General features: G+C 43.1%; 3 protein-coding genes and 2 non-coding genes across 7 annotated transcripts in view; 4 read left to right on the top strand and 1 right to left on the bottom strand.

Annotated features, from left to right (window-relative positions):
- si:ch211-216l23.2 (uncharacterized protein LOC565061 homolog) overlaps window positions 1–8653 on the top strand; it is a 15478-nt gene extending 6825 nt beyond the window's left edge. The window contains exons 5-9 of the mRNA XM_061222626.1: window positions 343–542; window positions 2356–2631; window positions 3379–3555; window positions 6085–6360; window positions 7538–8653. Coding sequence (XP_061078610.1) covers window positions 343–542; window positions 2356–2631; window positions 3379–3555; window positions 6085–6360; window positions 7538–7572 — 964 coding nt within the window. The 3' untranslated portion in view covers window positions 7573–8653. The remainder of the gene's footprint in view (window positions 1–342; window positions 543–2355; window positions 2632–3378; window positions 3556–6084; window positions 6361–7537) is intronic.
- Window positions 8654–20040: 11387 nt separating this feature from the next.
- On the top strand, window positions 20041–20147 carry LOC133112644 (U6 spliceosomal RNA). Its single transcript, XR_009705466.1, has one exon. It is a non-coding gene; the product is annotated as a U6 spliceosomal RNA (small nuclear RNA).
- Window positions 20148–23191: 3044 nt separating this feature from the next.
- LOC133112099 (E3 ubiquitin-protein ligase Siah1-like) lies at window positions 23192–38003 on the top strand. Of its 3 annotated transcripts, none has more exons than XM_061222792.1 (4): window positions 23192–23477; window positions 25890–26066; window positions 35589–35644; window positions 36223–38003. In XM_061222792.1, exons 1-4 carry the CDS (start codon window positions 23437–23439, stop codon window positions 37071–37073), a joined length of 1125 nt encoding a protein of 374 aa, XP_061078776.1. In that variant the 5' UTR covers window positions 23192–23436; the 3' UTR covers window positions 37074–38003. The 3 variants fall into 3 exon arrangements, with proteins under 3 accessions (XP_061078776.1, XP_061078777.1, XP_061078778.1); XM_061222793.1 differs by lacking the exons at window positions 23192–23477; window positions 25890–26066 and adding exons at window positions 31418–31788; window positions 31866–31968; XM_061222794.1 differs by lacking the exons at window positions 23192–23477; window positions 25890–26066 and adding an exon at window positions 31633–31788.
- Window positions 38004–40505: 2502 nt separating this feature from the next.
- On the bottom strand, window positions 40506–40588 carry trnal-cag (transfer RNA leucine (anticodon CAG)). Its single transcript has one exon. It is a non-coding gene; the product is annotated as a tRNA-Leu (tRNA).
- A 7089-nt stretch (window positions 40589–47677) lies between these two features.
- Window positions 47678–61069, top strand: LOC133111955 (collagen and calcium-binding EGF domain-containing protein 1-like). The gene is made up of 11 exons (XM_061222604.1): window positions 47678–47742; window positions 50059–50139; window positions 56502–56554; window positions 57005–57139; window positions 57638–57775; window positions 57960–58096; window positions 58631–58742; window positions 58838–58977; window positions 59084–59119; window positions 59367–59402; window positions 59495–61069. The coding sequence occupies exons 1-11, from the start codon at window positions 47729–47731 to the stop codon at window positions 59660–59662; spliced, it is 1050 nt and encodes a 349-aa protein (XP_061078588.1). The 5' UTR covers window positions 47678–47728; the 3' UTR covers window positions 59663–61069.
- The last annotated feature ends 10770 nt before the right edge of the window (window positions 61070–71839 follow it).

The raw sequence follows: 71839 nt of genomic DNA, 5'->3' as shown, positions 1-71839 counted from the left end.
TGCCACATGATTGGCTGATTAAATATTTGCATTAACAAGCTGGTGTACAGGTCTACCTAATACATTGCTCACTGAGTGTGTGTGTGTGTGTGTGTGTGTGTGTGTGTATACATACATACATACATGCTCACTTATGTATACTTGCATATTCACTTGTGTTCTGAGAGATTCATGCAAACATGCACAATCATCGCTCACACTCTCTTACACAGACAGTCTACACACAATTTCCTCTCACGCACCCTTGCAGGCCTCAGTTGATTGGTCTGGCAGAGCTGTCTCCTCTCCGTCGCCCCCTGGTGTGCGGAGGTCAATAACCAGCTTTCTTCTTCTTCTTTCAAGGGATTACGCAAAAACGATAGGCCACTGTTTGCAGGAGCGCGGCCTCGCAATGGAAATGATTTACCTGCAGGCGGAGTCAGGCCTGACGCGGGCCCTGCAGGACGTCCGGGCCCACGGCTCCCCCTTATGTATTCTCGTGGAGCAGACTAATGTAGCGCTCTCCTCGTGCACTGTAATCATATTTTCAGAGTCACTCAAAAGTAAGTTTCGCCCTCCCCTCCCCCCTCTCCACTCAAAACCCAATAAAAATGTATTTAACATAGAAACTAAAAGATTTCAAATGGCAGCAGTTTAAAAACAATCTAGGGACAGTCATAAAGTGCATAAAACAAGAGGGAGGGGTTGAGCAGGGCTCATTGTCACCGCGTGCAGATTTACAGATTTAACTGCAGTGTACAGCAGGACCTGGCCCCCAAGAGTGGCTTGCAGGCGCCGATAATGGAACCCACGAGCCAAAACGCACAAAAAAAATCAATCGGATGCTCCGGAGGCGTGATTTTCAGTGCTTTTGCTTGCCTTGTGCAGCGTGCTTAGCTGCGGCCCGGTTTGCGGTGGAATTGCGGTCGAATTGCGGTCAGGCTCAGGCGGGTTTGGTTCCGCTTGCGTGAAACCGGGGTGTGACCTGTGTGTGCAGCGTGTGACCCGTTTCCACAGCACTTGTGCTGCTGCTGTAAAAAAACAAAAAACAACTTGACTGCGTAAAGATGCTCACATTCGGCCTGTACACAATGAGCCCCAACAGCCCCTGTCTCGCCTACAAACCCTCTTAATGCTGCTCATTGGGTTCATTCAACTTGATACAAATACTACAAATACTAGCAACAAATACATAACTACTTCAAAATCACTTACTTAGTAATTTTCTCAAAGTTTAAAAGAGATGCCCAGTTAAGTTTCCACAGAGAAATATCACCACAAATGCCATGCCTTTAAAATGTGCAAAACTGATGCGCCCCATTATGAAATGACCTGCATGCATGTAAATGCCACAAAAATACATTAAAAAAAACAACAAATATACACAAACAAAATCCCACATAGCGTTTCCGTGACATTTGTCCAATCTCATCAAAGAATTTTAAAACTTCACAAAACTCATGCAACACTATAACATATAAAATACCTCTCACATGAATATGTGTTGGTGACTCACCAGCATCTTTTAATAACTGAATTAAAACAGAAAACAGTATATTTTATTGTGTGTATTTTAAAATGCTAAGAAAAAATTCAATTTGTATTTGGTTGATTACTTTCAGAATCATCATTTAGTTAACCAGCCATAGAATACCACAATGTTATACAGTTGTCTTGTCATTTGCTGAATTACATAAAATGCATTATTGTGCTCTCGCCATCTAATAAATCACCTATTTTTGCAATCAGATTTGTCAGATTTTTGGTGAACCATAGACTATCAAAATCCAACTGAAAGCACAATGCTCTCTTTGAAGTTTGTATAAAATATTACATCTTTGAGTGTCAGTTAGAACACAAATCGTCTGAGAAGCTCTGAAATGCGTAATCTCTACGGCACTGCAGATGGTAGTGGTCTGTGCTGTTTATCGAGTAATCGACGGCATACATTATTAGACTAGCGTGTGGGGGAGTACTGGACATGACTGCACAATATTAACGTGTATTGAACTGTACCAAATTTATGATTACTGGACTGTACCATATTTAGTTATGTGTATTAGACTGCACCAAGTTTATGGAAGTACTGGACTGTACCATGTTCAGTTGTGTTTATTGGACTGTACCAAATGTGTGCGAGTACTGGACTATTGGACTGTAGACTGTTACATATTTATTCAAGTACTAGACGACCATGTTTAGGTGGGTATCAGCGGCCCGTTCCGTTTCTAGGTGAGTATGGAACTGTGTCACGCCGCGATGGATGCCGAGTGCAGCAGTCCAGATGCACTCACAGTTGGATCAGAGGTGCGCGCGTGTGCATGTGTAACACACTGCCCCTTCCGCCCCACCCCAATCAACGGCGTACCCCCGCAGTCCACCGCAACATGCCGAAGGACCAGGCGATGGATTTTGTGATGGCGGAGTTTGGGCGCGTGCAGGCGGAGCGCGAGGAGAAGGAGCCGGGCGAGATGGCGTCCAAGGCGGCGCAGATGGCGGATGATTACCTGGAGCGGGAGAAGCAGGAGCGCCACAGCGTGCCCTCCGCCACACGCCACCTGCTGCACCTGCTGGCCGAGGGCCTGCACCTCTACCCCGAGGACCTGGGCACGCTCGCCGAGTACGTGCGCTCCCGCCAGGACCAGCTGCAAGGTGATTGGACACGCACAACTGTCCAGTCAGGGGCGGGGTGGGGTGGGATGGGGTGGACGGGTGTTCTGTTACACCTGTCCAATTAGGGCCTAGGGTTTATGTAAGACATTCTATTTATGGCTGGGGGTTTCTGTTTGAGTGGTTTCTGTTAGTGTCACAGTGATGACGTGTTTTCCGACCGTTCCCTCGGTAGATTTCCCATGCTTTTTCCCAATAGGGATTCTGATTTCTGCCTAAAATAAGGTCTGTGTTTAGCACACGCTTAAGAGAGTTTCACATTTTGGTCTATTTTTCCGTTAATAGCTACGCTGTGTATTTCTATGCCATTATGTGCTTTAAAAAAGCAAGCAAGTATTTTTCCAGCCACCACTCAAGTTTCTGGTAGCCTGTCTGTAGGTTCAAAATTCACAGTTGAGATATTAATGGATGAAACTTGACACAAACCACATAAACCACAGACCTTGTATTCAGCAGAAATCAAAATCTCTATGGGGGGGGGGGGGGGGGGGGGAGCATGGGAAATCAACCAAAGGAACCCATGGCTTAAAAAGTCTTGCAGGTTTTGGGACGACAAACTGTAGTGCTCTATTAGGGCCTGGGGTTTTTGTTCGACCTGTCCACTCAGGGCCCGGGGGTTTTTGTTAGGAACCTCAGGCCCTGATTGGAAAGGTCTACTACATCAGTCCAATCAAATCTGTCCAATGTGACGGGACTGCCTGTAAGTGTACCCATTAACTCCGCCCCCAGACACTGCTCCTGAAGGTGAGGAAGGCTCGTACCCAATGAGGAGGAAGATCCTGCCCAGCGGCTTGGGCAAACCGCCGCCCCTTCTGCCCACTCCCTCTGGGCCCCACGTCAGGGAGCACCCCCCTCTTCCCCCCAACACCAGTGAGCACCCCTCCGCTCCTCTACTGCCCACTCCAGGTAACGACCCGCTCACGACACTGCACATTCATGACACACTCAAAACGCCGTACAGTAGAACCTCAGAGAACCCAACACATCAGGAATGAAGGTTGTTCATAACAGGGGCATTTTCAGAACTCTGAAGGTGAATTACACCAAACAAAGTAAAATAGCAATTTTTTTTAACGATATAAAAAATAATATACAGTCATAAAATGTTTAAGGTTCTGTTCCACTTCAAAAATTGAATTTTCAGTCAAATTGACCTTTTTCTGTCTATTGCTGCAAATCCTCCATATCCAGGAGAGTGTTTTGAGCAAATTATTTTCTTGTTATAAGCTTTAGGGGCGGGTGCAGTATCATAAATCTGATTGTTGAATCATGAAAGATTTTCTACGTTTCTAGAAAAATTACAATTGGGTGCTTCAAATGACTATTGAAGGCTCAAAACAATCTTCAAACATGTCTTATTTAGAATCTGAAAAAATTATGATATCTTACTTGGTTCAGATTATAGGCTGCTACAGACATGTTCGAATTTGGAATTGAACGCCATCTTGAATAAATGAGCTAATTTACATATTTTGTCCGAATTGATATTTTCAAGTTCATACCTTGATAATTGAAGTATGTACCTCTGAAATCATCTGGAAGACCAAAGATGTGTTTTTTTCGGTGGAACACAACCTTAAGAACGTTGAAAAATATATACTGTATACATTTAAAAAACATATACACTCAACGAGCACTTTATTAGGAACATTTTTACTTTATGACACCTATTCATGTGACTATTTAATCAACCAATTGTGTGGCAGCAGTGCAATGCATACAATCATGTAGATATGGGTCAGGATCTTCAGTTAATGTTCACGTCAACCATCAGAATGGAGGAAAAATGTGATCTGAACCATGGAATGATTGTTGGTGGCAGACAGGGTGGTGTGAGTATCTCAGAAACTGCTGATCTCCTGGGATTTTCATGCACACTAGTCTCTTGAGTTTGCAAGGAATGGTGTGCAAAAAAATCATAAGTAAGTGGATAGGCTACAGCAGAAGTAAAAAAAAAATAAAAAAAAGTCTAATAAAGTGCTCACAGAGTTAAACTTAATCGATCTAAATTTATTTTCAGACCACCAAAAGATTCTAAAGTCAATCAAATGTATATGATGTAAGACCACCGAACCATCTAAAGACTAGGTCACTCTTTAAAACAAATTATTTGTGTTAAACAAGCATTTCACTGATGCATTTAGGCCCTAGGCCCTAGTGGTATATAAACTAGCAGTACCATTTTTAATTCAATCCTGTGCCCAACTGGAAGCCAGTGTGAGGATCTGAGAATTGGGGTAATATGTTCTGTTCTCTTGGTTTTTGTTAGAACTCAAGCAGCAGCGTCTGAATGAGCTGCAGTTGTCTGAGGCCGGTAAAGAGACTATTGCAATAGTCCCTGCTGAAAATACAGGAATGGATCAGTTTCTGTTAGTCTTGTTAGGACGTGAAACCTCAGATTCTTGCTATGTTCTTAAGGTGATAGAAAGCTGATTTAGTTATTGCTTCAGTTTGGCTACTGATGTGAAGATCTTAATTAATCTTAACGCGCTAAGACTTCTGTCTTGGTTTTTAGCCTTTAGAGCCCTGGATTCAAGGAGAGCACTAACTTAACATAACATAAGTCTTTCCTCTTATGTACCTGGTTCAGTGGACCAGACTTTTCAGTTTTCGGTTCTCTTAGGTTCTACTGTACATACAACGCATTATACATTATCGTCACACTTCTGCCCCCTCCAGATCACTATGAGCTTATTACAGTTCACTGCTCACGCCATACTACACACAATACTCTACACACTCTACACATTCCCTCAATACATGAGTAACAGGTGCACCCAATAGAGTTGTAACGTACTCGCCTCCTGTGGAGGTTTGAGGTGAGGGATAGAAATGCAACATATATAAACCTGGAGAACATTTGGTGTTTACCATTGTTAGCTTTTTTCTGAAGGGACGACTAGGAGACTGAGCATTGCGATCAGAAATGAAAGTTTATTCCATGCAGCGGTTCCCAGAGAGTTGGAAATCAGTCCAAAGTGAGGGTCTCTTACGTATATATAGGGAGAGATAAGTGGTGTATGGGTCTGTGTGGGACTCACAAATCAGCAGTGATCATTGATGGAAAACAATGATGTCTGGTTAACTTGCAGATGTACTGTGCCACCTTGACGAGGTCAGGTAGAGAATGCATTTTGCAACAGAGACCATACACAATCCATTACCATTAACGTCCCATGTCAGTCAAAGGTTAGTTTGGGGGTAAATGTGGGGGATGCTTTGTACCTATTCTAACGTTTAGAGAATCCCCAGTGACTGGAGAATGACCGTAACGCTTTGCGGAGTAGGTTTTTTATAATGTTGTGTTCTTCATAATTCAGTGGGTTACCAGTAGTGGTTGTTACATCAGCATCATAATGTTCAGTAAAGAACATTCTCAGTCACGTATTTGTGACCTCATAGGTTTAATTCCCATATTGTGCTTTCTGTCCCCAGGCTCTTATCCAAAAACCAAGCCTCCCCCACTGCTGTCCATGCAGGGTCGCCCAGGCCCCCCCCACGGGCCACCGCGTGGACCCCCACCCCATGGCCACGGCCCACGGGGACCGCCGGCCCATCACGGCCCGCCCCCTCCGCGAGGCCCCGCCCCTGTCCATGGCCCGCTTCCTCCCCGCGGACCCCCGCCTGTCCGAGGGCCGCCCCCCCACGGGGCCCCCCCGTCTTTGAAGAGTCTCCAGATGGGAGACCAGCCAGGCCTGCTGCCACGCCCAGGTTAGCCCCAGCCGTAACGTCGCTCGAATGCCTCGATAGAAAGGCTCATTTAACTGTGGAGTGTATGTGAGTGAGTGTGTGTGTGCGCGTGTACAGTGGCTTCAGAAACTGTTCAGACCCCTCCACTTCACTTCGGCATTCATCCTGCTGCTGTCAGCAGTGACGTCATCAATGAGGCAGTCTTATTGGCTGCCATACATGCCAAAGCCATAACGCTATCTCCACCATGTTTGACAGATGAGGTGCTTGGATCATGAATTTTTTTTCCCCGCCCACACTTTCTTCTTTCCATCACTCAGGTACAGGTTGAACACTTTAACCACTTTGTTTCAGAACTCAACAGGTTGGCTGGCATAGTCTTCTCTTGATGGTCATCTTGGACACATCTACGCCTACATCCTGGGGAGTGTTCTTGATCTGTTGAACAGTTACAAAGTTTTTTGTGCACTATTCAGTGGATTCAGTCATCCACTGCACTTTAACGTTATAGTCATTGTTTTATTTCAAATTCAATGTGCTGGAGAACAGAGCCTAAACAACAACAACAACAAACTGTCCAGTTATTTATGGACTGAGAGTTATTTATGTTGATAGGAAGGTTGGTGATTTGTGAGGTCATGGTTTTTGGTCCAGTTAGGATTATTTCAGATTTGTGACTTTTTAGGAAGCTGACCATTTTTTTAAATGCCACAGCCTACCTGAGACATCCATTTATGGTGAGTCTAATCATCTTTTGATAGCTACTGAACTCTGATAGATATTGTGCCATGCCACAAGCACATTTCATCTCAAGCTGGTTCCAGGAACATGACAGTGTACACATTCAGTGTGCTCCAATGGCCTCCACAGTCACCAGATCTCAATCCAATAGAGCACCTTTGGGATGTGGTTAACGAATGTGCAGCGGACAAATTTTCAGCTACTGCATGTCACTATCATGTTACCACGGACCTTGTCGAATCCATGCCACAAATAATTCAGGTTGTTCTGGGGCAAAGGGAGGTCCTACCCAGTGCTAGAAAGTTATACCTACTAATGTGGTCTGTCTCTGTGTGTGTGTGTGTGTGTGTGTGTGTGTGTACATGTGTACATTTGTCTCAGAAGGAGTAATGAGGTCTCATTTCCCTGGACTCTTGTATGATCTCCTTCCTTTTTTTTCTTTTCCTGTTCTGTACAGGGGGACCCCCACGTCCCAGCCTGCCAAGGCACTGAGACCCCCCTCTCTCCCATTCCCCAAACCCTTCCCACAGTGCAGTGAAAGACACCCATCATCCAGCAGGGCCTACTGCAGCCCCCCTGCTTGGGCTCACCCTGGCCACTGTGGTCCGCAACCCCGACTCAGGAGCACCACGGCTTCTCTTCTGAGTTCGTACGACATTGCGAGGCTCTGCTGACCCCAACCCCTCCACAGCTCTGACACACCAGGCCCTGCCCCCTCCACAGCTCTGACACACCAGGCCCCGCCCCCTCCACAGCTCTGACACACCAGGCCCCGCCCCCTCCACAGCTCTGACACACCAGGCCCTGCCCCCTCCACAGCTCTGACACACCAGGCCCTGCCCCCTCCACAGCTCTGACACACCAGGCCCCGCCCCCTCCACAGCTCTGACACCCCAGCCCCCGCCCCCTCCACAGCTCTGACACACCAGGCCCCGCCCCCTCCACAGCTCTGTGAGGCCAGACCTCATTCCCCTAAGCTAAATATGACTGAATATCGGGTTGTGACCTCTATAGGGGCATTGTGTGACTAGATGCCCCACGACTGCAGAACATTCCCATGTTGTGCAATGTTGCAAACGTCAGTTGGTCTCTCTCCCTTCCTCTCTGCTGATTGGTGTCAGTACCTTACTCATTGCTGATTGGTTGAGAATCCCTCCTCTTTACTTTGTTGCTTATCTTCTCAAAATCAGTTGCTTAAGAGACACCAAGATCCTGAGTTTCGGAACCACATAAACTCACTTCATGACTCACTTATTTGTACAGAGGTGTCATTTAGGTTTGAAGTTGATGAGGCATTGTTGATGTTCTTTAGGAATGGCATATAAGCATTTTGTTAAAAAATGAAAATGTTAAAAATGGAGCAATGTTAAAATAACAATGATTTATGTTTTGTTTTTTATAATAAAAGACTGAACCTTCTAATCTTTTGAAAAGGTCAGGTGCTGTATGTGCTCCCGGCACAGCCAATCCGAAGTTAGGCTTCATATTGCACTTTCATTTGTATATGGTCACTCCAGTATTGTTTTAAAGTCTGAAATTTTCTTGTCATTAAAAGTCATCCTGACTCCATGCATCTGCAGAGGTTGTTTGGTTCTTACAAGCAAGCGCATTGAGAAGTTAAAATTGCACTAATGTATTAATCACTAGTAGGCATATGAGTACATTTAATAAGGACCCAAGAGGTCTTCTCACCATAAAAAACTAAAAAACCAAGTGGCAGGATGGTGCTTCATCCTACAGCAAGATAATGATGCCAAACATACAGCTGAAGCAACAACGGAGTTGTCAAAAGCTAAAAGGTTGGCGCAGGACTAGTTTCCACGTCATGACATGTACACAAATGAAACAGATCTTTTGGAGGAAATTCTGAAGGGCGGGGAGTCGATTTGACTGATATCAAATAAGGATTCACGCTACTGTGTGAAAAGCATGTTGACTGGAGGGGCAAAGAAAATTGACTTTTGATTGACATACAAGCCCTCTGGTACATAATGACGTTAAATCTCATAAAATCTTGTTTTCCAGGAAGTGGATGGAGAAAAAACTTTGGTGTGAAAATACTAGTACAGTAAATAAGTATTACAATGTAATAATTTTTTTAGAACATTTATGCGTTTGTATGGTTATGAAGAACTGAGGAAATGGCACATTTTGATTTCAACTTGTCTTTAAGGCAACTAGCCCCCAAAATAAGCAGGAGCTGAAGATTGCTTCAGTTCAGGCCTGGTGATGTCTGTGACTATGGAGGCTTCAACAAAGCAGCCAGGACGAAGTGGAGTGAAGTGTGATTTATTTACAGGTGGTTCCCGAATTCCAGTGCAAAATATCATACAATGCCCAACAACATCATTATAAACGACTATACAAAAATATGTTGTAAGGGCTATGTCCCAACTGGACCCAACACACTACATGCATCTCCCAAATTCGAACAACTACCCCACCTCAGGCCCTTGACACCTGTGGCAACCCCTCTAGAAATAATCATGTCAGCGATGTTAATTCATAATCAGTTGTGAAAGAATGATTGTACTTCTCAAGTGTCCGTGTCCTTAACATTGGGTCCAGGTTTTATGGATATGCAACAAAGAAGTAAATACGATAAATGATGTCTGTCCCAAACATTATTGTGCCCTGAAATGGGGGGGGGGGGGGGGGGGGGTATAACTAACATGCCAGATGACATGACAGCATTGCATCAGTCAAGGTTAAGAGGAAGACATTTTTCTGCACACTCCGGTGTGTATATATAAATGTATATGTACAGCAGCTCCACTGTGCCTTGGGCCGAACAGCACCCCTTGGCTGTGATAAAATTTCTATATACCACCGCCTGTCGTCAGTTATTGCTTTAAGTATACAACGGTGAACGGTTGTGATGATAATGATAATTCATCCAGAAAAATTATAAATAACTATAAGGGGTTAACCAAATTATCTACTAGTCTTAGAAGTTTGGAAGTCATACACCAAGTGGTGCTGTTGTAGTAAGCCATCAAATGTTGAAAATAAATTACGAAGTGACACGATTTAGCCTTTATGAATGACCTTAAGTTTTTTCTGAGCATTATTATGAAAATTGGAGTCCATAATCTGAAACTAGTCAGAAGATTGTCAGACTACATGTTTTCAGATTTTTCTTTTTTTTCATGCCAAAGATATGAAGCTCCGAAATCAACACAAACCCCAATTTCCACTCATGAGTGAATTTTTTTCAGAACCAATATCAAATCCATTGGCCAATGTTTTGGAAGTTCTTTATTGAATATACAGTCAGTGTATACAGTCACTTTATTAGGTACTTATTTTACTTATTTTTTTAGACTTATTGGTCTTCAGCTGCTGTAGCCTATCCACTTAAGAGGTTTGACATGTTATGTGTTCAGAGATGCTCTGCTGCATACTACTGTAATGTGTGGTTATTTGCATTACTGTCACCTTCCAGTCTGGCCCTTCTCCACTGACCTCTTTCGTTCACAAGGTGTTTTTGTCCACAGAATTGCAGCTCACTGGATGTTTTTTGTTTTACACCATTCTGTAAAAACTCTAGAGACTATTGTGTGTGAAAATCCCAGGAGATCAGCAGTTTCTGAGATAATCAAAGCACCCTGTCTGGCACCAACAATCAGTTCATGGTTAAAGTCATTTAGATCACATTTCTTCACCATTCTGATTGCATGCTTTTATGCGTTTAGTTGCTTCCATATGATTGGCTGATTAAATATTTGCATTAAGCTGGTGCACAGGTCTACATAAGAAAGTGCTCAGTGAGTCTATAATGAACATAGAACATTTAGACAAAGTTTGAGCAGAATTAAAGTGGTCAACTCCCACACGTCTCGCGGAATGACCCAAAAACAAGTGGCAGCTCTCAAAATCCCTATCAATATTAGTATTGTTACGTACAGAAGATGATAGGTTGTTAAAATTAATCTAGCACCCAGGAAAGAAAGTCTGAGAAGCAGGAAATGCTTGCAAGTGTATATATTTACATTACATTTTTACATTTTAGTCATTTGGCAGACGCTTTTAATCCAAAGCGATTTACAAGTGTATAGGTTCTACCATAAGTCAAAGCATCACATCCAGAAACTAGCAAAATACACATGAAATGCTGTTCTAAACATAGTTTTTTTTTTTTGGGGGGGGTTAGACAAGGATAGGGATATCAGAAAGGAGGGGCAGGGGAAATCAGGAGGGAGGACTAAGGTAGATTTTGAAAAGGTGGGTTTTGAGTCTGCGTCGAAATAGGGGGAGGGATTCTGCTGTTCTGACAGTGGTAGGCAAGTCATTCCACCACTGAGGAACCAGAACGGAAAACAGGCGTGGACGTGCAGCTCGACCGCCAGGTGCACGTAGAGAGGGAACCGTAAGGCGACCAGAGCTGGCAGACCGGAGTGGTCTAGCTGGGGAGTAGGGAGTGATCAGGGATTGTATGTAAGGTGGGGCAGTCCCCTTAGTAGCCTGAAATGCCAACACTAGGGCCTTGAAACGGATGCGTGCGGCAATAGGAAGCCAGTGGAGGCCAATGAGAAGCGGGGTGACATGAGCCGACCTGGGCTGACTGGTGATCAGGCGGGCTGCAGCATTCTGGACCAGCTGGAGGGGCTTGATGGCACACGCTGGGAGACCGGCTAGGAGGGAGTTGCAGTAATCCAGGCGGGAAATGACGAGCACCTGGACTAGGAGCTGGGTGGCTTTCTCAGTCAGGAGATGACAGATACGGCGTATATTATACAGAAAGAACCTGCAGGTTCTGGCAGTGGAGGATACTTGCGGAGCCAGGGTGAGGCAGTTATCAACAGTCACCCCAAGATTCTTTGCCGTATGGGAGGAGGAAACTACAAAGTCCTCAACAGTCAATGAGAGGTCGATTGACGGAGAGGACTTAGCAGGGATGTAGAGAAGCTCAGCTTTGGCAAGGTTGAGCTTCAGGTGATGGGAAGTCATCCACGCAGAGATATCAGCCAAGCAGGCAGAGATCCGTGTGGTGATTTGGGTGTCGGGGGGGAAGGAAATTAAGAGTTGGGTGTCATCAGCGTAGGAATGATAAATGATATTTAACAGTATAACACACAAAACAGCACAAATGGACAGTGATAGACACTACTAATTGGTGGTGCACGATATTAGGCCTATATACAATATATGCAAAAATATTTTCAGTCTACAAAGATAATAGAAAATAAATAAAAAGAAAATAAAAAGACAAAAACAATGTTGGAATAAAATAAAGAATAAAATAAAACCACTGGCAAATGAAATAAAGGGTGACTAGCTAACGAAAAGAAAACTCTTGCTTGCCTACACTTATCAAGGGGGTAAAACAAAAATACAGTGGGTAGCACATTGTTATGAAATATATTTCCTTCTGAATTGCTTAGTAAAATGGGCCGTTTCAAACATTGTTTGGAGGAACAACATCATTTGATTAAAAAGTTGATTGGAGAGGGGAAAACGTAAAAAGAAGTGCAGCAAATTATAGGATGCTCTGCTAAAATTATCTCAAATGCTTTAAAATGGCAACAAAAACCCGGAACAAGCATAAGAAAATGAGCAACTACTGTTAAAATGGATCTAATAATTGTCAGAATGGCAAAGATTCAGCCATTCATCAGCTCCAGAAAGATCAAAGATGTTCTACAATTACCTGTAAGTGCTGTTACAGTCAGAAGACATTTGATCAAAGCTAAGCTATCAGCAAGAAGCCCCTGTAAAGCACCATTGTTGAACAAAGGGCATGTGCAGAATCGGTTAAAATTTGCCTAGGAATACATCGATTGGCTCAAAGAGAAATGGTGTAAAATTATGTGGACTGATGAGAGTAAAATTGTTCTTTTTGGGTCTAATGGTCATCAACAGTACATTAGACGACCCCCAGGTACTGAACTCAAGCCACAGTACACTGAAGACAGTGAAGCATTGTGGCGCAAAAATCATGGTCTGGGGATGTTTTTCCTACTACCGTGTTGGGTTCGTATACCAGGGATCATGGATCAATTTGAATAAATCAAAATATTATGTTGCCGTATGCCGAAGGAAAGGAAATGCCCCTGAAATGGGTGTTTCAACAAGACAACGACCACAAACACATGAATAAGTGAGCAACATCGTGGTTCTAGACAAAAAGGATTGAGGAAATGGAGTGGCCAGCTCAATCCCCCGACCTCAACCCCATTGAAAACTTGTTGGGTGACATAAAAATTGCGGTTTCTGAAGCAAAGCCCAAAAATTCACGGGAACTGTGGAATGTAGTTTGTTCATCCTGAGCTAAAATACCTGTTTCTAGGTGCCAGAAACATCACCTAGTTATCAAAAACAATGGTTATGCAACTAAAGTTTGAAGAGAAAAATGTCAACACTGCCATTTTTTTCACAGATTAATATTCCTTTTCTTTGCTTCCTGTAAAAGAATAACTAAGAATGAATAAAATTTGCTAATGCTTTGATTTGGAATTGAATGTGTAATGTTTCCACTACATTTGAAATATTGAACTAAAAGCTATTCAGAAATATTTGCACTTTATTCACTTTTTTAACGCACTGCTATTTATTTGAACACAACTGTATGTGTTAGGTCCATAAATATTGGGACATTGACACAATTCTCATCTTTTTGGCTCTATACATCACCACAATGGATTTAAAATGAAACGAACAAGATGTGCTTTAACTGCAGACTTTCAGCTTTAATTTGAGGGTATTTACATCCAAATCAGGTTAACAGTGTAGGAATTACAACAGTTTCTATATGTGCCTCCCACTTTTTAAGGGACCAAAAGTAATGGGACAATTGGCTGCTCAGCTGTTCCATGGCCAGGTGTGTGTTATTCCCTCATTATCTCATTTACAAGGAGCAGATAAAAGGTCTAGAGTTCATTTCAAGTGTGCTACCTTAAAGAGATAACAACATTAGGTGTGGCCAAATCAACTGTTTGGAACATTCTTAAAAAGAAAGAACGCACCGGTGAGCTCAGCAACACCAAAAGACCCGGAAGACCACGGAAAACAACTGTGGTGGATGACAGAAGAATTCTTTCCCTGGTGAAGAAAAACCCCTTCACAACAGTTGGCCAGATCAAGAACACTCTCCAGGAGGTAGGTGTATGTGTGTCAAAGTCGACACACAAAAACAGGAAGACCAGATTAGAGCTTGCCAAACAACATCTAAAAAAGCCTTTACAGTTCTGGAACAACATCCTATGGACAGATGAGACAAAGATCAACCAGAATGATGGGAAGAGAAGAGTATGGAGAAAGAAAAGAACTGCTCATGATCCAAAACATACCACCTCATCAGTGAAGCATGGTGGTGGTAGTGTCATGGCGTGGGCATGTATGGCTGCCAATGGAACTGGTTCCCTTGTATTTATTGATGATGTGACTTCACAGTGCAGATGGACAATGACCCGAAGCATACTGCGAAAGCAACCAAAGTGTTTTTTAAGGCAAAGAAGTGCAATGTTATGCAATGGCCAAGTCAATCACCTGACCTGAATCCGATTGAACATGCATTTCACTTGCTGAAGACAAAACTGAAGGGAAAATGCCCCAAGAACAAGCAGGAACTGAAGACAGTTGCAGTAGAGGCCTGGCAGAGCATCACCGGGGATGAAACCCAGCGTCTGGTGATGTCTATGCGTTCCAGACTTCAGGCTGGAATTGACTAAAGTATTAAAAAGTGAAAGTTTGATTTATGATTGTTAGTTTGTCCCATTACTTTTGGTCCCTTAAAAAGTGGGAGGCACATATATAAACTGTTGTAATTCCTACACTGTTAACCTGATTTGGATGTAAATACCCTCAAATTAAAGCTGAAAGTCTGCAGTTAAAGCACATCTTGTTCATTTCATTTCAAATCCATTGTGGTGATGTATAGAGCCAAAAAGATGAGAATTGTGTCAATGTCCCAATATTTATGGACCTGACTGTATAGGAGGACCCCTGTCTAACCTCAACCAAATTGGTATTCCCCAATCTCTGAACACACCTACGCAGCCAAATGCGAATACAGAATCATGACGGGAACATAGAGGTGAGTTGGAACTCCTGACACAACTGTGTACACGGTCTTTATGCAATGGGACGGGAGGGGGAAGAGTCAGATGAAGACACCACTGGAGTGAGAATGATGGTTAATATGGAAATTACGCTCTGTGTAGGAACTACAGGGGGGCCTCAGCTTAAGAAAACACTATGTAGACGCAGAACACACACACAGGGGAAGGGGGGAAACAAGCCAACAAGACACAATTTCCTTAACAAGTTCCAACAAGCGATGTGAAGGAAAGCGGTAGAAATGATCTGGTGGTCCACTTTGCACAGTCCTATGTTTAGGGCTCTTCCTCTGTATTAATAGCCTGGTGGCAACTCAAATGACTGATTTCTCACACCAATTCATTTGTAGGGTTCTCTCCTGTGTGCCTAATAGTAAGGTTCATATGCATGTTCTTGGTGTCTATGGACATCTAGGGACCTCAGAGATGTATTCCCAATGTGTGAAAAGATTGTGACTGTTACTATGCCTGAGTAAATTGGAATAAACCAAAGGAGAAATGTGAAATTTCTATCCTCGCCTGTTTTTCCCCCCTATCTGACAGAGGATAACACCATGCCAACAATGATTGCATGTAGAAAAATGTCATTGTTCACCTTCAGCAAGTCCTTGACTACAAATGTACCACATTTAGATAGAATTTGAACAAAGGGCAAAGCCTCCACAAAGGTTTTAGTAAGGATACTACCAGGCGGACACTCAGTGTGGCCAATTTGGCACAATTTGGCACAATTTGGCACCAAAGTGTGCCAACTGGGTTATTTTCCACTTCCAGTGGAAACTGGCTGGAAAATACAACTTATGTCCATTACAGGAGTCTATTGCCATCTACTGGAGCTTTTGGGTATTACATTTACCTTGTGCTTCATCAAGTTCCAGCATTGTGCACAGTATAATATCAATAAAAACAACAAAATGTATCATTTTGTCTCCAAATGGAGTAGTTTTATTAAAAATAAATAATATGATATACAATAATATAATATCCAAATATAAAGTAAAAACGAATGCCAATGTGCAATATAAAATGTCCACTCCAATAATAGAATAACCAAATATAAAGTGATCAATGTCAATGTGCAATTAGAAAACAAAAATATCATAATTAGTGTAAACAATGTACTCTTGAAAACAACTATTGCGCATTCAAATAACTTAAACAGGAACAGTCTTTGCGTTTGCCCACAGCAAACTGTTTCAGGTTTCAGGTTTCAGGCTCCACTGTAATCAAATCCCCTCGACCCTCCCCCTCGCCCTCCCCCTAGCTTGGCTTTCTGTAACGCGTACTGTGAACTCCTCCTCTTCTGGGGCGATTTCATTCGTAGTTGCCGAGTCTGACCATGTCCTTGTCGGCGTTATACACTTTCACAGCGTCACAGCGTCGAAACACAGCGTCAAATAAAACTCTCTAATTCACCAAAAACTTGCGAAACGGCCGTGCGCTACGACTTATTCATTTAGCTTGTTTTTACGCGGAGTAGTGTCTTTACGCCTGGATGTGAGGTCAGCTGGGTATTGTAGTCTATAGAGTGTTTTATCTCATTCGATTCAGTAGCTTCTCCCCTTTCAAAGGACAACAAACATGGCCGCACCGCAGCTGGCTGTTCAAATAACGTAAACAGGAAGTCTTTGCGTTTGCCCACAGCACTGTTTCAGGCTCTGATAAATCAAACATGGCCGCACAGCAGCTGGCTGTTCGACGGTAAAACCATTTCTTTCTACTTGTCCGACATTTGTAAATATCGTGTATTTGCGGTTTTAAGGTTAAAAATAATTTCTAAATGCACTAAAATACACTTTCGATCGTGTTTTGTGACGAATATTTGAACATTAGGGTCTAAACTTTGAGCAACAGTTGAAAATAAACACCATTGCCCTGTTTTATTATGTTTTCTAGTGGATGGATCAAGCCGCTATTTTTTTCGGCCCGCCGGCGGGCCGATCGGGCTTAAGAGGTTTTAATAAACACTTCCCACACAGCACTGGAAGGGCTTTTCATCTAAATGAATTATCTGGTGGGTACTTCATTGAGATTTATAAAGAAAAGACTTGTCAACACAGATTACATCTGTAAGGCTTTTCACCTATATGAATTCTCATGTGGCCACTTAAATGGGTTATATTAAGAAAATACATTTCACACACATTACATTTGTACAGCTTTTCACCTGTATGCATTTTCAGGTGTGTCTGTAAATAACAAGTGTAAAAATGTGCTTCCTACACTGAGAGCATTGGAAACGCTTTTCATTTGGGCGAATTGGCCATTCTTTGACTTTTAAGAGGGCAGCCTATAGTGTAGTGGCAAGGTCGGTGGTTCATCCCTGGTGTAGTCATGATAAGATTTGTGCAGCTGTTGGGCCCTTGAGGGAGGCCCTTAACCCCTCATTGCTCCATGGGGGAACTGTCTCCTGCTTAGTCTAAACAGGACTTGTAGGTCGCTTTGGATAAAAGCATCTGCGAAATAACAAATTATTATTTATTTATAGCTAGCATTGTGGTAACCTAACATCCTCAGGATGGCCTACACAGTGGCATGGTGTTATTTTGTTGGGAATGTGAAAGAAAAACGGGAAACGGCAATGTTGGGTGAATTTTGTCACTTTGAGTTTCATAAGGCAGGTCTATTTCTTGTGTAATCAAAATACATTAGTTGTATTGTAGACTGGTTTCTGGTTATATTTTGTCTTTGAACCTGTAGGTACACCACACACCCACATAAAATCACAACTTGAACTCTGTTCTGTTTGTCACATATTATGCAATAGAGCATACAACAAGAGACAGGCCTAATAGTTGAATTTTTCAACAACAGCATTTAAAACCATTTGTGTTTTCCCCCCCTTTACATAGTTCTGCATGTAGATCAGGTATATAATTCTGAATACAGTAAAACAAAATAATGATAAAAAGGAACTCTGCTCATGGGGTATATTCCAGATGTCTCTTAAAAATGCATTTTCTAACGTCTTACATAAAAACTAAATTACATTCAACCCACAGTCTTGTCCCGGAGGTTAGAACCTAAAGGCATATGGTGAGGCAGCTTCTTTCGGTTATTACTGCCCTAGCCTTTGGAATAGCCCATTAATAGCCTAATATTCTGTATACTTTATTCTTTATACAATCTATGGTAATACATGGTATGGTACATGGTAATATGGTAATAGCCTGCCCGTGGGTCTTAGCGACTCTTTTTTAAAGAAATGGTAATACACATCCTGTCGTAGTTCTGTCTGTAATGTGGTATACAAATAAAGTTTTGCGTAGCCACGCCTGTATTTTCACTCGGCCTACAGGGGCAGGCGGCTTCGTTGCAAAGCGTACGACTACGGTAGGTAATATTCTATTTTTCATTTTTTCTGAATAATTGCACTTGTTTCAGCAATATGGACGCGTGCTCACATAAAACAGTGATACGTCTCCCGGATAAGGTTGTCTGCAGTAGGCCTGTCGCATATCACGATAACTTGTAGAATCAACTTGTTCGCTAGCTAGCTAATAACGCGTGGCCTTAGTCCTTCACCTCCTCGTCGTGCTATTTACAGTAACCACCTTTTTAAACAAACACTTCGTCCTGGATTATTCCTTACACATACAATACAGTTTTGTGTGCGATTTATTGCATGTGCTGGAAGGCTTGGCTGCTGAGCGAGGATTATCCAGCTCCGAACAAACTTATCACACGTGCCAGGCTGGCTATTGCTAGCTCGATGCTACATCGGTGAGGCGATGTAATTTAGTACTCCAGTGCCTCGCTTATATGTGCCTGGCCATTTTGTATGGTTAGGGATTGGGGAAGTATATGAGATGCCCCGCATGTGGCACAGGTAAGGATAATTGTCACCACATTTTTAGAGGCCTTGATGGAAAATGTGGCATTTCCCGCACGTAGGCCCGGGCCCAGCGGAAGACATAGGTAGCTGTGTTCAGTTACAGAAATAAATAATTCTGCACCAGGATGGCTAGCTAATTCAAGGGACAACGCAGAAGAACCACTCAGCTTGCTTTGGTTAGGTATGCACATAAGGCACGTTAGTCTGCTGAGTGGTCAAAGAGGGAATGCTGCTTTCCTGGTTTGTTTTGAGCAAACATTCGTGTTTCGAAAAATTAGTTTCCTCCGCTTTTTAATGCTTTGCTTTGTTATGGTTCAGGTGTGATTGCATACCGTTATTAATATTTTTTTATTAATTGTAAGTGAATTATGTTCTTCCCATAGCCTGTACAAAAATAGGTTCTTCCGTGCATGGACCGTCTTTTGACCGTTTCTCTGTCGCCCCTTTTCTAGCTGGAGAGCCCTTGTGGGTTGTGAAAGGAATGAGACGCCTGACCTCTGGTGGCAAGTACTAGCAATGCACGGGGAAACCCGGAAGTATTTGAATTTGAAGATGGCGGGCTTTTCGTTTACGTTTCACATTTTACTTTATGCTGTCAGATGCCCTGATCCTACCTATACCTATTAATACTATTTTTGTTTTTGTTGTTGTTGTTTTTTCTCTATCTTTCAGTGTGTGATGATTCTTTCAAGCATGTTCAGCTGATGGTGACTGAGATGAGGACAGCATGCAGCAGACAGGCTGGAGGTGGAGACAGCGCAGTTCTTTGTGAGGGTGCAGCCAATAGCAGGATCGAGGCAGTCATATGCATAACTCGGCAGCGCATACCCCTGGACTCCATTTGCCTACCTCGGAGGGACATTGATCTCTAAGTATGTTCAAATCGACATCAGAGGTTGTGTTTGGTTAACTTCCTGATGCAGATTTCTCTTGTTTGTAAGTGCTGCCAGTTTAGGCTGTCCTTATGAGGCATATATGCTTGCTATGCATGCTTTCTCACTGACTCCGTGACTGGGAACCATGGCCAGAACCCGCCCCTTAAGTAGCGCAGGCTCAAGTAGGTCTCTTGTGCTCGCTCCGGCAGCACATATACTAAAATTGGAACGATACAGAGAAGATTAGCATGGCCCCTGCGCAAGGATGACACGCAAATTCGTGAAGCGTTCCATATTTTTAGCCTTACCTAAGCTCCAGGTAACATTTCCATGCCTAACCGGAGCTCTCGGTAACATTTAGTGAAGCGGTGCATATTTTGTACCTTGCCTGAGGTCCAGGTAGCATTTTTTGGTGATTTTGTGCCTTGCCTGAGCTCCAGGGAAGCATTTTTTGTGATTTTTGTAAAGCAGAAAGTTTCATTTATACAAGCTGCTGTACAGTGGTACCTAATAAAGTGGTCGCTGAGTGTATACGAACTCTGCTAGTGGGCAGAGGCTGTTGTGACACCACAGCAAATCGGTAGACTAAATATTTGCATTTACAAGCTGGTGTACAGGTGTACCTAATAAAGTGGTCACTGAGTGTATATGAACTGCTAGAGGGTAGAGGCTGTTGTGACATCATGGCAAATCGGTGGACTATTGCTACTACTACTAATACGTACCTAATAAAGTGAAACTCCGTCCTGTTTTAAAAATGTAATCTCCGTCCTATTTTAAAAATTGAATCTCCATCTCCGTCCTATTTTAGAAATAGAATCTCCATCTCAGTCCTGTTTTGAAAAGTAGAACAGCTTCTCTGTATTGTTACAATTTTAAGAAGTAGAACAGGCAACTGAGGACTCGTCTTTGAAAAAGGCTTCATACGTTAGCGGACCAGTCCCTGGACACGGGTGGATGCTCCGTGTGAGGTCTGGTATGCTTATGTGGCAGACCTCCTCTGGTGGGCCAGTAGCTGGCCATCTTCCCTCTGATCATATAAACCCCAATTCCAAAGAGTAAGGCTGGAAATGGTTGTTTGCTTTTGACATGCAACTTGGCACTTTTTTCCCCTCAAATGTTTTATTTGTGTACTGCAAATCACATGGGTGTATATTGAAAATAAAACTAATCATTGTTGTTTGTTACTCTGACGACACTGAGTATATGAGGGTATTTCCTAATATTTTGAGACTGTACAAATATCCAGGTCTAGCAAACTCAAATTCAGTTCATGAGAAGCTTTTGCTACTCATTGTCCAATTCCATTTCTTTTCCAGGAATACATTTTATTTGACAGTACAAAATGCAGAAAGGGAGCACCATTGTTTTTTTTTAGGTGATTTTTATTATTATTATGATTATTATTATTTAAAATATGGCACAACTCTTCACAGCAGAACATGGAGAAATGTCATGAGTGATTTCATGAGTACAAGAGGGGGATGTAAATGGACGTGAATGGGGACCTACTTGTGGTTGCAAGTAAATTTGGCAATTGTTCCAACAGTAGATGGATACATATAACTGGCATCAAACAAAACAAGGAGTGGTGTGCATGTCCTCAAACCTTGACTGGAGCTGTGCTGATGCTATGCTATCAGTATTTTTCAATATGTATGATTTTTAAGTGAAAATGTATTTTTCCACTGGCTTCTAGATTGACTGCTAACGCGGTCACATCAGAATTATTACTGGTCTGATATTTTAATCACATAAGTAAGTAGAATACATAGAACAAGCCCGTGGAAGGCATGCGTTCTGTGTATGGTTCTCTGCTGCCATTTCACATTTGCCTACTGTACAACTGAAATGCCACAAAAACATTTGGACAGGAATGACTAAACTGGGGAGTCCTCCCGTTTACTGTATTGTCACACTGATTCTGGTAGCTAGCCATGCAGCTATCCACCTTGCCAGCACGAAACTGTTACATTCTATAATTAAAAGTTTAAGTGACATAAACGTTGCCTTTAACAGAACAAAAAAATTGCCTGCTCTAAATTGAACATGAAAATAGAAATTATTTCAAACGTATGTATTCAAATACGTACTCAAAGATCGGAATAGCTGTCTACAGTCGGTCAGTCAGATCATTCCAAGTGCCTCGTTTACAGGAGTGAAAGGGAGAGTTACGATTGGCTGACTAAACACGTGATGAAGTTGGAACGAACTGGCCATCTGATTGGCTTGGGACATTGTAAAAGTTGGTAAAAGTTGGAATGAATGAATGAATGGAATAGAAGATCGTGCGAAAGAGTTTCTTGCAGCTGAAATAATCGCAGATGTCACTGTCTTTGTACACTTCTACAGATCCCTCCATTACTAGTTTTTTTCCTTCCCGTTCACACAGGTTTTTAGACAACACTCAATTAGCTTTCTCAAAACACCTTCCCTTATTTTGATCTCTGCTCTGTATACCTACCCCTACATTAATATTGCATATCACTGGATAGTGATCGCTCGCTATTTTGGTTTCTCTCAGTACCTTCCATTCACATCTCCCCACCATTACAAATGTCAAATCTATACAAGATTCAGTACCTCTGGTAATATTCAATCTTGTACCTGTGCCATCATGCTTTTCTAGGTATATGGAAGTATGGGACAAAGATTTCGTACAAATGTTTACAGGTGGGGCTAAGAATCCAGATACTGGAAGAACAGGATTTGGATTGGCAGTTCCAGGAAAGAAAATGGAGATGAGTAGATGCACATCTAATATTCTGGGGGGTTTTATGGTGGCACTACAATGAGTGAAAGAAGGTAAACAAAGTAAAGCACTAATTTGTTCAGATTCTTATTCTGTACTTTTTAGGATTTAGTGTAAGATCTTTTAAATCAATTAGTCGGCAAAATATAATGTATGACCTCATTCGTACACTCAAGGGTTACTCAGCAAGGTAGCACTGTCAGGTTCATGGGCTCCTGCTGAACAGGAATGAAAGGGCAGATACTTTGGAAAAGCAAGCTCTTATTAAAGATGAAATAGACATGAAAGTTAGGATAAGTAATTTGGAAACAAAGTATTACGGGAAAGAACATATGGAAGGGAGAGTCATCTTATAAATTCAAAGACGACAAAATTGACTAGATTAAGGCTAAGCCATTGTGGACTACACGAAAAACGGTAGCCAAACAAAATTTCTTAAATTATACGAATGCACAGAAATTATAATATAAGGATAATTCAATGCCATGAGTAGGGTTGTTTTTGGCAAGTTCGTCTCTGATCCACACTCCGGAACAGGAGGTGGCGACAATGCACCATAATAAAGGTGTATGCCAACAGGCGTAAAACAACAAAAATAAGTTTTGTGTCGGTTGTTTTCGGAAGTGTTTACAGGCTTTCGCGAGAAATGGTCAGAAAACACGTTTGCTAGCAGTCACAGATGAAATACAAGAAGAGAACCGGATAAACGACTCGTTACTGAGAGAGGCGATGATGCAATTTGTTTTATTCACCCAAAGAATGAATCGTCGACGAAGGACGCACGATTAGCCTATTGACTAGTGTAAACGCGCTCGGGATCAGTTAAAATGGATTAGCATGCTTGCTAACAACCGAAGAATCAAGCAGAATGAATACGGGTAAGATTTTAATTTAAAGATTTTTTGTTAAATTGTCAAGCTTTCTATTGGTTATTTTCAATTCTGTTTTCAGAAGATCTGTTGACCAGATTGCAATTACTGTGCAAGTAGCCTCCCGATTGAATAACCGTTAAATCTTTTTACAAATCGGTAGCTGACTTATCTGCCCTGTAATGATACATGTATAGTTTATAGCCTAAATAGGCCCATAGCCTAAGTGTATCCAAATAATATAAATTGTTGTAATCATTGAGAAACATGTTTAATTTGTATTATAGCTAAGTTAGCTAGCCTAATGACTGCTGTACAACTGTGAGATTATCTAACTTATTTATTATATAACTTAATGTTGACATTTAAATGGAACTGTTAAGATGGCTACAAATAAAGTTTGAAAATGCAATTAAACTCCAGTGGCAACTGACCAAGTGCTTGTTAAGTCGCCCACTGACTATCTATGGCCTAATGTATTGAAAAGCGTTTGCTTGAAACATTAGTGAAGTTTACCGGCGCCGTCCGTACGACACTAACCGTGTGAGAAAGAGTGACTCGGCTGGGACGCAACTGTCCCTGATTCGTCCACAAAGTATTACAGCATTGTCCTACACGCACACAATAAGATAATGAAAATCGGCATATTAAGATTGAAAGTGTGGCTGAAACGCATAAAATGGAGCCAACAGCAGCGGAGCTAATGAGCGTCTCTTAACAAAACCAATAAACGAGCATCAAAAACGACGCCTGGCTTTGGCTGCTTTGAGCGACTGTGAAATGATTTGCTCAACCACCATCAGTATGCAAGATATGAACTTCATTTAGCCCCGTTTGTTGTGGATATGCAGCAGGTTATTCTAGCACATCTACTGAAGCTTCACTTCAGTTGGCCTCTACATAAGATCAGGACAGCTCCAACTTCCTCTGTCATCCGTGGTGGAGGAATTTAAGGTGGCAAAGTGCAGAGTGGTAATGATGTACAGAGACTCCCAGGATGATCAAGTCAGACACGCAGGCGTTACTACAAGATCAGGACGCAAGTGTGCTGCCGACACCTCTGTCACACAAGCAGAAAGTATGCTGAAGCTACGCAATATCATTGGAATGCCATGCACAGGAAGACAGGGTCTTGGAACCTCGCATTTCCAACAATGCCCTGACAGGCAGACACCAAGGAGAGGAGAGCCATGATCCAGGAGGAAGTACGGCACCTGGAGGAGGAAGGACAAAGAGCAAAGGCTGTGGAGCTAGCGTCCCAGGGAACCTGGACTAAATGGGACCTCCTCAAGAGAAAGATCACATGGGCGGACCTATGGAAACTGGAACTTTTCCGCATCTCCTTCCTGCTGCGATCAGTATATGACACGCTCCCGACTCCAACAAATTTGCATAGGCATGAGAGAGGACCCACTGTGCAAGCTTTGTGGGGGGGAGGGGCACCATGGCGCACATCCTGTCAGGGTGTAAAACAGCACTCCCCCAAGGAAGGTACAGGTGGTGCCATGACAAGGTGCTCATGACACTCGCTAACACCCTGGAGCAGGAGAGACCCAAGAAACGCCAAATGCAGGGGAAACCAACACCATCAATCAAGTTTGTGAGGGAGGGAGAAAAGCCATCAACCACAGCAAGAATATCAAACAACCTACTACAAAAGGCCCAATTATGGGAACTGAGGGTAGACCTGGGAGGATGGCTGCAGTTCCCACCGGTTGTCCAGATAACCCTGAGGCCAGATGTGGTCCTGTGGTCGGTTGAGGCAAAGAAAATCATCCTCATCAAACTTAGTCTCATGGGAAGAAGGGTGTGACCAAGCCTTTGAACGAAAGAGTGCCAAATACCAGGACCTCTTGCAAGACTGCAGAGGGAAAGGGTGGCAGGCATGGCTATTCCCAGTTGAGGTCAGCTGTAGAGGATTCGCCACTCAGTATAGAGAACGCTCACAGCCATTGGTATGACAGGAAAGGAGAGGAAGACAGTAGCTCGCAGGATGGGGGAGGCAGCAGAAAGAGCCTTTGTTGGCTATGGAGCAGGAGAGAGGAGATAAGCTGGAAGCCAGGAGGAGGAGATGGGCAGTGATTTGGCCACCACTGTTGACCCGCCAATGGGAGGGTGTTATGGTTCAGGGTCGAAACACCCAATGAACGTTGGACACCGTCTGATGACATCAACTCCTCCTGGCCAAAGCTACATTCACCATAGGTGAATGAAGAAGAAGCATCTTTTTAGATGTAATTATTCTCTAATGGTGGTTAACCATTCAAAATGGTTAACCACCAAACCACCATCTCTTGCATTAATTACATTCTAAATTAGGGGAAAAGACCAAATCAGAGGTAAAACTGGGTTTATTATATGTACACTTGTCTGGTAGTTGGACCTGCTTAAGGCTAAATCTCTTCCCCTGTTTCCCTCCAGGAGATTCACTACTGCACACCTGGGCAGCAGTATGATGCAGGCAGTAGCCTGTCTGAGATGGGACTCTGAGACCAGACAGAAAGAAGAGAATTTGGTGGAATGGAGTCTGTCCACATGGCAGAATCAGAGACAAAGTGTATTACAATACACTGGAGCGAGTGTGTTACAGCACGCAGGGTTAGTAATGTACACACATCATTGATAAAAACATAAACTGATCTGGCCTCTACCAACCCTGGCGGTTTTAAGACCGAGAGACTGGTCAGTACAGTGCTGGGATACGCAACCCGTCTGTATCCTGACCAAATCAAAACAGAGGCTGATAAAGGAGGCTACATTAAGCCTGAACACCTCAGTCACTTGCAAGATAATAATTGTGTTGATATTTGATAAAGTGAAGTGTGAGTCCAGGGACATTTTAGTGAGTGATCTCATGAATACTGCACTCAGTGGAGCTGTTGTTGATCACAAAGGCCATACTGATACAAACTGATTCGTACAAGTGAAAAGCCTTACAGGTATAGTTTGTGTGAGAAGAGTTTTTGTTATAAACATTCTTTACAACGCCATGAGAGATGTCAGACAAGTGAAAAGCCCTACAAATGTAATCGGTGTGAGAAGTCCTTTCTTCATGAATATAATTTCAGTGCCCACCAGAGTATTCATACAAGTGAAAAGCCTTACAGGTATAGTTTGTGTGAGAAGAATTTCGCACAAGTAGGATTTTTGTGTTGTCTCAGCCATTTGCTTAGAGGCAACTGCCACCTGCTGTATTTTTGTTTTGATAAGTGTAGGCAGGCAGGAGTTTTCTTTTCTTGTCATCCATTTAGTCACCCGTTATTAAAAAATATTTTGCAAGTGGTTTTGTCCCCCCTCAATGATCCTTATATGATAGCTTTGTGCATTTTATTTAGATATTTTAAGTCGCTTTCAAATGGCAGTAAAAAACAAGAATGCAATTGTAATTGTAGTAAAACACACGGGAACACAATGGCAGAATTACAACAAGTAAATACACGTAAATACAAAAATAATTATCTGAATGCGACATTGAAGTGCTGTTAATGGAGGTGCAGGCAAGAGCACAACTATTGTTTGGTTCTGTCAATAGTATTGCATTCAACAAAGTGAAATATCTTGCTTGGCAAGCTTTGATAGGTTGGCTCTGGGTAATGGCATGGACTCATCGTTGTGTGCAAGGAAATCTGTCTGATCCATGACAAGTGTTTATCACTTCCAGCAGTGCTTGGCTATAGCTACTGTTAGTTAATATTTAATAGTTAATATTTTAAAATTTCACTACTGTGAAGCAAGTTTCTTATTATTATATAGTTGCTAGTGCTATCAAAAAAAAAAAATCATGTATAGGCTACACAGCATAAAGCATAATTTCTTTCATCTTTAAATTGCCTGAAATTGAATTATTCTTCTTTCGTCTGTCATCATCAGATGTCCGGCTCAGTAGCGTACAGCCACACCCTCGTCTCAGGTCCCACATCGAAGAGGCTGGCCTCCATGGGTGGTTTATACAGGGAACAGGCGGTGACTATGTGGTCAGCGGTCTGCTCCGGCTCCCCACACTCATATGCTGCTCCGTCTGCCAGGCCCCACTTCATCATAGATGTTTTGAAGCAGCCGACCCCAGTTCGCAGGCGGTTCAGCAGGGTCCATTGCCGGCGTGGCAGTTCCTCTCCTTTAATGCCGCCTCCCGGGTCCTAGATGTAACAGTGGATGCGTGTGGGCCCGGCCGACTCCCACTCCTGCTTCCAGGCTGCCGCCAGCCATGCCTCTGTAGACAGGTCCTCAGGGATGGACCTGAGCAGCTCTTGTGCCGCCTTGTTGTACGAATGGCGGGACTTGAGTCTATTTAGAGGCAGCACTGTTGTGGTGGTGTAGTGCAGGATATGTCAGTCATATCTCTGGGCTTTCCTAGCTAGGGTGAGGGTAGCAGCCTCTCGTCGGAGGCCGGCCGGGGCAATTCCCACTAGTACTGGCAGGTGGAACACAGGGGTGGGCTTCAGGCAGCCAGTTATGGTCCGAAGAGCGTTGTTTGACCTTCCTGGCATGTGGGCTTCTGCACCAGGCTGGGGCACAGTATTCAGCTGCGGAGAAGACCAGGGCTTGCGTGGAGATTCTAAGCACCTTGGCGGATGCACCCCAGCTAGTACCGGCGAGACATCGGATTAGTGAGACCCTTGATGACACTTTGGCCGTCACTTCTTCAAGGTGTTGTTTGAAGGAGAGTGTCCTATCCAGACGTACACCAAGGTACCGCGGGGCTTGCTGGAACTCCAGGCGCTTGTTGTTGATGAATACATCCAGTTCCCTTTTTGCTTCGCTGTTGTTGAGGTGGTAAGCTGCTGACACTGTCTTGCCAATGCTGTAGGCGCCATTTGCGCAGGTAGGCTGCCAGGATCCCCATGTCCTGGTTTAGGCCGTCTTCCATCGCCTCCCATGTTGGTCGTCGCATCATGATGGCCAGGTCATCAGCGTAGCCATATTTCCGGGATGTTATCTCCGGTGGATCGTAGATGTATATGTTGAACAACATGCTGGAGCATTGACAGAACCTGGTGCTCGATGGTCGGGATGGCCACCCGTCCTGACGTGGACGTACTGTGTCCCTCCGGCCTCCTGCGCCCCGGTCCGCCAGCTGGGTGATGACTGATTGGCGACATTAGTTTCACAAGCTGGTCTTGCACCATTTCTTGCTACTCACAGAGGAGGCTGTCGTCATCTCCAAATTGAATTCAGTCATCCTTATAAGGTATTTCAGGGGCATCAATTTATGCTAATCATAAGTCCTGTGCACACACCTTTTGTTTAGGATTGATTGGTATTTATCGACCTACACATCTGGACACAAAAAAGTGTGTCTATGCATGTTTTGATAAATCATAATTTTAGTTTGGTTCCGATCACACATACATTTGCACATGGATTTATGAAAATATTGATAAATGAGGCCCAAAGAACACAGATAAACACAGTAATTATACATTTCTTGTTTTGAACAATTGTTCTAGCAGATCTGATTTGATTCTGTGGCTGGGATGGCAGGGCACTACATTCAGATCACAGGCTCCACTGGAGGCGTGTGTTCAAATCCCTTATGACAACTGCTCATTTTCATTCAGGCATGGGAACATTTTCACACAACTATTAGACCCCTCTGTAATGCCACTGGGCATCCGGCACCTCTCCCACTTCTGTCACATCTGTCTCCTGTTCTGGCCACCTGGTGGAATGATGTTCCCACTGCATTAAAACAGCTGAAACCCTGCCTACCTTCTGAGAGCAGACTGAAGACTCACCTCTTCAAATTTCACCATGGCATCCATGTCCCTCTTCACATGACCTTTTTTCTTTTGTTCTTTCGAGGAGTTGTTTTGATCTGTCAATCTATCAAGATTATTACTGAATCAACCAGATCGAATGGAAAATCCAGCTAAATGAACTCTAATTGACATAATAACATGTAATAGACCAGAAGATAAGCAGTGCTAGTGGTCTGTTTGATTTGGGTGTTAGTGGTCACTGTCCCATTGTCTATGAGGCACTAAAAGATGAACACAGCCTTTCTTTCTAAAAGAGACAGCAGGCACTTTAAGGAGCAAGCCTTTATACAAAATCTTTACCTCAGTGAATTTGCAAATGCATGATGTTGACTTAGCTCCAAACTTTTTTCCAAATAACAATACTAATATCAATATTGATAGTGATATTGAGAGCTGCCCCTTGCTTTAGTGATTCTTCTTGAGAGATAACGGATACAAGTAATTCTGGGACAAAGGAATACAATGTCCTTTTCAAGTAACCCATGTTTTGGACTGCTAGCTGAAAAATCCAGCTGACAAGGACAAAATGGAATTGCATTTTTATTGTGTCCCAAATGTTTTGGATTATAATGTCTGATTCTTTAATAAATGAATTTTAAAGACTGCAGAGTTTTTAATGATGAAAATGACACAAATGTATTTCTTTTGAAGGCATATCGAACAGCTGCTTGGATATGGAAATAAACATAGTAACTCAAAGAGCTAAAAACCTAACTCATAAAAGCAGTTTTTCAACATAATAGGCTACACTGGGTGAGTGGAGGGAATGTAACATGGATGGAGTGTCAAACACATAAAAAGTGAGCTGTTGCAGCAATACTCCCCTGGTATACACTCAGTGAGTACTGTATTAGGTCTTTTTTGGATTTAAGTCTTCTGCTGCTGGAGCTTATTAGCCTTAGAGGTTTGATGCATTGTGTCTTCAGACACACAAGTGTGTTCTCTACTGCTTACCACCTTAGTAATGTGCGGCTATTTGCATTACTGTCAGCTTCGGCCAGTCTGGCCATTCTCCTCTCACCTCTCTCATTAACAATGTGTTCTTGCCCACAGAACAGCTGCTTACTGGATGTTTTTTTTTAACCACTCTGCAAAATCTAGAGACTATCAAATTAGATTATCAGTATCTGAGATGCTCAAACCACCCTGTCTGGCACCAACAATCATTCTCTAAGTCACTTAGATCACATTTCTTCCCCATTCAGACACTTGATCTGAAAGCAGCTGAACCTCTTGACCAATCTGCATGCTTCTATGCCTTTAGTTGCTGCCACATGATTGGTTGATTTGGTGTACAGGTCTACCTAATAGTTTTGTAGAATGGGTTTTTGTTTTGTTTTTTGGTTGGGGGGGATTAAACTCTTCCTCTTGACCTTCATTTATATCTGTTAAACAGTGGGATAGATATAAGAACTGATACAGTTCTGTGCTCAAACTACGTTCATGTCATCCAGCTTGTTGGTGTTTGGGACACACTTTATATTTCATTAAAGGGTCACTGTGTAGACATTACAACACTTTTTATCCATAACCCTGAAACCATGCACACTAAACACAATGACCCAGACTTCTCCACTGAAACCCGGAACACTAAACGCACTGACCACTTCTCCACCAGGACCAGGCATCGCATTTCTATTATCTGTACCCATTGTTTCACTTTATTTTCCCGCATTTGGCAAGATTGCTAAAAGGTGTATGTCTACACAAATAACACTGGAGGCTACTTTAAGGTTATCGTCCAAAAGTATCGAAACATCGCATAGATCACTAAAAATGGAGTAAATGTCGGACCTCGCTAAAAAATAAAAGGCATGGTGTTCGTCTCCATGACACCCGAGACGATCACCCAGCCTTTGCTTTAGATCACAGGTGTCAAACTCCAGTCCTGTAGGGCCGCGGTGTCTGCTGATTTTCGGGTTCTTCTCAGAACCTGTGGTTGATTTAAGTCATTGATTGGCCAAAGAATGGACACATCAAATGCCAGTAATATCTTGTTCTCGAGGCCTTAATTGACAGCTGATTGAAAGGAAACCACAAAAACCAACAGACACTGCGGGCCCTTGGGAATTAATTTTGACACCCCTGCTTTAGATTATACTTGTAGGCTAATCATACGTTCAAATGTAAGGTTACTGAAGGCCTGATTCTAGCGCCACTGTGTGTTTCGACATTTTACTACAGAGTATGGTTTAGACTGGTGTGGTTGGCATACTGGACACAATCCACGTTTTCAAATAGCGGAGTGTTATTAGCTTAATCTTATTTAGGTCGGCCTATATTTTGTGCTAACTAGTAAGTAAACATGCGCTTGTTTCGGTGTTTTGTGTGAATGGCAGTGTTAATTGATTTCGAAGAAAGCTTGCGCGTCCACAGTTCACATACCCGAAAGCGCGCGCCCCAGAGAAAAGTATTCCAACAACAGTCAGCGCGCGAGCCCGAGACCGGCGTCAATGTGGAAACCGAAAAATAAAACCCTGCAGTCTAAAGGATAAAAATACTGGAATCCCGTCTGGATTATTTGACGTATTAACAAAGACGAACAGGAAAGGCTTTTTGAGGTAAGATTATGGATCGCTGATTCAGTCTCCTTGAAACGTATTACAAAAGAATATATAGTTTTGCTTTTTATTTCTAGAGAGAAGTAGCGTTAGCTTACATGCTAACTAGCTAGTACCTGTCCTGGTAAACTGGACCAGTTCTCCCAGGTTTCGACAATCCTGGAAAAAGATAAACGACAGGTAACGTAAAGCACAGAACATGAATGCAGATAGCTAGCTTTAAACTTATTTAATCTGTGACTGGCTGTGTGTGAGCTGATGTGATTGTTTGTAAAAGATAACCTTTGGAGCCTAAGTTTTGTGATTGTGTGTAGAAAAGGCTGGTGTCGGTAGCACCGTGGTAACATTAGCTAGTGTGCTGTGACAAGGAGATCGTGAAGCTAGCTAAATGGCTATTGTGTTTAGCTAACGCTAGAATCATTAAAGGTTTGTGGTGGTAATGATTTGGGTGCGGAATGCCAAGGATTCACCAGCGTTATCTATGCTGTGCAGTGATAATGAACTCAACAGATCTGTTATTTGTACTACAAGCTTTTCGATTGTAGCTGGTAGCCAACGGTTAGCTATCTACATAGCCTAGCTACGGCTGTGAGGACCGCCTGTGCCCGTTGACCTGTCTGTGCCGGGGGACAGGGTCGAGGCCTAGCCTGGCTACATGGTAGCTAGCTAATGCTAACGTTCAACGAGTGAATAGACTGATTTGTTTGGTTGAAATATTTTAGTTGGCTTTGTTTTAATTTGTGTTTTTGTTATACAAGTCTAACTTTTCAACTTTAGCCAGCATATTATCTGGCACTAGACTAACGTTACTTTTGGAGAGCTAACGACGTTAACGTTAATCGACCTAGCCAGTCTGGGGGGTATCGGGTTTGAAAACATGCTGGTGGACATGCTGAGCGACAGCTAAACGTTATGTGCATTTTGTATATAGCCTAGCTAGCTAACAATATAACGTTAATATGTTGTATAACGTTAGCTATGAAGCTAGCAGGTAGCCTGGTCGCGAGAGCAGAGCTCATTCTCTCTGTGGTGTGATTCGTGATTCAATTTACTTGAATGAACTTTAGCCAACAGATGCCTCGCTCTGTAAATCCAGGATCGCGCACTTACGGGGTGTTTTCATTTCTCTGTATTCGTTGCCAACATGGCGGAGGTCAGGTTGCTAACTTATTCAGTCGCTGTTCAAGGCTTAAGAATCGGCAGACCCGGCTATAAATAACATCTGCTTCTGAACCGGGACAGAGATGTGCTGTCGATAGTAGCAGTCGATTCATGCTGCCAGTCGAGCACTAACGTTACTAGATCTACGGCTTTGCCATTCTAGCGCTTCGGAGAAATTCTGTCATGTGAACGCATAGCTGCGGATGAACTGTGTGATGTGGCTTGTAACTTTGTTACGGCGGTATTCATGGGTTACAGTACCGTTATTTTTAACCGGGCTTAAACACTTCAACCGAATGACGCGGAGAGACAAACTTTCGCACGCGAGCAAAAACCAAGACTTTGAAATGCAGTCATCCCGTGCATATGCATCATCATTCGACTCGAGCATTTAAACGATAGTTTAATAATCATAATAAACCTTTGGTAGCGAAATGTACAGCTCCGTACAACGTATAAATGATCCTTTATTAAAGGAATGACAGGTGCACTGTATGACGCAGAAACAATGACTGAATGATGATATTTATCAATGATCGCATTGTTTACATAATCGTGTGTGCAGCATATCTACATGACGTTATCAAAGTCCGTTTCTCCTTTAACATCAACACGTATTATTTGTATGCAAATAAGCATGGACATTGTATTAAACATGAAATGCAATAATTTGTCTTCGGCTTTGCCTCCGGCATATTGCCGGGCCTCAGTCATTATCCCGGGCCTCGGTCATTATCCCTTACAAATAATTAACCAAAAAATATATTTGATCATTTTGCTCTCAATAAAATTAATTCCGTAATAATGCCAACCAGAACATACAAAGTTACTTATATCTTAAACTACATTAACAATTGCCCTTTGATGTTCCAAACTATTTATTTTGGTAAGCATAATTTCTATGGGAGTTAGCATGTTCTCCCCGTGTTTGCGTGGGTTTCCTCCGGGTACTCCGGTTTCCACCCACGGTCCAAAGACATGCAGGTTAGGCTGATTGGAGAGTCTAAATTGCCCATAGGTATGAGCGTGTGTGTGCCCTGCGATGGACTGGCAATCTGTCCAGGGTGTATTCCTGCCTTTCGCCCAATGTATGCTGGGATAGGTTCCAGCCCCCCTGCGACCCTGTTCAGGATAAGCGGGTTAAGATAATGGATGGATGGATAATGTCTATGTTTTTATCTTATTTGTCTGCCTCATAATGGGTTCCTTGACTCACTTCCTTGGCACAACTCTGATCCTTGTGTTGACAAATGCCAATCAAAAAGCAATCAAAAGCCTATATATCGAAAGCTTTCTTATACCTGCACTATGCAGCAATTGAATACACCTGAATAATCAGAAACAGCGGACAGTCTGCACTTTAACTAACTTCTTATTCATAGTTTAATTTCAAATCCAAGTACAAAAATTGTACCACTGTCCAAATACGTACGGACTGCATGTAAAACAAGTTATGTAAAATAAAGTAGTCCTGTTTACTACTTGTCACACATCTTCTCTGGTGATGCTTTTACAGGTCTGTACTCCGTCTTCAGCTTCTGCCTTTTTCGGTGGTTAGTTGCCCTAAGTCCTATTCAGCATACAAAATGCATGTAAAATTGGATTCAGATCAGATGAATGACTTGGCTGGTGAGAGTTTTCTGGTTTTAGCTTTGAAAAACTCCTGTGTTGCTTTAGCAGTCCATTTACGATCATCGTCTTGCTACAGGATGGAGCATCGTCCAGTGAGTAGCTGCAGCTGAATGAATTCTGAAGCCTATTATCAGCAACTTGGCATTTATATAGCGCCTTTGTCCAAAGTGCTGTCCAATTGATGCAAGGCACCAACCAGCTCTTCAGGAGCATTTGGGGGTTAGGTGTCTTGCTCAGGGACACTTTGACACATCCAGGGTGGGATCGAACCAGCAACCCTCCGACTGCCAGATGACTGCTCTTACAGCCTGAGCCAATGTCGCCCCTTTGCCCCTATGTGGCATAGGGGTGACATTGAGCCCGTGAGCCAGTACCTGTGGCAGCAGTACATGCCTAAACTATAAGATCTATTATATATATAATCTATAATCTTTCAGAGATGAGGGGGTGGGGTACTTTGGTTCTTGGGCAGTTCCTTTTAGTCTCTGCAGTCTGCTCTTGCCATCACTCTGATGCAAGTCAACCTTGGTCTCATCTGTCCAAAATACCTTTTTCTAGAACTCTGCATGCCCCTTAATGTACTTGGCGAACTAACCTGGCCATCCCGTTTTTGCGGTTCACATCTTGCAGTGTAGGCTCTGTAAAGTCCTTTAAATGCCTTTTGACAAACTCCTAGCGGGCTGTCATGCCTTTCACTCAAGAGTAGCTTCAGTCTAATCACTGTACCATAAAGGCCTGATTTATGGAGTGCTGCTGAGATGGTCGTGCTTCCGCAGGTTCTCCCATCTCTGCAGTGGACTTTGGAACCTGTCTTAGAATGACTGTTGGATTCTTGGTCACCTCCCTGACCAAGGCCCTTCTTGCCCGGTTGCTCCGTTTAGGAAGAGTCCTGGTGATTCCAAACATCCATTTCACAATTATTGAGGCCACTCTGCTCCTGGGAACATTCAACACTCGCTCAGCTTTAGATATGGGTTTATATGTTTTTTTTGTTTTTTTTTTTCAAGGTGCACCAGATTTCAAGAGAAGAGGGCCTCAATCGGAAATTGTCTTATGGATGAAGGTAAGAGATCCAAACTTTATTATTCTGCCATCCCTGTGAAAAAGAGCTTGTCCTATTCTCACTGCTCATTCCGTCATTGTTGAAGATCATGCCATAAATCCAGAACTGATCAACTGGTGTGAAACAGAAAACGTGCACTCCATTCAAAGCTGTGGACGTATGGAGTGGCTTATAACAAACTAAACTTGGGAGTTGAATATGTGTGTGATATGCACTGTATTTCAGGAAATTCCAGTGTTCAGTGCAGTCCCTCATTAACACTGGCATTCTGTAGTTGCTCCTTAACACCACAACCCCTGGGCTCCATTCATCCTTTATCTGGTCTCCTGACCACATCAAAATTATTTCTCGACACACATCAAAATATTTTTAGGCAGGGCTGCCCAACACTATTCGTGCAGATCTACCCTCTACCCCAACAAGGCATACCTCATTTAACAGCTAGAGCTCATTGAGCTGCTAATTGGTATAATAAGGTGCGCCTGAGGTCTCCTGTTGACGTGTGGTTTTATGTCTCTGATCGATAGGGTTCACACGTTTATTTGTTCCGTTTTCTTTCTTTTCATTGCCCCGTGCAGAAATGAGTCGCCAGACCGCCACAGCGCTGCCCACAGGAGCCTCCAAGTGCGCCTCCTCCCAGCGCGGCCCTCCGCTGTCGGGCACCACGGCCTCCAACACCGACCTGGCCAGCCTGTTCGAATGCCCCGTCTGCTTCGACTATGTCCTCCCGCCCATCCTGCAGTGCCAGAGCGGCCACCTGGTCTGCAGCAACTGCCGGCCCAAGCTGACCTGCTGCCCCACCTGCCGCGGCCCGCTGGGCTCCATCCGAAACCTGGCCATGGAGAAGGTGGCCAACTCGGTGCTGTTCCCCTGCAAGTACGCCTCGTCGGGCTGCGAGGTGACGCTGCCGCACACGGAGAAGGCGGAGCACGAGGAGCTGTGCGAGTTCAGGCCGTACTCCTGCCCCTGCCCCGGGGCCTCCTGCAAGTGGCAGGGCTCGCTGGACGCCGTCATGCCCCACCTCCTGCACCAGCACAAGTCCATCACCACGCTGCAGGGCGAGGACATCGTGTTCCTGGCCACGGACATCAACCTGCCCGGGGCGGTGGACTGGGTGATGATGCAGTCCTGCTTCGGCTTCCACTTCATGCTGGTGCTGGAGAAGCAGGAGAAGTACGACGGGCACCAGCAGTTCTTCGCCATCGTGCAGCTCATCGGCACGCGCAAGCAGGCCGAGAACTTCGCCTACCGCCTAGAGCTGAACGGGCACCGGCGCCGGCTGACCTGGGAGGCCACGCCGCGCTCCATCCACGAGGGCATCGCCACGGCCATCATGAACAGCGACTGCCTGGTGTTCGACACATCCATCGCCCAGCTCTTCGCCGAGAACGGCAACCTGGGGATCAACGTCACCATCTCCATGTGCTGAGGGGGGGTGGGGGCGCCCCCCTGGTGGTCGGGCTCCGCTAAATCAAAAAAAGCTACGAGTGGAAAGCGTGAGCAAGGCAGGACCTGCGAAAGTGCTTATCCCAACTCCGGCTGTCCTCCGCGACGCGCTTAGCGTGGCCAGCCGAACGCTCCTTCCCTGGGCTTCAAAGACGTTTCTTCATTTGACACTGCAGGTAAATGATTAGCTGTTCAGTAACGGACAGGCAAAGCACTGACGGGCATTCTGGAATGGACTGTCGGTGCCTTTGCCAAACGAAGTCAGCCGGCACGTGGAACGTGGACTCGCACGTGCGCAAGGGAACACTAGAGCGTTCCTGGCTACTTTTTTTTTTTTTTTTTTAATAGCTGGACAGTACTGGAGTGGGAGTGGGGTGGGGGGGAGAAAAATCATGGTTAAAAAATGTTACCTGATGGGGTGGGGGGGCAGTAAACGGCATTTCAAATTGGGGTGGAATTTCTTTAATTTATTTATTTTTATTTTGCATTTTCACCCCGCCCCCCCCTGCCCCCTTCAATGATATCCTGGATGCTGGAACAGTCCAACAGTGTTTGCTGAAACCACTCTACACCTGGGACATTTATACAGATGTATTATTGTTATTAATAATATTATAGCTCATTTTTGTATGGAATTTTAAGAAAAAACCTCTTGTAAAGTCATGGTTCAGTCTAGTTTCATCTTCGTTTTTTATCATCGTTTCTCTGTCTGAAAGAGGTGCAGTGTTTCGGCACATGGTACTCTTTGCTCTCAACCCTACCCCCCCACCCCAAATTCATTTTAACTTTTCTTTTTTTATTTCTTGTTTATTCTGGCATCAAATCTTTTTTCATACCCTGTTCTTTTCATCTCTGATGTGAATAGTCTGAAATCTTAAATTGTTAAATTAATAAAATCTTCTGAGGAACTTTTATTAAAGATTTTTCTTTTGAGAATCCTGCCGAAATACATTTACTACACACAAACATTTGCGTAAGTTTTATTTGCTTTTATAGTTATTTTATTTATTCATCTTTTTATATTTATCTTTCTTTCTTTTTATTTATTTATTTAAATTGGCTGTGTGGTGCAGCAACTAAAGGCATGCAACAGAAGGATATGGCAGCTAGCGAGAAGGAGAGAAAGACTCAGGACCGATTTAAAGGGCATATTGTATGTATGCTGATGGTAAGGAGGTAAGTGCTGTGTGTTGAGATTCCTGGTTGATTAACCCTGCTGTGTTCATGCCATCTTTTGTTCTCATCCTAAATCACTCCATTTTAACTGTTTCTGAAGCAATCATAAACCTCACAACTTTTTGGAACCTGATTGACCTAAAATGATACCACAAGTTTTTTTCAGAAAAGGAAAACAGGGGGAATGTGTGCTGTTTTACAAAAGAAAATAACGAAAGCAGTGTTGAAGCCTCTAAACGCTTTACAACACTGATTGAATTCAAGGTTTATTCGACGTATCGAAGTATCGTCTTTGCTTATGAATAACCAAACTACGTAATTTGTGGGGATGCAACATAATGTACCAATGCGCGATTGCCTGAAGAAGTTCTCTTCTCATGTAAGACTCGCGGTTATCTCGGTGAGCAAGCTATTGGTTTACTTTTGGTACAATTATTGGTGGGGATCGATACGTCCCTTCTGACATGTAATCACTTTTAATATTTCACACTACAAGCCTACGTAACGTTAATTTATAGGGGAGCAATACATTAGATCTGGCTAACGAAGTCTGTACTTGCACACAAAACTTTGGCACAATTAAATGTATGTCAGAAGTCGGATTCGAACTAACCCCTCCAGAGGCTTTGCGACCTGCTGCTGCTCGATCATCAAACAATCCATACAGCGTGACCAATCGCGTACACGGACCCAACTAGCTGCAGCGAATCATCATAGTGGAATTCTTCCACTCTTAACATTTCAACATTCTTGACGAATCAGAGCGGAGCAATGAAGATAATTGAGAAAAATTGATAATTATGCTCTCTTGGTGTTAGCGTTTGCGACAATTTTGCGCGGCTTACCTGTATTTACAAGAGGTAATGAGCGAATTTCAATTCTTTATCCGCTGATTATTTAGCCTATTGTTACGCAGCTAAATTTTGTTTCATTTGTGGCGGTGCAAGCTGAAGCCAGAAGAACTTGAAAAGAGACTCCGGATCCTGGGTTAGGAACGTTGTGCCTGTCTGTGCAGCGTTAGGTTCTGTAAGGTTATCCGTGGTACCACGCTCCCCTTTCTATGCAGTAAACTGCACATTATCTAGTAAGACGGGAGGGCAGAGATGGCTCAAGGTCTGAAATCACAGTTATCTCCACAGCCAACCAGAGGCTTTCACCTAACGTTTTGTACTTCGTTGACAAACGAGTGTAGCCATTCATTAATTCCCCCATTCATTCAACCTAGTTAGCTTGCTAGCTAGCGTTTCGTTAGTTAGGTTCATTGTACAGTCAATATTACAAGAATCTATGACAATGTACAGTACTGTTTGACGTAAAGTGTATACATGGCAATGGATATAAAAGAGTCGCTGTACATGAGATGAGTGTTCTGTATACCCAACACACTATTTCAGCTCGGCACTTAAGAAAGTTTATTGTTACTAACACAAAGATGACCATAGTTACAATTATGTTAATGTGAATGTAGTTCTCCAGCAATTAAATATATTGCACACACCTAAGAATAAAAAAGATGCATTCACGAGTCCCTGTCATGTTACAGGATGGGTCATTACTGTGAATTTAATCACTGTTTTTTATGTAATGACAGACTACATTGCACAAAGAGTTTGCGTACAATAAAGTATAACAACTCAAAGATACTTCAAATTTCAATAACACAGTAAGATATGATTGGATGATAGTCATTCATGTAAGACCTAGCAAGTTAATGATGAGTAAACAGCAAAACAATAAGCCAATGAAATATGAACTTAAACGTAATGACATATGGATTTCATAATTCTAAAGGTATGCGGCGCTGGGATTCTAACTTACACCTTTGTGTCCACACCTAATGGGAAACATGTCATGTCAAAATAATTATTTCTATATCTGAACAGAACGGAAATGTCAAATGTTATTTTCTCCTTTTTCTTCTTACCAATTCTTCCCCATCTTAGATGGCCTATTGTTTACTGAGTATTTAAAGAAGTGAAATACATCAAAATAGCTTTATCTGGCGATGTATAACGCCAGATAACGAAGATGATCGTGCAAGGTTAGCTGGCTAATGTTAACTTACCTTACTTTTATAATTCGAAGCTGACAGGTATTCATTCTTTACGGTTGGTATTGGTATCATTACTGTGCTGTACTTATCCGTGAAGAGCTACCATGCTATCGGGCAAGGTACATAAGTACACTAGATCTGGCTGACGAATGGTGTACTTGCACACAAAACAAAATCAAAAACGTATGTCAGAAGTGGGATTCGAACCCACGCCTCCAGAGGAGACTGCGACCTGAACGCAGCGCCTTAGACCGCTCGGCCATCCTGACTACATGGAACCAAACTGAGGTCACTATTCCACTTAAAGGGGACGTCTCCGAACATTATGGAAATTATTGTAAAAAACGTGTTTTCGCCGCTTTGAGTTCATAAAATCAATAAGCGCCGCTTTCTTTCCACAAAAAGGGGGACATATATCCAAAGGTAAACGTTACAACAATGAAAGCAACGGACTGACGCTTTTTAGGGCATGTTAAGAGAAATAGCGTCATCAAGTGGCCTTAAAAAGCATTTTTTGGACAGCACTTGGCAGGTGTCATTTATTGGTCAGGCTCATAACAATAAAAAAGTAGCTAGCTATGTTATTTAAGAAGGATATTCTTATTTCTCCATAAATATTCCCAAATGCTTGTCTCTTTTTCGTGATGGTGAAGATTTCAAGGTACCACTTCCAAAAAATGGAATTACTTGCAAGGCCGCGTCTAAGTTTGACTTTCATGAAAAATGTCATTGATTGTATGAATAAAACTGAGCCCCCAACCTGTTGAACTGAAGAAAACCATTTCATATTCATACATTTTCATGATATATGTGTCAAAAATGCTGTTGAATGAAAAATGTGTTTAATGTAAAATTTTGTGGTTGTCGTACAGCTCTGGTTTGCCTTTGGACCGCAACTCTGAAGGTTGGAATCCATTTGTGGTCCTCTGGTGGTCAGGTATCCAACCACAGACAGGGAGGCTGAATTGGCAATGGCTCTGGCATGATGACAGTCCTGGAAGGAGCAGTCTGCACACTCCAAAAAAAAGAAAGAAAAAGAAACACTGTGTAGTGTTTTGCAAGAAGTGTGTTACAGAATTGCAAACAAAGTACAAAGCAGAAAATGTGTTTGTACTTTTGGTGCCTTTGTTTAAGGCATGGCTAGAAAAGTTAAGGTTTTGATGCTTTTGTCTAAGCATTCAATTTTAGTGTGTAAGCAATTGGGAACTGTACTGCCTGCCCTTGAAAAACCTTTTCAATGTTCAAACCCTTTCAATGTTCAATAAAATAAAATAAAACAGAAACTTTAATTTAAAAATAATTGCATGTTCCTATTACTAGCGCTACTGCTAATATGTTTAAGGAATCTCATACAGCAATCCTATGAACATTGTGAATGACTGTGAATGATACAATGTGCTTACCAAATAAGCATTAAAAGGCCAGCCAGTGTCTGCCAGAGATACTCATTTCACCCAGTGATGTCTGTTTGACTCCACCCCCCTCCTCTCATTGGCTCTCACCTGAACTCTGTCACTTTCTCCTGGCTGCTCCACTGTGCCAAGCTCACTAGCTCACTCACCAATGCAGGTGCTAACCCAGTGAACCCTGGTTGAATCCAAGCCCTACCATGACAAAGTCAACTTTTTGTCTACCCTCTTGGTAGCTCTTCCTTCATCTGGAACTTCTCCTGCTCCTGCCGGTTAACCTGGGCCTTAGTGTCCACCAGCTTCCTGCGCAGCTCACACACCTGGTCGGTGAAGCCCTCTCACCCATACTGGGCCCTCTCCAACTGTAGCTCCAGGCTCTGAACGCACTGGTGTAGATGTGCCTTCTCCTGCAGTGCACAGACAGACAGACAGACAGGCACACACACATACAGGCATAGATTAAGACAAACCGACAAATATGGACAGATAAATTATGTGTTATGTGTATCTGACCTTGGCTGATATCATCAATATGGATTTGAATTTGGAAGAAAGGTGGAATAGTAAATCAAACTTAGTGGATGTAAGTATGTGCTGTAAGCTTATGCTTATGAAAAATCTTGCACTTTGATACCTTTAAACCCATGTTCAAACAAATAATGAATGCTGAAACAAACAGTCATGCCAAGCACTGAAGGGAGATTTCATGTCCCACATGTCCAGCAGAGACGGAGGGAGTGGGCTGGGTGCTCTGAATGGCCGTCTGTGGCTGTGAGCAAGGGACGGGCAGCCAAACTCAGACCCCCAGCCATCGCTGCTCGGGGCCAGCTGCCGCTAACCCTCGGCTGGGCCATGTCCTGTAAGAGGAACGGCTCGGTGCTGCTGCAGCTTCTTGGAAAAGAATGTGCGATCACTCATAGGGTATGGCATGCATCACAGCAAAATATTGCCAGACAGACCATCTACTTTAGTTGCATATCGAGTTGTTGCTAAATTATTCTTCATACCGCCATGAAAACTCTTAGCAATAAGTTGAAGAGAATTGAATGCCTTCACTACATAATACTCTCTTAACAAGACATTTAGTCTTGAGTCTTAAGATTTTATTTTTTTCTTTCAAGTAGAAAATATTTGTTTGCTTTAAGTTGGCTTGAGAAGTGACATTTTATTATCCTTATGGCAAATCTTGAAATTACCTTATTATCTTATTGTCTTACCTTATTGACAATATTTTTGTATTATTTCGCAAAAAAGATAAAATTACTTTATGTTATGTTATGTTATTGTTGACTTATTATTTTGTTTTGTTTGAAAAATAAGTAAACAAAAAACATTTGTTTATGAATAATATGGGCATACTATCCATAAAAGGAGTTGTACTGAAAGTTTTTTTATTTCTTTCCATTACATAACTGTTTGCATTCAGTGTTCAGATGGGAGACATTTTTTTTTAAATATCACAGAATCTGTTCACTATATTTTTTTAGTTCTTAGTTTAGTATTACCTGATTTAGGCTTTAGGTTTTTAATCATACAATAGATCAATTGCACTTTTAATTCAATCTACAAGTTGTTTATTCAAAAGTAAAATTACAAGCAGCACTATTACAACACAAGTGATCCTTTAATTACCAAAATGGCTTAAATGTCTTTAGCTTAGGGTGCACTGTTTGACAATGGATGCAGTTCCTCTGTCAGAAATCAATGTTAGATGGCCTAAAATGATAGCATTTCAAATGCCCTTTGTCACATAAGGGCATGCCAAGGGAGGGCATGATAACCCTAACCAAAATATACACAGAGCTGCGACACTGGACAATCAGGCCCCAGGTGTAACTACCATTTTAACTGTATATGTACTGTATGTATGTATGTGTGTCTGTGTGTGTTTGTGTGTGTGTGTGCAGTGCATTATTCGATGTAAATAATATATATAAAATTGGGAACACCGATGCCTGAAATCCCCCCCTAAAGAGGAAGAAGAACCCCTCCCCCCTTCAAAAAAAGAAAAGAAAAAAAACAGCAGTGAGGCAAAAATATCAAACACATGTAGAGCCGCTTCCTTTACACTCCGTCATTCATAATCATAGTGGGGAAATAGCTGCTGTATTTGTTTTATTATTATTTAAATTAGCTTCACAGGTTGACAAAAATTTAGCATTTATCTATTTCTTAAGCATTATTTTTGCTCATGGTCTCACTTGCAGCATTATGGCCCATTTCACGCTTTAGGACTTGTTATCCTTATTGGTACAATTTCAGAATATAAACCTACCCGATAAATGTGATTTGTTCCAAAATACATTTCCGACATCTCTTTTCTCAGCTGCAAGCTGCTATATGATGCTGTAAAAGCCAGAAAATTCTCCCTTTCAAGGATTATAATATCAAGTAAATGGAAGTAAGGAGAAGGAGAGTAGCAGAGCAGGAGAGGTTGAAGGGTGTTGGAGAGTACAGACATATCAGAGTGGAAGTGTGTCACCAACACTCAGTCCGAATAGACGTACTAAAGGGAAATGGAGCTGCTTGTCAACATACATAAGCTGGGTTGACACAGAGAAGTCATCAATAGGGTCAGGTAGGGCAAGGGGCATGGTGTATAAGTACAAATAAAAACTACATCCCTTTCAACTTTCACCTTCATTTCAGGGGTACATTTCGGTACCAATTTTTCCAGGCCTGAAAACCCCACCCCCACATCAATTTACAGCATATTACTAGGCCCAGTGCCAAAAATCTCAATAATGCTCAATACACTTCCCAATGTGAACTTTCAATAAATCACATTACATTTCACAGGGGCCTCAAGGACCAGCTGGAAGCCACAGGCTGAACTGCACAGTCGGCTAAATGCCGTTTGCCTGTAAATCACACATGGATATAAACTTCACCCACAGGCCTTTTTAAAACCTCTGTGCCTTCTGGAGTATATTACAGGGAAATAACAGCAATTAAATAACAGCTCTCCTCTGGTTTGAATTTCTGCAACTAACACAAAAATTAGCCTTATAGTTCACAAGCTCTCCTGTGGTTTTTAGTTAGGAAACCCAAGTTGGAACCGGTCTAATGCGGCAAATGTCTACTTCTACATATATACGTATAAATAATGTTAATGATTAGCAGGACAGAGAGAAAGAAATAAGTCCCAGGTGCTGTCCAAAGAATGGTCTATTTGACGCAGGTATCCACTATTAAATATGTTGTAAACTAAACTACTTTTCTCTCAAATGTTCTCGTTCGACACCCAAGTTCAGGCACATATCTACATGCCTGGCTGACATCACTGCCTGGATTTCCACCAAAACATGTGAAGAATTATGTCTTCCGCAGGTTGTTCCTCCCGAAAAAGAGTTCCACACAGACAGCCACTGCTGACGACTCCACAGTCCCTCCCATTGACCAGCTTCTCAGGATACATTGCAGTACCCATTTGATACTGCTGGTTCTCTTCCTTTATGACAACAGGGTCACGTTCAGTCCTGACAAAACGTAGCAGACCATGGGCAGACTGACTGACATAGTACAGTTTGCTCCAATGCCACCTGAGAAGGCGTTCTCCAGCCTAGGCCTACATCATTATTGATTCGGGCTACACCCCCGGCAGACCAACCAAACGGGAGCAAACATACCTCAAAGCCTGTTGTAAAACGTTGCTCACCGTTGGGAGAAAACATGTTGTTCAACACAGAAACCGGAGCGAAACGGAGCAAAACGTTTTCAGATTGAACATGCCCCAGGTTTGGAGTTATGCCCCTTCCCCACCTAAAAGGCTACACAGGCACAAACCCTCATAATCTGTGATCTGGATTGTGACACTTTACTAGGTTACAGTATGGGAAAATTCACCTTGAGCTTGTAAATAACTTCTTTCCCCTAATTTCACAGGTCCTGAGGTGTGCAGCTTTATGGTGGCATTTATATTATGACTTACAGTATATTATGCTCACTTTGCATATATCTTGCCCCAGTGTGGTTTGCCTACCATGTGGAATGCACATTTGTAAGTAGCTTTGGCTAAAAGCAATGGCCAAATTACTAAACTGTAAATTGTACTTTTAGATGTAGTGCAAGACAATATTTCTCTTCCTTGTTGACTTGCTTCATGTTTAAACAGCCACATGATTTACCTGAGTTCGACTGCCATGGAAAGGTAGGACTTTACCACAGTTACCAAGCAATGGAAAACAAATAGAGTCAGATTATTGCAATAAAGACGGGACCCTTTTTTTTCTTTTTTTTTCTTAAATCAGAGGAACAAGACTGTTAAAGAACTATGTTGTTTCTCTGTGGTTATGTAAAGCTCTGGAACAGCACTTAGTTGAATTCCCAAAAGAGCATGTCTGATGTCAAACTGTTCTCAACACTTGGCCTGTGGTTGTGATGCCAAATCATCTGGAAGCATTTCTGTGTGCTCCTCATCAATTTTGTTTATCTGCACACTTTTGATGCAAAACATTGGGTTATGCATTGCAAACAGGGTCTATACATTTCTTCTGCATTTTGGTCCGATCCCAGGTATAGCCACAATAAAATCCGCACAGCGGTTGGACCTTGAGCAAGGCCCTTAACCCTCCATTGCTCCAGAGGAGGATTGTCTCTAATCAACTGTAAATCGCTTTGGATAAAAGCATCAGCCAAATTACATGTAAGGTAGTGTAATGAATGGTAGTCAAGGAAGCCACAAAAGAAACTCTGCATCAGTCTAAAGTTGCAAATAAATGCCTGTCACATCCTCTCATAGGATCCTTCATTTGTAGAGCAGGTACATTTTTAAACCTCCAAAAACTTAAAATATGAGTGAAGGATTTCACAACATGTTTGCAGGATTGCAAAAACTTGCCCATTTTCCTTAAATGGATCAGTGGAGATTATGCATTATAGACATTATAGACATGCGCCTATTATTGGCTGGTTCCTAAGTGTAAATGCCATTGTTCTGCCCACGCAAAGTCGTTCCTGATTAACAAGGCAATTGTCACTGAGGTGCTCAGGTGCCCTTCTAAAATGTCCCCTGTCATTCCAGATTATTTCCGCTGCTTGCAGATAGCGCGTAATCATCGCATGTGAAGAGCATCAAACGTTTGTCAGCACGTGCATGCGTGGCTGGTTGTAAATATTGTAAATAGGATATGTACGCAACTTCGATGCAATCCCTCGCCAGTTGGTGCACATGGTCCCAGCAATGTAATTTTCACCACTTTGGCTTCTAGTAGCTACTAATCACAATTACGAGAAGGTTGTAATGACGTAATCACTTGTCAATGAATGGACCTCTTGTTGATGTCTTATCCACAGCCGTTACATTAGGCCTAAAAATATTATTTATTTCTACACTTCACTGACGGAATAGGGTACGATGCTGCATACTGTATTGCTAAAAGTTACCAAGAGTCACAACTCTAACCATCATTTTCATTTGATATCTAATCAATAAATACCGATTAAAATGTGATGGTCAATGCCTGCATCTAATGAAACTGTTTAACTACGCAAATTTGGATTAATTCATGGCACAATCGTGTAGCCGTTTATGATGGGCTTTATTCGGAAATCCAAAGATAGGTGGAAGGATGAAGAGAAAAAGAAGGGGGTTCGGTTGTAACTGCAGATTTGTTCCACGAGAGGACGATGAAGAGATACTTTGGGCTACCACAATGAGATTTACCTCTGCCTGAAATCTGCTCTTGAGAAAACGAATTCAAATCTAGGCGGGGATGACTCGTAGTCTAGGTCAGCCAAGTGATACGATTCGATATAACCCACTTGAGACGGAAGACATGCTCGTACATTCGACTGTGGTCTTTTGCACGTTTACTATAGTGGGCTATAAAACAAAAGCATTTTCCAGAGTCTTGCTCCCTTTTGCATTGAAATATTTAAGCATCCTTCGAGATAGCAGCAGATATGGAGCGGCTATTTTGCGTAACATTATTGCCGTATTCTCTTGCCTGTTTTATTTTCCTGTTGGATTTCGCTGGGACTTCTACATTTCGCTCCAAAATGCACCTCACTTGGTAAGTTAGTTCCACACGTCCTTTATTTGTTTCTTTATTTCTTTCTCTCTTTCTTTCTTTCTTTCTTTCTTTCTTTCTTTCTTTCTTTCTTTCTTTCTTTCTTTCTTTCTTTCTTTCTTTAGTTTCTACAGGTAAAATGTCCCGTGTTTAAACCGGGCAGGTTTAATACATTTTATAAAATCGACCAGTGTCCCTGTAGTTTAAAGGTCTCTGCCCTTGGGACCAAAGAATGAGGGAATATATTGACAAGTTGGGAGCTTATAAAATGCATGAGATTCTCTGACGTAGGGGAGACCGGAGATGGTTGTCACACTTTTTACTCACTTGTGACTCATTTCAGCATTTCAGCACGTCATATGAGTCATTTCAACACTATTGCAACCCTTTAAATCTTAGGTTATAGTATGTATACCTTTTAACCTTATGTTAATATAAGAAAAAATTATAAACTCACGAAGACAACCTGATATGGGGCTGGTTGTCACAAAAAATGATCTCTTTAAACATTAAACATTTAAAATATGAAACAGGAATATTCCAGTCACCAAATAAGTTTTAAATTTGTAGAAATTTGAAATCTCTATTACAAAGATGTTTATTTAGAACACACTGACTGTGTGAACCTTTCATATCACACTTCTCAATGAGGTAAGGTACTCCATCCATCCATTATCTGAACCCGCTTATCCTGATCAGGGTCGCAGGGGGGCTGGAGCCTATCCCAGCATACATTGGGCGAAAGGCAGGAATACACCCTGGACAGGTCGCCAGTCTATCTCAGGGCACACACACCATTCACTGCTTAGGTAAAAAGCACATGTCTTTGATGGACATAACCAGATAACATTTAAAAGGTGCAGAGATGGACATTTGTTTTAGGCTATAGATTTTACAAGAATTTTGGCTAGAATTGTAGCTAGGGCCACATGTTGTAGACTAATGAAAAAAGAACCTATACAAATTATAGCCCTCCCTTAACAGTTTTCAGTGTTGATCATTGTTTGAAAATGAATTAATAGCATAGAAGTATAGAAGAAAAACATTTAAAAGTTTACTTTTTGACATGAAAAACATTAAACCCCTCCCCCCTCCCCTTTACTTCAATGATGTGGCTTATTCATGAAATTGGATGAACTCTGACCCCAAGATTGAACATTTTGATACCAAAATCTTTGTACAGCACCTTCTAGAGAGATATAAGCAGTGTGACAACCAACCCATGTGTCAACCATCTCTGTTCTCCCCGACTATGTGGTGCTGACTTATGGTATATTAGTAGAGGCCAGAATGAGGTTGGTATCTGCATACCGCCTGAGTATAGCCATGGAAATGCTGTCCTGCCAAAATATGTCCAAATACCATCTGGCCCAGTCTTCAGGAATCCTGCATGGTAAAAACATATGAGCCTACATTGCTGTTGTCTTAAAGTAGTTTTGCTGTGTGTATACATAGACACATTTTCCCCTAATATTATCCCCTAATATCCCCTGTTTTGTCTGGCTTCAATTATCCACTGAAAGTCCTGTATCATTTAGCAAAATGGTAATTGAGTGGCTGTCTGCTGCACTGTACAAGTTGGGTGCAGTTTCTCTGAGCTCACTCTGGAGTCTGGCCCGAGTCTATTGTGAAATCAGTGAGTCACAGTATGTTTTTCTTTCTCACGATGCTGCCATGATTTTTAAGACATGCAGTGCTGCAAAGTAAACGGTGTTTTGGCACAACTCAATAGGATATTTGTCTCATTATGTCAAATTAGTTTTTTATTTTGTTTCATTTTGTTTGCTTGTTGTAGTTTTATTTTCTTTGTGCACATATCCCATTTCCAGTGTCTTTCATCAAGTGCTCTCTCAGCACTTCATAGCTGCTGGCCAGAAAACATCTTACTGAAACCGCCGGTGGAAAATCACCTGAGACATTCTCCCTGAATATACTGTTGAATGATCATTCTCATTGGTGTTCTTCATTCTTCCACATAAGCCCAGTTGGTGCTATTGGGGCTGCAATCATTTAGTGTAATAAAATGTTACAGAAATAGAATGCCCTTGGCATTCCAACCACCAGCCTGGTTCCAATCCAGTCTTGTGGCGACAGAGAACGGCTATCACACAACTTCACTTGCACTTCAGTGTAATAAGGATCCTGGTTATGTGGATGAGCGCCCTTACATGTTGCCTGATGTACTCGTGCTATGGGCCGTAGAGTCCTGTAAACTGGGGGCCCTGAAGGTCACGTTTATCTTCATTCACTCCTGTAGTGCTCCTCTAACTCATCATGCTACTGTCTATTTACAACTGTTTTTCTTCATCTGTGGAAAAGGGAGGATTGCCCGGAGGACAAGATTGTGACAGTTGAGTACCTGTGCACTAAGTCGGGGGGACAGAACACCACCTGTCTCAGGTAAGAGGCTTTCACCCACCTGCGCTGGCTTCACTGTGCTCGAAACCAGTCCCACAATCCCCCTCTTCATCACGCCGTGTGACGATGACGAGGTGATCATACTAACGCTTGTGCTAGCTGCAGGCTCAGGGTGATGTTGTATTGCATGATCTGTTTGCTGTTGGTTTGCTCTGAAATCAGTGTTGTGCTCTGTGTGATTATGGGGTTCAGACAAGGCATGGTGTCTGGGGGCTTCACATGTCACTCTGGGAGGCGTATGGATTACCCCAGGCTGCTGAATATCATTTCAAGTAATAATAATGATGGGTTTAAATTAGTGTCACTGTGATCAGCTGAAATATGAGGTGACCACTTTGGTTAGGAGAGTTTATACCATTCCAGCATAGATCATGCTGGGACTATTATTGGTGAGCTGGAAACCCACATAGATTTTTCTTCCAGCAAATAAATAATATGCTTTGTGGTTTTTTCCTCTCCTCAGTAGTGGCTTTCACTCAGAAAAAAGGGGAAATTATCTGATAGTGTGAGCAGTGCCAACCCAAACACATGACTGTTTTGTCTCCACTTTTTTCTCTTTGACTGTGTACTGTCCCCTGACCGCAGCGCGGCTCTCCTGAGTGGGCGGGGAGAGTGTGATGATGAGAGGAGTGGGGTTACGTACGGGCCCCGGGGCCTCCCTCAGTCTGCTCTCTCAGCTGTGTCTGAGTAGGGCATAGTCAGTCAAACACGCAGCTGCACTCATGAACACCATCATGAGCTTCTGGCCCCATTAGTCAATCTCACATGTCGGGGTGACATTGGCTGAGGAGGTAAGTGCAGTCGGTGGGTGGCCGGTTCGATCCTTGGGTGTGTCGAAGTGTCCCTGAGCAATTTCTCCTGACCTTGCATGGCAGCCAATCGCTGCTGTTGGTGTGTGAATGTGTGTGTGTGTGTGTGTGTGTGTGTGTGTGTGTGAATGAGTGAATGAGATCAATTGTACAGAGCTTTGGATAGACACACCATCGAAATGCAGACCATTTACCATTTAACCAGGCAGAACACTTCAGATATGAGAAGTATTTATAAATTATAAAATGCACTCTTTTCTGATTAGATTACAGGGTTTAGTAAAACACAATGAGAGCTTCTTGGATTGCAAGCTAAGAGTGAGATCTGTATTGAAGTGGCAAAAGGCATGCTTTGGAATAAGGAAAACAGGTTAAGTGAGCAGTGAGAGTTGTGAGATGCATTGTCTGGTGTTTCAGCTCTACCTCTCACAAGCCAGTCTCTTGTTAATAGTGCAGCATCGTTGCTATCACTGGTCAGGCAATACTGGCTGAAACTGATTAAATTATTCCTTGATCAGGGTTTGCTAGGATTTTCTTTCTAAGTCCTTTCTTCACAGCCCATAACTGTGTTTACATGTTTGTAAAACTGCAAGGGCCTCAAACAATCTCCACTTATCTGCTAACATATCTGACTTTCCAAGTCTCCTTTACACCATTACAGCATAATCTTCCATCTTTCCGGAAACCTTGGCTCTAAGCATGTGTTTTTTTACACAAAGAATGAAATGGAATGAGACAAGTCTGTTTCCACTTGAGTGAATGTCAAAATCACTGTTGTGGTACCGTGTCCCTGGAGTGAGGCTGATATTCTGGATGGGTCACAGTTGTCCCCCCTCCTCTCTCCTCTCGTCAGAGCACACAGGCCCGGCCATGTGGTCAGACTGAAAAGATTGGGAAACATCAACCCTTTTTGAAAAACTAGTTAAATAAATGTTTTCTTTTATTTCTTCCCAGCTGTAGATTCTCAGTTTTAATGCTGTATTAAGACAGGACCCATATGCTCCCAGCCCCTCCTGTACTCTTCTTTAGGCTTTTTTTTGCTACCCATGCTGACAATCACAAACAAACACCATGGCTGTAAACAAGAGACATGAACAGTGAAGGGGGGATGAAGGGGGAGAGTTTTGGGAGATTTATATTTTATCCAAATGGAATTAAGCACAACCCTGGCCTCTGAAGGCCTGCTGGGAAATATGCTGTAAATGTGTGTAAGCGGTCACTTGAAGGATTGGGTAATATTAGTCCTGAATTTTCCTTTTTTTCTTTTTTCTTTTAGGATTTTTATTTAAAAAATATTTTTTGCATGTGAACTCCTCAGCGTAGGGTGCCCTTTAAATTTGGGTGTCTTATTACCCATGTTAAAAGTTTGAATTGGGCAGTGGGTGTTAGTGTTGTGTAAGAAAGAAAACGTGAATCCAGGGCTGATATAAACTCAATGCCTCCTATGTTGTCACTATTACTTGTTACTGTAGCAGGTATTCAGGTAAGTAATGGCAAATGAGGTGTCATTTTTTCGGTGATGTAGAATGAAACTATGAAATTTGGCTCCTGTTACTGTGGAGAAAGTAAAGGCCAGATGCCCTTGATTCCATTTTATTTACTGTCTGTTGGAAAGTAGTTGGGTTATATGCCTGAAACAAAGTTGTGTCTTTTTATTGGACATTGGCCTCCCACCCATGGAGAACTTCAGCCAAGCCTATGTAGACCCGGTTCTGCTCTGCTGGAGGACTACTGTTGCATCCAATATATCATAAATGATTAAGATATCAGAGCACAGGCACCAGATCATAAATCTGTTTCTTTTTATTCTCTTTGACCAGTGATGGTCTTTCAACAGCATGCAGATTAACAGCATTTTGGGGTCTAGCACAACACAATTGAAATTTAAATTGAACTGCTCTCCACATTCAGAATTTCAAAACAAAGCTGTTGACAGGCAGAATGGAGATTCACTTCCTGGCCTGAAGTAATTCAATCCCATCATTCATGGCTGTAGTCATCTGTTCTGATTATGCTATTTCGTCACCATTTCTCGGAATTATGAATCAGATGCTAGTTATTTTCTAGTGCTAGAAGTTGAATCAATGACTGTGATGTTTTACAGTTTCGGGATCTAGTTATACTTGGCAATAAAATACACAGAAATGTGTGGCGCACAACCAAAGGTTGATAGCTTGCAGAAGCTAGCACACAGCTTCGTACAAAGAACTGATTCACTGATCTTCAGTAGTGCTCTTCACTATCCTCTGAATGGTATGGGCTTCCTTCCTTCCTTATTTTTTGGCAGAGGGAGCGCTTACTGTTGTGGGATTCAAATCTAAAACTCTTTAAAACTGTTCTTTACCTATACAGTAGTTTTAGGGCCAACATATCAGGTCATCAGTGTGTATTCCCGGTTGAAACACCACTAGGGTGAAAGGTCTCGTCGTGTCATTTGGATGGGAGAGGGAGTGCTTGCAGTTGCTGGCGATTGGCCTGTCAGTGGAAAGGATGCAGTTAATTTGGCACTGACCATCGCAGCAGAGAATGAAGGAGTGAATGAGGAGAGATGGGGAGAGAAAGAAAGAGGATTTGCACCAGTGTTTTTCAGCAGCCCAGCTGTCCTGGAGCTCCTCGGCGCTCAGTGAAAGTGCCCTCTGTTGGAATCATGGCGTCCGCCACTTTGATATGTCCCCAAGGAATCTGGACACGGATCTGGAAGTGCGCTGTCAGAGTAAATAAACACAGGGGGCCACATGCTCACCCACGGCACAGACAAGCAAGTCCAGAGAGAAGAAGCCTCTGCTTGCATGCAGCATTTCATCCCAACAAGGGGAATTCACTGGAATGACGATATACCTGCCTTTATGGTGAGGTAGACATGTCTGCTTTAACCCCTATTCCTCCATTATTCCTTTAATAATCAGCATGTTGACATACTTTGCATAGTTAGTCATTCGTCAATGTTTTTTAAGGCTGACTGATTTCATTACATATATTCTCTAACCTAGAATATGCATGAAAACATTCAGCCTGACTCTTACCTGTGAGTGTTTGGTGGGGGGGGGGGGCAGTTCTGTACAGACCACTTACTGTACCACCCCCCCCCCCAACCCCCCCCACCCCCCAAAGCCCAGAGTAGGCCCTAACTAAATAATATTTTGGGGAGGTGTGAGGGCTTTGTCTCTGTGAGTGAGCTCCTCCTCTAATGGTCAGCATTGGGCTGACCATTGGGCAGTGGCTCGTTCGTTTAAAGCACTATGCTGCCCTGCATGGATGGCAGTGCTACTGTGGCTGGTAGTCCCATAATGTCATGAATAATGGCTGATTGTGTTGCCCAGGGTACGGAAGGGTTCAGGCGGCCTGGGGTCCCTGTCTCACGGCTCTCTAGCGACCCCTGCTGGTCAATCGGGGTGCCTGTGGGCTGCAGCCCAAAGCCACATGTGAAAGGTCTTCCTCCAACTCCATCCTGTGTAAGCTTAGCTGTGGGCTGTGGTGTGAAAAGGAGCAGGCTGGCGACAACAAGTTTCAGCGGAGACTCACGGACGTCTTCGCTCTCCCAAATCAGCATGGAGTTTGAGCATTATTGCGACTACGGTTACAAATAATTGGGCATTCCAAGTTGGGGTGGGAATTGGATATGTACAACCCCACCTTGGGTGCCAATATCTAAAGACATAAAGACCATTTTGGTTTGTCTCAATGTTTACAACTTTCATGTTTCTCAAACAATGTCACAGAACACTCTGTTCCCTCCGTTGCACAAAAGGACACATATTAAGTCACGACGTTTGGTCTGTTTATGGAAACCATACCCTAAATTGTCCACGCTCTGTTCCCTCTCCAAGCCCTGTGGCTCGGAGATAATAGACATTATTTCTTTGTAGTACACTCCAGCTCATTAGCACACACATAACTTACATGGCTGTAAACAAATATGAAAAACTACAGTTTAGGAGTAGGTAACGTAGTGTGGCCTGGTTTACCGCTGTTGTTCCCTTGACTGTTCTGCAATGGTCTTGGAAACAATCAGCAATCAGTCAGGCACCATGTGGACCCTGCAGTGTCCCAGCAGTTTGCCACAGTGTACAATAATGGGGTTGCTGGCTGCGGCACAGAGAGAAAGTATGGAGCCTGAGAACATAGCCTGGCTGGTCCAGTGATGACTCTCTGGAGCCAACATCTGAGTGACTCATAAGTCAATGTGTGGAACCAGCTGGGACAAACTAATATGTAAATCGTGCCTGCTACCCTTTATCAGCAGAACAAAACAAAAACAGGAAGGAGTATGTCACATGGAGGGTATGAAGAAAAAAGAAAAAGTGGGGAAAGCAGAGGGGAACGTTCACAGGGACTATTTCTCCTGAGCCCGGGTGGTTTAACAAGCCTTGGTATGTCAGGGTTCACCTTCGCTAACGATCCTAGCCAATGTTAACAAGCTCTACTCGGGTAGTTGGGCATCACACACATACACACACATTCTTGGCAGCATGGGAACTTGAGCGTGGGAATGGGCGGTTGAGTTCATATAGTATCTGTGTATGCTTATGGAGCTGAGCTGAGAAGAAGCCCTGGTCGTCCACAGATTTGCCTGATGTATGTCTTACAGCAGGGTCTCTGTTTGGGCCCTATATTTGTCAGGTCCAGGCCTTCAGGCAGAAATGTGGGGAGCCCTGGGTCTGTTCACTGAATGGGGTATCCACCAGTGTGCCAACCTGGCTCTGTTCTGGGAACAGCAATGAGGACATCCCATCCGTCCATCACATAGATTAATCTAGATCAGGGGTGTCAAACTGAATCCCCAAGGGGCCGCAGTGTCTGCGGGTTTTTGTGGTTTCCTTTCAATCAGCTGCCAATTAAGGCCAATTAAGGCCTTGAGAACAAGGTGTGTGGATACTTTAACCAATCAATGACTTGAATGAACCCAGAACACCCCAAAAACCAGCAGACACTACAGCTCTCCAGGACTGGAGTTTTACACCTGTGATCTAGATCAACAAAACCATATCAAGAATTTTTTTTCTTAAATGTCTGTAGTGATGCCGCATCTTTTCATCTGTTTGGTATGCTTATTAATTTATTCATCCAAGGAAGAGTGACTTGTGGGTTTTGAGTGAGTTTAGGAATACAATGCTTCCGTCATCTTGGTTGAAACCTTGACATCTGTTTTGTCTGTGTTATTTTTGCATTGCAATCTCATTTACCCAATATTTTGTTTAATCTCTAATTCCCTAATTCCAGTAACTGGTTCTACAATTTGAAACTGCGCCTTTGTTGTTGCAAGCACTGAAGAACAAAGCCTGAACTAATGGTAGATTTCTCTGTCTGTGGCAGTTTACAAACCGTTCATGCGGCAAAGAGCCTGAACTGATGTACTCTTCTGGAATGATACTGTATGCTTTGAAAACCGCAGATTCTAACAAACAGATGGCAGGAAATGTGGAATTGCAATGCCTCACAGACACTAGGAGGAAGCTATTTATTTTTTTAGCTATTTATTTTTCACAATGTGCACTGGGTTTCTTCGTGTGCATGAGACACATTTTTCCATTTCAGGAGGAGATGCTGTGAGGGGTACCGATTTGTGATGGGCCAGTGCATACCAGAAAGTAGGTGAAAACATAAACTCCCTATTCATACCACGAGAGAGAAATCTCTGTTTGAGCACCTTTGACAATGGGGAGAGGTGTGGTATTCTGTGCATTAAGGATGGGACTGCATTCAGTCGCCATTGCCATTCAGTAATAAAAGTTATCAGAATAATTTGTATTACTGATTCCAAGGAATTTGACTGACCACAAGAAGGCAATAGCACACTTTATGATTAATGCATGTGTTAGCATGTGTTATGTTACATGTTAGAGACTATAATTTCCTTGAATGCTGCAACACAGCAATAGCAATAGCAATGCCGGAAGCATTAATTGAATGAAATATTGGTTGTTTTTGTCTCGGCGAATGTACAAGTGTACAGAGGCTATCTCTACACACTGTGTTGCTGTATCAGAATGCGTGGGTCTTGGTATAACGTCACCCTCACATGCCTCTCTGTGCTGTAGGTGTGGATGTGTGTGCGGCCTCCCCCTGCGAGCAGCAGTGCACTGACCACTTCGGACGGGTCGTCTGCACCTGTTACCCTGGGTTTCGCTTTGATCGAGAGCGTCATCGCAGTCACCAGTACCCATACTGCCTCGGTCAGTCCACTGTCCTCTCACCTGTGAGATACCAAAATCCTGCTATCCAGCCAGTGCTGCCTGTCTCTCTCCCCTTGAGATACCCAAACCATGCTATCCAGCCCGCGCTGCCTGTCTCTCTCAACCAATTAATACTGTCTGTCTCTCTGTGTCTGTTTCTTCATCTGGCCATTTAACCAATTGGCTCTCTCTGTTTGCTCCTTCATCCAGATATCACTTTCTATCTGCTCTCTTTCCTATGGACTCCAGGATTTCAAACAAACTTCCAAGTACTGTGGGTAGTACAACCAGCTGTTTGTTTTTTAACTACTGTACTTTTACTTTTTAATATCACAGCTCTGGGATTATTCATTCCATAACCTATCACTTTGAAACACATTTAGTAATTGGTCATTAGTCATTTTGATCTTAATATTTAGCGTGGCAGCTCCAAACTGATCACAGTGCGATGCACAAAGCCTACGGAGAAGGTTCTGGATCTGTGTCTTGTTTTCTCAGATGTGGATGAGTGTGTGGAGTCGAATGGCACAGTGTGTGAGCAGACCTGTGAGAACACGCCGGGCAGCTTCCTGTGTCACTGTCACAGCGGCTACAGCCTGGGCGTCGACCAGCGATCCTGCGTCCCCCGTCACAACCGTGAGTCTATCGCCGCTGGATCCCTCTCTGCACCGACCGACTGGAGCTCCCTCTCTGTGCAGCATACTGTTTATTTGATATCTCTCTCCTCCCCCTCTCTCTCCCTCTCTTTTTCTCTCCATTTCTCACACACTCTCTCTCTCCCTCTCACTCTCTCTTTCTCTCCTCTCCCTCTCTCTCTCAGTGAGTGCCTCGGGTGGGAAGTCGGACACTCAGGTTAGTGCTGGGTCCTGCTCCTTCACCTGCCAGGACTTCATCAGCATGAGGACCAGCCTACTGCAGCTGAAACTGAGGCTGACTAGTGCTCCGCCCAGCCCCCAGGTGTGTCCTACAGCTAATCTGGGTATGGGGCATCTACTCTATAAACACAGAGATCTACCAAGCTGACAAATAGAGGTCAGCTCAGAGAGGGCTAAACAGGTAAAAAACATACTAAATGGTAAATGGTTGGCATTTATATAGCGCCTTTATCCAAAGCGCTGTACAATTGATGCTTCTCATTCACCCATTCATACACACACTCACACCAACCGCAATTGGCTGCCATGCAAGGCGCCAATCAGCTCGTCAGGAGCATTTGGGGGTTAGGTGTCTTGCTCAGGGACACTTCGACACAGCCCGGGCGGGGGATCGAACCGGCAACCCTCCGACTGCCAGGCGACTGCTCTTATTGCCTGAGCCATGTCGCCCACATACTGCATATAGACTCATATTACAACTCACATTCCCTGAAAAAACAGAATAGATGAGATGCCAGATTGTGGAAGACCAATTAGCTTTGCATCAGAAGAACTGCAGGATATTATTATCCATAGACAGAGCTCAACCCTGTGTTCATGTTTCTGTATGATTTAGATACCGTCCCCAGACCTACCCAACAGCAGTGACAAGCCATCACAAAGGTGGGGGGTGAAAGGGCCTAACACCCCCACTCTACCTGGCTCCCCCGGACCCCCTGGAGCACCAGGTGTGTTTTCTGATGATGAACACATATGTCAGTTCACAAAGGCACTACAGGTATTTACATTGCTTTCTCTGTGTTGTCCATTTACCTTGGCATAGGAATGCTGGGACTACCAGGAGGGAAAGGGGAATCTGGAACCAGGGGCCCACCCGGCCCTCAGGGGCCACGGGGGGACATGGGCCCCATGGGGCCAGAGCCAGACCTGGGGCATGTTAAGAGAGGACGCAGGGGCCCAGTGGTGAGGTCAATGTGTGTGCAGTGATAATTTGCAGCCAGTCCTGTTCAGTGTGCTTCAATAGCAGTTCTGCCCTACAGCTGTGATTGGTTCCTCTCTGTTTCCACAGGGCCCGGCAGGTGCACCAGGGAGAGATGGGAAGAAGGTAGTTTAATCTTTATCTGTTAATGCTATGGATGTGTTACTTCAGTACATGTGTGAGGTTAACCTGCCAGTGTTTGAAGATGTCCAGAGAGAAACCTCTGCCATGTGCACAGACCCCAGCTGGTGTGAACATGTGGAGGGTTTCCTCTGTACCCCGAGTGTCCATAGCTATGAGGAATTATTAATGTGGAAGGAAAGTGTGTGTAAAATGTCTAAGTGTATGTGTTTTACCTGTATCTACTCTGCAGGGGGACAGGGGCCCTCCTGGTCCGAGAGGCCCACCGGTGAGTCCTGATGTACCTAAGACTGTTAAACCAAGTAAGAGCTTTCTGTTCTCCCTGCGGTCTTCCAACACCGTGTCCCGCTTTGTCTCCAGGGACCTCCCGGCTCCTTCGACTTCCTCCTGCTGATGCTGGCCGACGTTCGCAATGACATCATGGAGCTGCAGGAGCAGGTGTTCAGGAACGGGCGTGGCGTGGCCCTGGAGGACCCGCCTCTGTCTAGCAGAGAGAATGCTCGTAATGAATGGGGTTCGGGGGACTAGAGGAGGTATCGCACAGCACCTGACACTGGGAGTCTCAGGTATAGCGCCGCCTAAAGGAAATGCCAGAGAAGAAAAATAAATATTCCAGCACAAACTCTGAATGTACATTCATTGTCCTGGGACGCGCAAATGCTTTAAAACGCTTGCCCTCTGCCTGCTTTGTGGCTGGCATCAACAGTTTTGACATTTCCTTGTGTACTTCCAAGATAGCGGAACTGTTTAGAGAACATTGCTCAATGGGATTCCACTCAAATGCAAAACAAATGGCTTGCTGTGAAGTTGCCTCTGCCTTGTGGAATGTATTTGCGCGTTTGCCGAAGAACGGTCAGATGACAGCTGGTCCTGGGCGGCACCAGCATTGGCTTTAATGTTAATAACAGTGCGGCTCCCTTTACAGTTACCCGGACCAATGTGACCTCTCTGATTTACTGAACATCAAAACAAGGACAATGCCATTTACGGGGGACCTTCCTATTTAAAAATATATATACAGTATTGACAGCAATTGTACAGCTAAATATATATATATTTTTAATTACCTCTATGTGTGTCTCCACAACCTGTCTCTCATTTTCTGTTTAGGTCCTTAAAGGGCCAGTCTGGCCTATTAGTAGATCATTGATCCTGAAACACCAGCTGTGCTGTAGTGATTGCATCACCCTCATTTGACCATGCTGTACTGAGCAACCCTGAGGGATTAGAGTGTTGGATTACTAGCTGATCATTGTGTGGTGGAATGGTGTGTGAGTTGTGCTGGGGAACATGTTTATTATTACACGTGGAGGTTTTCTCTGGATTCTGGATGTGTACCTGTTTACCTGTGTGCTTTGCATTAATTTAAACAATGTTTGGATGTTGGACTGTGAATTGTTCCACAGTGTACGGGTGTATATGTGAGCAAGTGAGCGAGAGAAAACAATGTTAGAAGTAGATGAAGGTAGGGTGTAAGAGCTATTGAACAAATCTCACGTGCCTGCTTTCTCAATCAAAGTTCTTGCCTATGGGCATTTCCTTTACATCCAGCAGGGGGTGCTATTGCATATGAAAAGCCTTGTTTTGGAAGTGGCAGGTATTGGCAATGCAATTTTCTTGGCCCTAAAATGCTCTTGTTCATTACATAATTCTTCATGCTTGTTTCTTTCTCATGCAGCACAAAAACAACATTGTTTGGACTGCTTTGTTCCATTCTTTCAACTTAAGTCTCTGCTGCATCGGCCTAAACAGCTGGCGTGTGAATGTTTTGGAGATTTCTGAAAGCAATCCTTTAAAGAGATCAGGAGAAAATCTGTGTAATTTGGGTTACTGCATGTGCTGAATGTTGCAAGCTTGTAAGAATATTCATATTATCAGATGACTATCAATAGGATAATAATACGCTATGGTATCAAAATTGTGGGCCTTGTTTTTGATTAAGCTCAAGTAAATAAATAATTGTATTACAATCGTCAGCAATAGTTTTCTATCAAGATATTAACAACTCACATTATGGTTTTGACTGTGATGCTCTTATCAGTATGGTATAAGTAGTATTACCATAGTGTATATCATCATATTTATTTTCAAGTAAAACATAGGGTTATACCCCCATATCCTAATAAGGCAATATAATCTTTGCTAATTTGCAAATCAACACATGTATTGAAGACCTATTCAGCGTAATCAGGTTCTACTGCGGGTAGCAGAACCTCAATATGCAATTCTTGTATTTTTATGATGAGGTATCACTTCATACATCGTGATAAGCCACATATCCTGACATATGTCATATCATGGCTCTGGTGTTGTGATACATATTGCAATATGAGGAGCTAGGGTGCTTACATACATAGTTACTCCAGTATGAGATTTACTGTTTTGGGTTTGTAGTATTCTAAAAGCATCTACACTTCTCAGCTGTGTTCGGACATCCGCTTCTCCAGGTGAAGGTGTGCGTTTGACGGGACTGCCACAGGACACTTCCGCCCTCTACCTGCAGCCAGGGCTCCACGTTGTTGCTGTTATGTTGTTTGATAACAAGCTACGAGGACACACCCGAAACAATTCAAGAATGGTGCCAGCTTAAAGGGCTTAGCCTGTCTCTCAGGTTGCATTCAAGGGCCTATTCGTAATTTGCCCGGTGGATGGCAGTGCACCTGATCTGGAGAGTCCATCATGGAGATCTGCGACTGAAGACAAGCATAACACGACGTTTCTATCAGCATGTTTTGCTGCTTTATGTAATGGGGAGTGTGGCCTCTAGAAACATGCCTAGAAGAAAAGAGGTGGTACGATGAACAAAGAAAAATAGGTGTATACTAACTTTGGATTTTACTTGCAGCTGAACTTGTGACAATGATATCACATTTTTATATTGTATACCTATCTGAATATTCTATACATATATAGCATGCATTATTCAAAACTGATGGAAAGAAAATAACACATATTACAAATTAGACAACACATTGCAGCATTGAATTTCAATCATGAAGGGATGTTATGGGCTGTATTTTAGCAGAGAACATGGAGTGGTGTTATGTTGTTTTAACAACATGGAGTGGTGTTATGTTATTTCAGCAGAGAACATGGAGTGGTGTTATGTTATTTTAGCAGAGAACATGGAGTGGTGTTATGTTATTTCAGCAGAGAACATGGAGTGGTTTTATGTTATTTTAGCAGAGAACATGGAATTGTGTTATGTTATTTTAGCAGAGAACATGGAAGTGTGTTATGTTATTTTAGCAGAGGACATGGAGTGGTGTTATTTTAGCAGAGAACATGGAGTGGTTTTATGTTATTTCAGCAGAGAACATGGAGTGGGGTTATGTTATTTTAGCAGAGAACATGGAGTGGGGTTATGTTATTTTAACAGAGAACATGGAGTGGTGTTATGTTATTTTAGCAGAGAACATGGAGTGGTGTTATGTTATTTTAGCAGAGAACAGGGTGTGGGTGTTATGTTTTTTTTAGCAGAGAACATGGAGTGGGGTTATGTTATTTTAGCAGAGAACATGGAGTGGGGTTATGTTATTTTAGCAGAGAACAGGGAGTGGGTGTTACGGGCTGTTTTAGCAGTCTTGTTGTAAATCTCCTGAATGGGGGGAGTAGGCAGTCCTTACATCTCTTTGTAGTTCCTTCCTGTCATGTGTTGTGCTGTTTCTGTCCCAGCTGTTTAAAATGCTCTGTAATGGGCAGGTATAGAAAATAATGAGGGTCTGTGCGTCCATACCGAACAATGTCAGCGGGCACGGAAAGTACAGGCTTTGGTGTGCTTTTTTGATTAAGGGGCCATATTAAGTTGTTACTGATATGGGTGCCCAGGAAATTGAATTTGACCACTGTTTCCATGGCAACTCAGTTGTGAATATCATAATGGTAAAGGTGAGTCTTACTCTCTGTTTCAGAGTAAATGATCAGTTGAAAGTTGAGATTTGAAAGTGAATTATCTTTTTTTTCTCTTGGACATCAAGGGTAAGGTTGCTCTCATGACATCACATGAACATATCTTTTACTACGTCTCTATAGGGTTTTCCATAATTACTGGTGATCCGACCTATTACTGTGGTACCATCAGCAAACTTATAATAGTGTTATTGTTATATTTGGCATTGCAATCGTGGGTAAACCGAGACTAGGACTGGGCACAAAACCCTGGGGGGCGTGGGAAATGTTAGTTTGCCTTTCATACTGTTTTTATGTGTGCTTGTTTCTAGATGGAAAATGTCCAAATGCCATGTAAACACCACCACCAAGTAAAACTATCAGTCCTGCCTCTGCCTACAGAGGCCACATTAGTTCATTAGTTTCATTGTATGTTGCTCTTGCACATTGCAAAAAAGAGCACATGCTAAATTACTATAACATGACTATAATATAATGTAATGTAATTGTGTGACACAGTCCTGTGGATATGAGTGCCATGAGAACGTGTGTATATGTGTGCTTGCATGTGTGTGTGTGTGTGTGTGTATATGTACGCTTGCGTGTGCCTGCATGTGTGTGTGTGCATGTGTGTGTGTGTTTGTGTATGTGTGTGGGTGTGTGTGTGTGCATGCGCGTGTGTGTGTGTCTGTGTGTGTGTTTGTGTGCATGCGCGCGTGTGTGTGTGTGCGTGTTCGTGGGTGCATGCATATGTGTGTCATTGAGAGCAGTGGATCCGCTCAGGACTGGCACTGTGCACAAAGGTGCACACACCCCTCTGCAGAAGCCATTTTGTGCTGCATGGGGGCCGAAAACAGCTGGCCCTCCACAGGCCTTCCCGAGCTGCGGCGCCACTCTCATCTCAATATTTCACCTGTGACCTTGCGCTGACCTTGTCCTTCTCATTCCTGCTTTTTCAAAGCCAGACAGAAACTGGAGGCCGGTTATCTGATTACATTCCTTGGACGACACAATTCGGGAGGCTTTTCTGGTCCTTTTGATGTTGGCAATGACAGTGCAGTTGTAATTCTTCACATTAACCTGGTTGTTCGCAGCCAATTCCCTCTGGGCTTGGTCCTAGGATGGCATATGGCATTTGATAGGCCCATGGACCTTATGAGGTTACAGTAAGGCAAAATCACTCATGTTAGCCTATGCCTCTAGAAGAAAAAGTATGGCAGCATTAACTATAATCTGCCAGCTGTCTGTTTTTTTATCATCAAATTATTGTTTATTGTTCTGTTCTGAGCAGGAGTAGCCTTACATTGGAGGAGCAGGGACACACCCAAAGGAGAAATCCCCTCAACCTGCCTAGCACTCAACTCAATGACAATGCAATCTCTAATCCTGGCATCCAAGCATTGGAGGGGTGTGGATTATTATGGGGTGCCCAGCTACAGATAGAAACGGCTGATCTCCAGGGACTTTCAACACAACAGTCTCTGGTGTTTTCAGAGAATGGTGCGAAAAACAAGAAACATCCAGTGTATAGCAGTTCTGTGGGGAGAAACGCGTTGTTAATGAGAGAGGTCATAGGAGAAGGGCCAGATTGATTACAATGCGTCAAACCTCTAAGTGGATAGGACATAGCAGCAGAAGGCTTAGTAAGTCTAAAAAATAGTCTCATAAATACAGTGGTCACTTGCAAGTACAGCTTGAATTTATTTCTGTCTACAGTAGAACTTGTGTGATTACATGGGTGTCTGAGCTGTTTTCGCTGTGAGTGGGTGATAATAGGAAATGGCTGTAGCTGTGAAAATTTGTGCTTTCCACATTCATTGTGAGCTAGTGGACTCTTAAGCTTTGACTTGGACCTCTTGAAAAACAGATAAAGGAAGTGAGAGAACAAATTAAAATTTTTTCAGCGATACATTTTGGGGAATTTACTACAGTATGTCTCATTCAGGCATTATCTGTGACAAGATTTTTTAAATTTGGCAACTCCAATCCCACAGAAATTTTGGAATATCCATTTTGTGAACTACAGCATGCTCCTGCTGCCAGCTCAAGAGGGTGAATGAACAATGATGGCCCTACTGGCCGTATCCCTCCCGTATCCCTGAGCATCGCAGCGCCAGTTATGCAGTCCCCCTGTGGGGCTGCCGGCCCCTGGCACAGGTCAGATTCAACCTGAGACCATGGTGCTCAGTCAGGCAGTGTTTTACTGAGTGAGCCAGTCAGCAGCCCTCGCCACAGAGATAGACAGTGAAGAGTTTGGATGTGACAATAAAGAGAAATAAGTAGAAATACATTCCCCAGGCTTTATGTAACCAGCCCACTGAGTGCGCAGGTATGGATGAGAACCTGAGAGCTGGGCCTGTTTATGGTGGCTTAACAAATATGTGCCTATGTCATGGCCTGCACAGCCACTGCAGGGATCAGATCAATCACAGGGTGTCAAACAACAACAGGATATGTAAGTGAATTTGAGGAACCTGAATGAAACAAAATAGATGAGCTCTCTCTCTCTCTCACACACACACACACACACACACTCACGCACAGACACACAGATGCTCACACAGATACACTCTCACACTTGAGTTCCTACACGGAACCAGCGTGCATGCCAGAGAGCACTTGACAGGTGCAGGCGTGGTCTGAAGCTAGAACACCTTGACACGCTAGCTCACCTGGCCTCAGGCCAGAGCTCCAGGGCTGCCAAATGTAGCCCAGATTTCTTCCACCTCTCCTCCTGCCCATAGACTGGCAGCCTGCAGAGGGGCAGTGTGCTTTGAGCTTCATCATTCTCCAGAGAGAAACATTGCCCCGTGGAGATTTGAGCGCTGGACGCAAATTCCATACAGTTTTACTCAACAAATGAAGTAATATCGAAAAAAAAATGCTTTGACTTTTTCCGAAATTGAAATTCATTGAAAGCGTGCAATGGACTAATGTTACATTCATAATGACTAATTTGTCATTTCAATGATTTTAACACATGTACAGCTGTGCACATGTGTATACACTTTATACGCATGTATAAATTGCACTAAAATAAGCGTATGATGCATCACATACTGGTTCTCTTGGCCTGACAAAAAACAGGAAACATAGATATTCCTTCCATTTCCTTTGTCATGTGTATTAGAAGGTGTCTAAACAGCCTAAATCATTCAGATATTTGTCACTGGAATAGTTGTGCTTTACTGTCATTATAGCTGCGTTTGAAAGGATAGGAGATATCCGTCAGGTGGATAAAAGCGCAGGCTCTGTGTAAACTCCCCTAGCTCCGGGCGTTTCGCCTCTACTCCCTGGTTTCCTCTGTCGTTTACAAGCTGCTTGCATGCAGAGTGCAGCGCAGCAAACAGCAAACCTGTCTGACAGGTCGGGGGAGACGCCACGCTCATTCTTAAGGGAAAGAGTATGGCCTCTGGGTGTGAGGCTGCCTGGAGGACCAATCCCCTCGCCTGTCAGCTCTATGAGTTCCCATCAGGCATGTGGGAGGTGCCATTCTCACAACTGTTTCATTCTTCTCTGCTGCCATTGATAAAATTACTTCTGCCCGTTCTCTGCTTCAGATCAACTTTGTTTAACATTTCTAAATCAATGTCATACTGTTTTTCGGAATGGAAATATTAGTCATCATGAGAAAAATTGATGCATGCAACTGTTGCACACATGTAATGCAGGATGTGGTTTGTTAATATAAAGGGTTTGGGAAATACAGTACGCGTGGCCTCGCCTCCAAACTGTCTACTAAACAATGTTTTCAGAGTTCTTCTGATTCCTCATCTGCTCTTTGCACATGTGACTTTCTTTAACAACGGCTCTGGCTATCTTTTGGAGAAGTTGTAGAAGGGAACAGTTTACAGAAAACAGTCCTTTATTTTAGTTTTCCATTGACCATCAGTAGTCCCATATGACTCTGACTCTTGAACCCCCACATTGAATGCATTCTGGCAAAAAAAGGACACAAACTCAAGAGAAATTACAGTAAGAATCCGACACAGTATGCTCTAAGATTTTTGCTGGTATACACTTTTAGTTTGTGCATGCTAAATTCCAGTGCAAACTTTTAGCAAATCCATAACCAAGTGATGACTAAATGTGTAATGTGTGTGGTGCACCACTGAGTGTAGTCATAGTTGATTCCATGGCCTACCTTTACAGTGATCAAATTGTTCATATAGCAATGACCTGTATTTCCATATTTCCATAATTCATAAGGAGGTTTTTCCAATAACCTACATGTCTCAAGGTCTCAAGAATCTACTGTATGTCAGTGTAAACATCAATCGAGGAAGTTATTTCTTAATGCGGCATTCCTCAGTGCACAAACGAGTAGTAGCAGGTGTTGTCAACGCCGTGCAAACATTTCTGCTGTATTCCCATCACGACCTGCAGCTTGTCCATTTAACTGTTACATAAAACAGAAAAACAGCCTCAGAGTATGCATGCCGGAGCCAAGCCACATGCTGGGAGTGTGACATGACCTAAAACCACAAATCAAACAAGTATTACAACTTCACACGGCAAATGTACAGAGCAGCTGTTTGGGGTTGGGGTTAGTGCCGCACATGCTGTTCCAATGCGTCCCAGTGTGATGGTTTTTATCACAGATAATCAGCGTTATGAGTTTACTGGGTAAACATTACAGATTTATTTGACTCACGTTGGGCCTAAGAAGCCCTGCTCTGATATGAGAAGTTGGCCGCCATTGTCAGCCCAGAGCGGGTTTCTCTCTAAACATCAGATTAGACTCTAAATACTTCACCCTGTGGAGGAGGGGCAGCGGAGATATGGACCATTGGTTGAGTTCTGTCATGGTCAATGCCGTCTTGTACTTTAACCCAGTCAGTACTTTAAATAAGTCTTTCACCTCATGTCTGCCCCTTCTGTGTGTCTATTCCTCTTTGATAAACTGAGTGGAGTGACCGGCAGGTCAGTGAGTCAAAGTGTCGTGAGCGATCGCGCTCCTTTTCTGTTACATAAAGCCAGAGATGTGATATTACCATTCAGTTCATGAAGAATGTGGAACATCGCTGGCATTGAGTTTGATGAATGGGTGTACAGGTTGGGAGGGAGCGAGGCGGGTGAGCAGGGCCGAAGAGAAGAGACACGCCATGAAAAACCACGCAGTGGAGAAAAGGCATAGTCGTAACAATAATGACACCGTGTGCCTTCATAAAGGCCTCTGACGGCATACACAGGATGTAATTAAATACAGCAACAGTAGTCTGCATTCTTTTTGATCTTCCTTTCACAGTGAATGTACATTCTTCACTGTGTACACATGGCTTAGCTGGCTACATCACACGGACACCGGGGATTTAGTTGAATGGGAGACTTGAAAATGGCGATCTGTTACACAGAGACAGCGTTCTGTATAATGGAGCCATCAATGCTGCATCGGAGAGAGATGACAGTTGATCTAGCCTAGGTGTCTGTCAGATATTTAATTGGTTTTGATGCCTAGTATTAATCATGTTTCTGGCATCTCAGTGAAAATAATGGTAAACTGACAGGTCATCTAAAGACTAGGTAATTGTATGTCCTAAATTAGTGTAATTGCAGGTGTATATTATGTCTGCAAAAAGAACTGTGCCCTTGCCAACACTTGATTGAAGGACTGATAGGTTTTGTGAAAACATACCATTGTGCTCTCCGAGTGGGCGGCCTGTAGTGTAGTGGTTAAGGTAAATGACTGGGACCCGCAAGGTCGGTGGTTCTAATCCCGGTGTAGCCACAATAAGATCCGCACAGCCGTTGGGCCCTTGAGCAAGGCCCTTAACCCTGCATTGCTCCAGGGGAGGAATGTCTCCTGCTTAGTCTAATCAACTGTACGTCGCTCAGCATAAGAGCGTCTGCCAAATGCCATTAATGTAATGTAATGTAAAGCCTTGGGTTCAGCGAGGAGTAAGCAATCACATTTCCGTGAAAGTGTATTAGTTTGAATGCCGTTGAATTTGCAGAAACCTACAGTATGCATGCGCACTACTCGTCCATCTTCATGCTGCCTCTCTCTCCAGAACACGCGCACCCCTCACAGGCTCTGAGTGACAGGCCGCGCAGTGGCGTGAGAATCTGCGAGTCGCAGTCACGAGAGCCACTTCCTGTGTTGCAGGCAGACAGGATGGGGGAAGTGTGGGGCTCAGGTAACAAAAACAGTATCTTGGAGAGAACGCTGCAGTGGCATCTCTTTGTTGGTGGAGCGCATTCACACGTGCAGCAGCCTTGTTCAGAGTCCGCTTGAAGTCTGATACTGTCCTCAACTTGACCTGTTGTAGGGACTCAATGGCTGAACCTTCAAAGAAAATAGACAAATTGTGGAGTTCACAAAAATAAATAAATCTACCACTACCTTTGTTGTTTTGTCTATGGGTGCACCTTGAATGCCAACAAGTGAATATAAAACGTGTCCCAAATCTGAGTAATGCATTACACATGGATGCAATGTACACTGACTACCATAAGAAAATAGAGAGGCATCAGTATTTTTCCTGTTTTCTAAACGAATATTATGATAATTACAGTGATTTAGTATTGCGTGTGTCATGGTCTAAGCCCAAGGAAACTGATCCATTGCAGGCCGAAACGCATTGTGAATGAGAGGTCAGAGGAGACCAACTGGCCAGACTGGCCGAAGCTGACAGGAAGGTGACAGTGAAGGTGACACAAATAAACACGCATTACAACAGTGGTATGCAGAAGAGCATCTCTGAACACACTACCTGTCAAATCTCTAGGTTCATAGGCTACAGCAGCAGAAGACCGATAAGTCTAAAGGTTTATAAATACCTAATAAAGTGCTCACTGAGTGTCTATATAAACATGCATACATTTTTTTTTTTAAACAGCACTTGGATTTAATGAAAAAGGAGGACTAAAACTTGGTGCATGTTTTGTATGACAGCATTGCAGCAGACCACAGGGTATTGTAGGGAATATGCTTTCTTTGATTACCTGAGCTAATTATTTCACTGTGAAACATATGTAGACATAGAGAACGTGTGCCTTCAGTCTGCACCATACAACCACAATATATTGTGAAAACATGTTCAAACAGGTGGCTCTTTAAAACCTGTTGATTCAGTGCAGCATAAAAGACTGAAACTGGGCAGAGTCCTAGCTACGAATTGGTAGCATACATTTCAGTCTTTATGCTTAATGTCTATCATTCTTTCTCTTCACTGACTCTGCATCCCTTTCTTAATCTCTTAGGTTAGGTTTCAGTGAAGCATTTTTTTCTCTGATCATTCCATGTCATGGTTTCCTTCATAATTTTATAAATATTATTCATGCAGGAAGAATCTGCACACCGTGGCATACCTAACCATTTACTCATCCAGCTCCCTGCAGAGAGTTGCAATGGAAGCTGCATCTCTTTGCTGCAGACCTTATGTTATAGCCCAGACATCTTTCCTGACTGACACACAGGGGAACTCATGCTTTCTCTGGGGATGTTATTTTGTGCTTAATCACTCTATAGACATTTCCATGTACAGCGCATTCGCATGTCTGCCTGATGCCTGGCATCAATAAGAGCCACCATATGGAACATTCTACATGGAACCTGTACCACATACACTCAATTAGGTATTTATTAGACTTATTTTTTAGACTTCTACTGCCGTAGCCTAACAGCAACTGAAGCTCGTGACCTGTATCTACATGATTGTGTGCACTGCACTGCTGCCACATAATTGGCTGATTAGATGAATCGCATGAATAAGTAGGTGTAATAAAGTGCTCGGCGAGTGTATTTCATTATGGTAAAGGGTTGTATTGCACCGTCAAGTAGTTTCTGTTTAAGACTGTACATCATGTTTGGATTAAAACTACAGTTTATATAATCTGATTCTGAAGCAGTGGCTGGGAGGCTGAAAGCACCTGGGGGTTGGGACTGGGGAGGCTGTTTTTAAGAAAATGGAGAGGCCACAAAACAAAAGCCACCATCGAGTCCTGTGGCTGAGCCGTGTTTTAAGAATGACAGCTGCTCTTAATTGTCGGTTGACAACTGGCTGAAAATCAAAGGCGCTTCTGCGTTTTGCACCTGCCAGACAAGCTACAGGGCAGGCTGGCAGGTTGGTTTGTTTCCTTGGCTGGTTTCTAAGTTGTGTTTGACTGAAAGTTGTGGTGAGATTATGAGGGACTGAGGAACAGCTAACTTGAATGGTGTTGATGGAGGACATACACACCTCTGCCTCAGGCATCCAGAAACACAAAGCTCTAAAGAGCTTCTTGCTGAAACTGAGAGCGTCTCTCGTACTCTGTTATTCTTTACCGGAAAAATGTTATGCAGCAGTACACTGCAGCCCTCGTCAAATTAGAATAGCATTCAAAAGAACGCAGTCAAAAAAGAATGACGTTTATTAATTAGACATAAAATTAGGATATGAGGATATGACTAATGAAACAAAGGATGAAAAAATACATGGTGGTGTGAAAATCAATCATACTTGTACAAATGTTTAGAGTGGATATGGCAGGAGAGTGCTTTTTTTGTTTAATGGGGGGTGGGGGGGGGGGGGCCAGTTAATTTAGGAACAGATAGAAAACTCGTAGCCACCTGTATACACATGCATGCATGTTGTTTTCATATATACACATAAACACACCGTACATATATATATGCACAAACATATACTGTACACACATACTGATGCAAGCACAGCACCCATGAATGCATACATATAGTAAATGCACATTTGAACACACGCGCACACAAACTTAGATATAAACACAAGGGCGTGTGAGCATGATGTTTAAAGGTTTGTCCAGCTCCCTGTGTCCTCAGCTGCTGCCAAACAGGGCACAGTCTTTAATCTGGGTCAG

The sequence above is a fragment of the Conger conger genome, chromosome 15, assembly GCF_963514075.1.
Source record: "Conger conger chromosome 15, fConCon1.1, whole genome shotgun sequence".
NCBI lineage: Eukaryota > Metazoa > Chordata > Actinopteri > Anguilliformes > Congridae > Conger > Conger conger.
The sequence above is the reverse complement of the archived record's forward strand: the minus strand, read 5'-3'. Positions and strand labels throughout refer to the sequence as shown.

Coding starts and splice junctions, on each gene's coding strand:
- LOC133112099 (XM_061222792.1), top strand. CDS start 23,437: ATGCTTGCTAACAACCGAAGAATCAAGCAGAATGAATACGG. Junction 23,478..25,889: donor ATCAAGCAGAATGAATACGG/GTAAGATTTTAA, acceptor GTTTCCCTCCAG/GAGATTCACTACTGCACACC. Junction 35,645..36,222: donor AAATTGTCTTATGGATGAAG/GTAAGAGATCCA, acceptor TGCCCCGTGCAG/AAATGAGTCGCCAGACCGCC.
- LOC133111955 (XM_061222604.1), top strand. Junction 57,776..57,959: donor CTGCGTCCCCCGTCACAACC/GTGAGTCTATCG, acceptor TCTCTCTCTCAG/TGAGTGCCTCGGGTGGGAAG. Junction 58,978..59,083: donor GAGGACGCAGGGGCCCAGTG/GTGAGGTCAATG, acceptor CTGTTTCCACAG/GGCCCGGCAGGTGCACCAGG.